The 67,803-nt window shown below is 39.3% G+C and overlaps 1 protein-coding gene and 1 long non-coding RNA gene across 3 annotated transcripts; one reads left to right on the forward strand and one right to left on the reverse strand.

Annotated features, from left to right (window-relative positions):
- The first annotated feature begins 1,872 nt into the window (after nt 1-1,872).
- LOC145440874 (microfibril-associated glycoprotein 4-like) lies at nt 1,873-35,235 on the forward strand. Of its 2 annotated transcripts, none has more exons than XM_080318648.1 (5): nt 1,873-3,053; nt 3,130-3,293; nt 9,630-9,726; nt 13,851-13,947; nt 33,620-35,235. In XM_080318648.1, exons 1-5 carry the CDS (start codon nt 2,672-2,674, stop codon nt 33,918-33,920), a joined length of 1,041 nt encoding a protein of 346 aa, XP_080174774.1. In that variant the 5' UTR covers nt 1,873-2,671; the 3' UTR covers nt 33,921-35,235. The 2 variants fall into 2 exon arrangements, with proteins under 2 accessions (XP_080174774.1, XP_080174775.1); XM_080318649.1 differs by having other exon boundaries at nt 1,877-3,053; nt 33,910-35,235.
- Nucleotides 35,236-43,102: 7,867 nt separating this feature from the next.
- Nucleotides 43,103-47,122, reverse strand: LOC145441081 (uncharacterized). Its single transcript, XR_013915722.1, has 4 exons — nt 46,780-47,122; nt 46,360-46,572; nt 45,043-45,130; nt 43,103-44,121 (listed from the first exon to the last, which is right to left on the reverse strand). It is a non-coding gene; the product is annotated as an uncharacterized LOC145441081 (long non-coding RNA).
- Between the last annotated feature and the right edge of the window lie 20,681 nt (nt 47,123-67,803).

Consider the following 67,803-nt stretch of genomic DNA (forward strand, 5'->3'; position numbering starts at 1 on the left):
TTACCGTATACTAATCGCGCAAAGTGTTAAATTCGCATCCATGACAACTTCTCTGTATTGCTCTTCGACTGAACTAGGGGCCTTATAATATGGGGGAGGGCGCCACGCCATGATATTCTCTAAAACAGGGTGTTTGAGTAAACAAAGGATTAGTATCGCATTTCCATATCAATACTATCATTTACATCCCATGACGTGGAAGACTGTTTATTCTTTCAACAATTGACACCTTCTGGGATGCATCAATATGAATCGAGCTCTCAACACCTTCCTCTTAGCTCCATTTGCAGCTTTTGAAAGTCCATGCGAACGAAGTACCATCGTTTCCACAACTACTTACTTACTTGAGTAGATTTAAAGTCAGTCAATTCTACTTCTACTTCAAGTAGTTTTAGGTTGCTTATGAAAAAAGTACTTCTACTCGTATTTGAGTAGATTTTATCATCGCTACTTCCACTTCTACTTGAGTAGCTTTCTTGACTACTCTGACCACCTCTAGGAGCAACCAAACTTCTGGGGACCCCCGCCTCGCCTTTCTACTATACTAAGAAAGTTGCAGTTATAATATAAATTCGGTGACTGTGCAATTCGTTGTTGGGTTTGGGACAAAAATTATACAATCAGTATAGCCTTCGACGATTCAAGGTTCAACGGATTGTTGTATGTATGTGTGTATATTGGGGTTATGGTGCTTAGCAGCTACGGCCTTGTGCACCAGACCAAAGTGTTGTAGGCTTCTACTGCTATATTATAGTTGCCTCTCGGTTAGGAAAACATAATCAATCACAGGCAGAATTATGTAAGGGTTGCCGAGAAGTGACACAATGTCTACGGGCACATGGTTTCGTAGTGCTATGTCCCTAAAATAGTTACGCTGTGAGGAAAATTGTACCAAGAAATGCTCAACCGTCTTTATAACGCCACATGTTGCACGAAGGCTATCGTCGAGACATCCAATTCTATGTAAGTGCCCGTTGAGTTTGCAATGCCCAGTCTGAAGCCGTAACAATATTGCTGTTTCCATTCTTGATAGTCCCAGTGGCTGCGAGATGAGCGGCGTGAATTCGCTTGTAGATATTTTCGGAATCATTCGTTTCAAATTCGTTTTTCCATCTTTCGTGAGTCAGTTCTTTGATAATTATTTTGGCCTCTTGTAGGGAGAGGGGGATGTCACTGGATGATCCAAGGTTCAACGGAGTGTTGTGTTGAATTTCTTTTTTTTTTACCGCCAAATCACACAGCTAGTGGTCTAGATTAGTAAGTTGACATACAAGGAATTTTTGTCACATATGCTCAGATTACCAGAACTTTCTTTCATTCACCCGATAGAACCTATATGTATACCAACGTTCGTTTGCGAACGCCAGGGTCGTAACCAAGTCACAAGGTTCCGAGACGTAAGTCATTCTCACTTTTATAGTTTTGACTCGAGTCAAGTCGAGTCATTTTCAATTCACCACCTAGTCAAGTCCTAGTCCAAGTCAGTAAGTAGCAGAGTTGTAATGACACGAATCATGTCTCGACTCGAGTCCAACTTGAGTCACGATTTTCCGATGACTCGACATGACTCGAGCCATTTTATCAAAATACGTAAATGACTAGACACGTAAATGACTAAATTTGTGTATTGACTCGACTTGGACTTAAGTCATTGCGCATGACTCGAACCAAGTCATAGGACTCGAGACTCAGACGGCTAAGACTGAGATTTGATTGTAATTTCGAAGAATAGTAAAGTAACCAAACTGTTGGGATTTCGCCTACTGATACTGGTACTTAAAATGCGACCGGAAACTGCTAAAAGTCTGAAATATTATTATAATATATATATGCGAACCCTTCGATATCACCAAGTAGAGTTATAAAAAGAGGGTTTAACAAGACACTTTCACAGGAAACTGAGCAGTCAACACAATGACTTGGACTCGGACTTGACTCGGTGGTGAATTGAAAATGACTCGACTTGACTCGAAACAAAACTATAAAAATGAGATTGACTTGTGACTCGGAGCCTTGTGACTTGGTTACAACCCTGGTAAGTAGATAGTCTAGTCCGAGTCATGGTGTTGTGACACGAGTCCGAGTCCAAGTCATTGTGTTCAATGTTCAGTTGTGAGTTCAATCCGGTTCATCTAGTTTTTTTTTCAGTTCTACTCGAGTGATATAGAATGGCTCGCACTCATAATATGGTAATTTTCCTCAGTCCTAGCGGTTTCTGGTCCTTTTCCCAAGTATCAGGTCTGATAGACGAAATACCAATGATTTGGTGAATGGTGACTTTACTATTCTTCGAAGTTACAATGAAATGTCTGTCTTGGTCACCCTAGTCTCAAGTTATATGACTTGGTTCGAGTCATGCACAATGACTCGAGTACAAGTCGAGTCGATACACACATTAACTCGAGTCGAGTCATTTTACGTATTTAAAAATATTACTTGAGTCAGGTCGAGTCATGACTCGAGTCGTTACAACCCTGGCGAACGCGGACTTTTGATTAATAGAGGTCCGCAAAGGGACAGTGTATGAACCTTTCGCACCATACCTTCATTAAACGGATCAATACCGACATTAGTCTGTCGCAGCTCGCTATATCGCCTAGGCAGTACAATTATTAGGAAGAGCTATCTATGATTCGTATACGTTGCTTATAATAAGATACGCCACTATCACATGACTACCGCTTCAAAATTCAATTTGGCATCTCTAGAATATAGAATCAAAATGATATTACTCAGGTTGTCATTACTGGTCGCTATCTGCCACACAATAGAGGCCTCGCCAAAAATTGGAACATCATCGTTCAAATCGATCGTCTGTCAGCAATGTGATCTCTGGTGTGTAAGTTCGGATATGGTCAGAATGGACAATCCACCTAGAGTCGGAAAGTCTGGTCCTAGAGGAATTTCCGGTCCACCCGGTCCTAAAGGTCCCATCGGAAGACCGGGCGATCGTGGACCACGGGGGCTAGATGGGCCCGTTGGTCCTCCAGGACCACAGGGTGCCGTAAACCTGACAGCTATTGAAGAAAGAATGGATCGAAAGATAAAAAGAGGTATGTGCAATTGCACACCAGTTTGCTAGTTATTTAATTCATAGGGAATAAATAAAATTGAAGATTTGCTTTTAAGTTTTAGACGAATTCGTCATGCGGACCCAATACAGTTGCAATGATGTTAACTATACGATGCCTCTATCACGAAATACTACCGGCGGAGTGTTCAAGATTAACATCCCGTCAGTTGGTATCAGCGAGGTATATTGCGACATGGAGACGGACGGAGGGAAGTGGATTGTGAGTGAGCTTGCAGGTCTCATAGTTCATTAATCAATTCACAATAAGAGAGTTGTGAAAGTATATGCATTCTGGTACGTGGCAGATCGACAAATTCTCTGGTCCGACTCCAATAGGCCGGGTTCTTGAAGTGAGGTAGAGCCGATGCGAAAAACTACGATAATAATCATCTACGATCGAGCTCCTACTGCGAGTAACTACAAAAGCGGTAGATCAGTGCTTCCACTTCTTCTCTGACGTTGAGCTATTAGGTTCGATTTCCAATACCTACGGCTTCAACGGCTTCAGTGCTTCAGGCATTGTATCGTCAAGAACTTTAGTTCATTTAATTGTCGTGAGCACGAAACAATATTCGTAAGCAGTTATTACTTCGGCTTAAATCAGGGGCGGGCAACATATCCTACTGCCCGCGGGCCGGCCCGCAAAGTGATTTTAGGCGGCCCGCCAGAGTTTCCGATCTTACATGATCATGAGGCCCGCAGCCGGAGAAAGGTGGCCATCAAACCAATCGTTCTGTTAGGGTCTACAATCTACATACATTTTCGACCACGAAAATGATCAGACAAAGTTGCGTTCTGATCTAACTGATGATCACGTGCTGTCGTTAACATGAGTTTCTAATGTACGACATGCAACCAGAGTTCAAAGAACTTGTCGACCACTTTGATCGATCACAGATACATTGACTTCAACAACTATATTGAAGTAGGCTATCTATGGATGGTGTGAACCTTTTTGAAAGGTTCTGTGTGAACACGAACGTGAACCTCGTGACGTCACGTGACGTCATATTGCTAATTTCAACCCTATCCTTCAATGAAATGATATCCCATATTAATGTACACGATACCTAGCGATGACTCGGGCAACATAATGTCACAATGCTGAAGTATATATTGACGTTTCAAACGTCACCAAATGTTTCAACTGAGGCAATCAAGTGATATAATAATACCATAAAATCAATATCTTTTGTCGCTTTGCCAACAATTTCGACGAGGACTTACCTCGGAATATAAGGAAAAGAAAAGGTCATAGTTTATTTTTGTCCTTCGGCATATACACCGAATCATGATATAGCCTACATACCGCACACGATCTGCGCATATGCATACCATGAGTACATGATGTACATATATGCGGCCGGGCAAGGAAGATGAAGATATAGCCTTGTAGCAGTGTTGGGATGACTCGAGGCATGACTTGGCTCAAGTCAGACTCGAATCACCTTTTTCGTATGACGGACCGGAAAATGTATTTGGCGTCAGAGTATTGCTACATTGATATTGAGCGGAGTGCTTGCTACTGATATAACCCCATCAACAAGTTATACAGCAGTAGCCAACCCCTCAATCGCACCGATTTGATTTTAATGATACAGTAAACATGTAGTCAAGATTGACCCCGTACGTCTGCTAGATTTTTTACTTCAGAAAAGGATATCAATCTCATTGATTGGTTAAATAAGCATCATTCGCTGATTACATAGCTTATTTCGGTCATGTTGTTTTGCGATTGCGAGCCAAGCTCGTAGCAGAGAGTCACTTAATATTTACAAACGGGAAGCAGGATCTTTCGAACAAACTTCTGCAAAGAGCAAGTAAAACGTTTGAGATTGTCAAGGTGCATGCTCGTTTGGTGTTGATTTTTTTACGTTGCCTGCGCCATGCATAGAGTGTCCTGCAGTTGAAATGCAATGAATTTAAGCCAACGATGTTACAATGAAGTGAAAATTGTAATATATGAAAAAGGTTCACAGTGCAGAACCTATCAAGGTTCTGCTGTGAACGCGAACCTCTAAATTTCTGAGGTTCGCACACAGAACGCGAACGTGAACCTCGCGTTCACACCATCCCTATATATTACTTTATTAAATTCATTAAATGCTATTATTGGCCTTTACGTTTTCAACTTAAAATTCACGTTTTACACGATTTATTCCTTTTATAGGTGAATATATAAGCTACACACCAGTGGTTCTCAAAGTTGGGGGCGTGAAGGAATCTGAGCGGGGCGCGAAGCTGCGGTGCATTTTTTTGCACATCGTGCGATTAAGCTCCATTTCATAGTTATTATTCAGTGTAGTTCTAATTTCATATTTGAGAATTATCTCATCAACGTTCATAACCTTCCATGCCATCAAACTAGTCGTTGGGATTGCTAGCACATTCCGATTCCGTTTTGTGATATGATGACAAGGGGGGATGGGCGCGAAATTTTTCACTATCATGAAGGGTGTCGTGTCTAAATAAGTTTGAGAACCACTGGGCTACACGATTACTGTATCGATTTAAGAATCCGGCCCGTCAAGTAGTTCATTTTCCTATATGCGGCCCGCCTACTGAAGAAGTTACCTGCCACTTGCTTAAATAAACTAATACCTTGATTACGATACTCGCAAGTCCCAATATCAACAGCTAAGACAACAACAACAACATAAATGAAGAAAGCTCCTCAGTAGCCAATCATTCAGTCCACGCCAGTACATTACGACGAATGATCATTAAAACATAATAGTAATCAAAACAATGATGAAGTCGGTACCAATTTAACAGCAAACATACAACAATGCTACTGCTGCATGATTGATACAGTATACACAAAAGTGCTATACACTATAGTTACAACAGTTATGCTCATCAATAGCCACAATACCCATTCTGACCATAACAAAAAAAGTTCAAATCCGGCTTCGATCCGGCTCCTCCTGTTGTATCAGAAAAAATATGCATCCGAGACCGACCAAAAATGAAAATAACCCGGTCGGATATCCGGTCCGGCTCCGGTCCATGCCCCTCTCTAATAATAACCCGCGTAGTAGTGGTAGCGTCACCTGTCGGACAGTTTGCATACGGTAGATGTGTCAGTTTCGTGTTTTCCTATAACTTGATATGACATGAAATTTTGGAATACCCGTCACAAGTTATTCGACGCTAGGTTGTAACGAAGTCACGAAGTTTGGATTCAAAATTTTGCATTTTGTCCACCATTGAATTCCACATCCATGTTGCGAAAGAATGTTATCATCTAGTCTAGTGATATGTATGATGCAATTTAAATTTTATGTTTTTGTATGCCATGATGTGCTAACGATGAGATAGTATCTAAAACTGCGATGTTTTGGTTCAGGTATTCGAGAAATATTTTCACGCGATAAAGATCACTTTTTCGCATTCTATTCATTAATCACTCACTCACTCACTCACACACTCACTCACTCACTCACTCACTCACTCACTCACTCACTCACTCACTCACTCACTCACTCACTCACTCACTCACTCACTCACTCACTCACTCACTCACTCACTCACTCACTCACTCACTCACAGAGAACTGATAAATTTTGAGCCTGATTAATAAGGTATCACTATTAGGCTTACCATATTTTGGAAATTTAAAAAGAGGACACTTTTTCAGAAATTTGCAACTTGCAAAACCGGAGTAGAATTTTCAAAACCCGGTGAATTTTTCCCACTTTGTGATCGGTTGACAATGGTAAGCCTAATCACTATGGCCACTACGCTGTCAGATTATGATATAGGGATAGGCTAACGTCATATGTCCTCAGCCGCTAAGACTCTACCATTGACATGGCTACGGTTTTGCGTTTCACTCTACGGTAAATTTTTATGTTGATGTTTTTACATGTGCTGAGCACTGAGCAGCTGCTATCAAATTCGTATTCATCCTATCCCAGTGTTCTCAAACCTTTTCGAGCTACCGCCCCCTGGACAACGAATAAAGTACCAGCGCCCCCGACACCTCCCTCATTACGCCTAGATCATTAAACGAAAGTTTTTCGGTATTTATTACATCTAATAACGAGACGTATGAAGCCGGCGTATCATTATCATCATCCTCGTCATATTGGGTTTGAGTTGTGATAAGAACAATCTCATTCTAAAATTTCCAATGTACACGTCCCATACTGTCAAGTCGGTTTCTGCTGGGAGTCAAAAACTTTGTAACGGCACTGACAACACGTTTTATCCAAATATGAGCGGGAAAGGGCAACGATGAAAAAGACAACACGACTCCAACGAGAGTATTCCTATTTGATTCAATATTGATTACAGAACAAATGATTGGAGATATATAACTTTGGGTTGAACTCCAAATTGTTGGTTGGTTTTGCGGTATTCGTGGTGTTTGTCGACTACTATACTATGGTCATTTACACCAGGCCGATATTCTTCATTTTTATTCCGTAACTGTCGACTTATAGCACGGCGGCGGATGAGGTGGCGAGGAGACTCAAAATTGTTGTACACCACAATGTGATCAACTCCTCAATTGTTTCATGCTCCGGAACTTCACAGAATGAGTTGATTATCCGGTATGGAATTTCTAATTGGAATGTATCCTGAAATCAAATCACAATATCCTCGTACAATTTTCTGAAATGGTTGATTTATGTTTCTTCACGAAAATCTGGACCGGTATATAGCTCATGCAAGTTTGAGAATTATAACAGTTCACGTGTCGCAAAATTTCAGTTAAATATCACGGGCTTATCACTGAATCCGGACAGTGCCATTTTCACTCTTATCAGGTTTCACCATTACTGAGAACGGATATATTCTAATCATAAATTTTGGAAAATATGCCCGTCAAGTAGAAGCGATATCGTTTCTTGCAACCAGAACGCCGTGTCGAAAGCCACGGTCGCAGCAATGTGGAAAATCAACGATCGTTTGAAACAGAAAATAAAATAACGTAAGACAGTTTCTCCTAAAAGCCATCAAACCTTGCAGTGACCAATAACTGCTTAAATACTTCATCGATCTAACAGCACACAATGAACTGCGCTTTTCAGGGATACTGCCGACTGCTAACTTAGTCCGTTGATGGGCAGGATCAACATTGTCAAGTAACCATGGACTTTTCCGGTACAGCTGAATCGACTCTGCCTTATTACTGCAAATTTAGCTGCTTTCTTTATCAATCTTTTCAACGCTAGGCAGCAGTTGCCTTCTAAAACTACACTGCCCCCATTTGCTCTCAGCGTCCCCTACCGCCCACTTTTTTTTTTATATCCAGCGCCCCCAAATCACCCATTTCATGGTCAGCACCCCCTTCACGCTCGCGAACGCCCCCCAAAATTGCATCAATTTGTGACTGTATCGCGAAGATGCATATTGTGATTTTCTTCTATGCAACTGAATTGTAATTTGCAAATAATGTCCAATTATATCTTTAATCTATCTATATCGTTACTAAAAACAGTGATTGATGATACGCAAAAATCCTATTTTAATTATTATTAGTATCTGGCTCCTGAAATGCCAAAAATAACACGGCCTGAAGTGCTGAATTTCCCCTTATTCTGCCCGCGTCATGCTGAGAGTGGTCCGAAATTGAAACGCCAAAAATTTTAACCGAAGATGCTATAATGACCAGAAGATTTTGATAAATAGAAAAGGTTCACAGTGCAGAACCAAGGTTCGACTACGAACGTGAACCTACAAATATCTGACACGGAACGCAAACGTGAACCTCACATGTTTACACCATCACACGACAACACGAACATGCCACATTCGGCCTGCAGTCATAATTATTAGGATAATGTTAATTTACTGGTCTGAGTGGTGTGTTTTGTTTCGGATAATCTGAAACCAGATCGCATATCATCTAGTCCAGTTCCGGTTGTTCCCTATTTACAATCGAATGCCTTGATTGCCATCAATTTTAGTGCATTAGAGAGCCGAGTTCTCTGTAATGTACAAGTGCAGAATGTGCTGGATCAGTATTCAAGCTGTTAATAGGATATACAACCGCCGCTAGTTTTTCTGTAACGTGATAAAATCCCAGAGCCGGTCAGTAACGAAGTACTTCTACTTTTTTAATATTCAGATAGTTTTTGCATAGGCCTACTTCCGCTACCTTATCAAGAAGCAGTGTTCGCAGACATCTTCCGCAACTGATTTCTATGCGAAACTATATTTCCTCATTCACATTTTAGAGTTTGTTAGAAGGTAATGTTTGGATGTAGTTCCTTTGTTCTTGTGAGCAGAAATATCATAACAACCAAACGATATTGCCCTTATATCTCAATAGGCAATATAATTTCAAACCTTGCACCCATTGGTCGTTTTGCGTTAGTCTCAAAACTGCATTATGTAACTTTGAAATCCGTCATTCGCATTTTTTAAACAAATGTCGTGAATGACTCGCTAGTAGGAAGGAGTCTTTTTAACTCGCTATTTTGAATGGTAGCAATCGTTTGCATATCGTTGATGAGCGGGATAATCACACGGCATCAGCCTATAGAAATACATGTAAAAGCTCCAGAACCATTACGTCATCCTGTAACCATAAATCATTTGTCAGGTATTTCAAAGAAGAATGGACGGCAGCGTCGACTTCCATCGCAATTGGGTTGAATATAAGAACGGATTCGGCAAGGTGGACGGAGAGTTCTGGCTAGGTACGAAATCAATTCGGAATTTTTTCAGAAATGACAATTATTACATCGTTGACATCGGCCTACTCAACGAGTATGAAACTAAAACTTAATGCGACAATAAAGAGAATAGTGCGGGCGGATCGACAAATTCCGTGGTCCGACTCCGATCCGACCCGGAGGTCAATTTCTTGATATGACCGGGATCCGATCCGAAAAACTTGCGATTACAGTGGGCAACAATATTGAACGAAAAATTTGTTGATTTTGATATTGCACTTGACTTAGGCTAATTTTGGCAAGCTGATTCCAAAAATGCCGCTGGGTTTCTTCTATCACGTCAAGGTTCTGCTCAACAGCATATGCCCGAAATTTTCATGAATTTAGCCATGGTACTTTTCCATACCCAAAAACCTGACGTGATAGAGAAAAACGGAAGTCGTTTTTTTAATTCAGCGCCCAAAAGTTGGTCGAAATGAATTGCATGATCAAAGTCAACAAAATTTGTGTTTACCAGTGTTATCATTATCTGCGAGTATTTCTGTCCGGTAAACTACAAAAACAGTATAGATCATATGGTACAGGTTCAGAGGTTATATATTGAATATTACGACAAAAGAAACATGACAATAAAACCGGAAAGGTTTCTATTTACTGGCGTGTGGTTGGTACTTGGTAGTTACAACAAACATGCTCATCAATAGCCTCAATAGATATTCTGACAATATCAAAAAAGTACGAATACGGCTCCGATCCCGTTCCGGTCGCATCAGAAAAATATGAATCCTGCTCCAGCTAAAAATGAAAAAAAATCCGGCTGGATATTCAGTCCGGCTCCGGTCTATGTCCCGCTCTAATAGAGAATATCGAAGGTGTGCTTGATATCGCAGCCTAATTCCCGTCTTGACCTGACGATTCATTGGGTGTGTACAAGGCTGGTAAGCGTTAAACCGATAATGAACTGTGGTATAGTTGGATAAATCATGTAGAAATTTCTTGAAATTGCTCTATGAGACAAATAAATATCGAAATCATTTCTACATTTACGATATTACCGTGCTGATAATGTTGTCGGCTGATTTGTATGTAGGCTACGCATAGGTCGGTGGTGCCCAACCTTTTTCAACTACTCGCCCTTTTATACAGCTCGACATATATTTCTCGCCCCCATATTTTCGAATCCGAGAGAGAGGACGTATAAACGGGAAATTTATACAGCTCACTTTTATCGCTGGTAAATTGACTGTTGACTACCACTGGCATAGGTGATTCATGTCGTATAGACCCATTAGTAGGGATGGTGTGAACCTCTTAAAGTTTCAGGTTCGTGTGAACTCGAACCTTTTTGAAAGGTTCTGTGTGAACGCGAAGGTGAACCTCATGACTTCACGTAACGTCATATTGCTGATTCCAAATCTAAAATTTCAGTGAAATGATAGCCTATATTAATGTACACGATACCAAGCGACGACTCGGGCCACATAATGCCACAATGCTGAAGTACATACTGGCGTTTGAAATGTCTCCAAATGTATCAACTGAGGCAATCTTATGATATAATAATCCCACAAAATCAATGTCTTCCGTCGCTCTGCCACCAATTTCGACGAGGACTTGCAAGGGAATATACGCTTATGGCCAGACCGGAAAATATTTTCGACGTCAGAGTATTGCTACGTTGATATTGAGCAGAGTGGAAAACGCGTTTCTATACTTGTTGTCGATACTATACACCCCATTAACAAGTTATACAGCAGCTGCCAACACCCCAATCGCACGGATTTGGTTTCATGATACAATAAACATGTGAAATCAAGATTGACCCCGTACGCCTGCCAGATTTTTTACATCAGAAAACTATATCAATTTAAGTGACTGGTTGAATAAGCAACGTTCGTATTTCGCTCTTCATGTTGTGTGAGTGCGGGACAAGCTCAGAGCAGAGAGTCACTAAATATTCACGAAAGTTAAGCTTGATATTTCTAGCAAACTTTTGTAACAAAACAAGTGACATTTCTGAAATTTTCCAGGTGCATGCTCGTTTAGTTTTGATTTTTGTAAGCTGCCAGCGCCATGCATAGAGTAGCCCGCAGTTGAAATGTAATGAATCTCAACCAAAGATGTTATATAATGAAGTGAAAATTGTGATATATGAAAAAGGTTTACAGTACAGAACCTACTAAGGTTCGTTTGTGAACGTGAACCTCTAAATTTCCGAGGTTCACACATAGAACGCGAACGTGAACCTCACGTTCACACCATCCCTACCCATTCCAGAGGTCTCAAACACGCGGCGCGCGGGAAGCATGCGGCCCGCGACGGCATTTTGTTATTTCAAGTATTCATCATATTAGAAATCACTGAAATCTCAACAAACTTCACTATCACATCACTTTTAAAAGCTACCATGCGGTAGAAGATCAGCTATTACGTCACATTTCTAGTTCATGTTGATAAAACATTACCCGTTGATGATTCCTGACTGAATATTGTGATTTGGTTTGGTGCTACCTTTTGTCAAATTATTCTCTATTTTGTATTGACTGGGTGAATAAATAAAAACGACTCGAGTTGAGTCGGGTCAAGCGTTAAAATCAGAGAAGGGCTTGCGACTCCCAACGGGGACTTGGTAATCCTATGGACGCAACAATCTATGAGCCTGTCATGCGGAATAGTGATACATCAAAAGGTCGTAGCTTGCGTTGCGTAGGGTATGTAGATAGATATCTAATCAAGCCAGTCTGGCAACCATTGGCATTCTGTGACCCCTCGTGACGCATAGTTGGTTACATGCTGGGTGTTTTTGTTCTCTATGTCCATGTTATTATCTGTGGTGAGTAAGGTGATAGTGCGCTCCACAGTTGTAACAACAATGCATTCTTTGGCGATTGGTCGTTTCTGTTCCAGGGGTTCTTAACCAGGGTCAGTAGACCCCATCCGGGTATGAAGAACCACATCAGGGGGTACGAGATGCATTGTGGAATTAGGCCTATATGCTGTGGAATGTTATCCTGGCCAATTTATTCTGATATCAGATCAGTCTTCAGTATATTTAATAATATTCTATATAAAATCGTGGCGCGTCAAAGGTCCAATAGCTACAATATTATAACCCGACAGTTTTACGATGTCATGATCAATCGCCTCGCATAATGTCTATAACTCATTATTTTAACAAATTATGCCCGGCACAAAAACCATTTTATTCAAATATTTGAAAATGTGATTTCTTCCGTATCAAGCGTGAATAGTACAATAGTGAATTACATTTTCACGATGTTTGTGGAATGCCAGCGTCTGCAAGATCCCGTCAAATAAGGCCTATAGGCTACTTGGAGATCATACATTGAATAGCCGCATTATTGATGCTGCGGTCCGCGGCGTCATGAAAAGTAGGAAATTGGCCCGCGATCACATTTGAGTTTGAGACCTATGCATTAGGCTATAAATGTCCGTTTCAAAGAGACATATATTTGGACAGAAACATTGCATGGTTGTTTCTGGTTCACGATCCTCACATATACTGATGCTACACATACTGCTACACATAAGAGGTTGCGTTCAACAATTTCGATACATATTTGTATCCGTATTTCTTGCCATAGGCCGGATCTATACGGAAACGGTGTAGCTGCTTCGGCTGGCTTAACATGCGAATAGTCGGTCTTACTCGAAACTTCATCTTAAAAGTTGTTTTCATTTCGCAAAATGGAGCAAACAACTTTTTTAATGATTTTGATTGTCCATAAAGTACTCAATCTTCTGATTTCATGACAATACGAACAATTTAAATTGTGTCAGCAAGTCACATCGCTGGGTAGTAAATATTACCGGACATCGCTGAAGCATTACTAGGGTTGGACCCCAGCTATATTTTGAACCCCGCATGCACTTTAAACTCATTTCATTCGATTAGATTTGCTGAAGTCGTAGCGATTTTCCGGAGAATAACGGCCAGTACTGCAAGAATGGCGAACTGCATGTGTGAACTTTTAAATCGGTGATAGTTGATGAAATTTTTAACTGTCCTGCGAAAAAATCTTAAAAGCCTGTATAATGATCGCATGCATGTTGTTAATTTTTATCATATTGTAAGCGTTATCGCGTTAGCAAAAATTAAGAACAAAAACGAGCTTATTTCATTGCAGGCCTCCGAAAATTGTATCACATCACCAACTCGAAGCCTCACGAATTGCGAATCGATATGATTGCAATGGGTGGGACTTACTATACTGCGAGATACAGGTGACTGATCTTTAAGGAGAGCTTACGTTGCTGGGCTCTTTCCCTTCACCTATTTACACGGAGCGGCGGTTAACCGCGTAGTGCGATGTGCTGTATACAGCAGTGATTCTACTGAGTCGCGAGATTCCGAGTCACAAGTCATTGTAAAATGTTGACGTTCAATCAGAGGTGGCCAAAGTAGTCAGGAGATCTAGTCAAGTAGAAGTAGAAGTAGCGACGCAGAAATCTACTCAAGTACGAGTTGAAGTAGTACTTTTAAAAGTGACTTAAAACTACTTGAAGTAGAAGTAGAATTGACTGACTTTAAATTCACTCGAGTGGGCTAAGTAAGTAGTTGAAAAAGAAATACAAATATAATTTTTAAAAGCGGAAAATATATTTCATGTTATTTGTCCACAAAGCTCCATCGGTGTTCTGCTAAAACAAGGTCTACGCTTAGAAGTCTATCACCATTTTTTGATTGGGACACAACTTGTGCTTTCGACTGACTTTAAATTCACTCGAGTGGGCTAAGTAAGTAGTTGAAAAAGAAATACAAATATAATTTTTAAAAGCGGAAAATATATTTCATGTTATTTGTCCACAAAGCTCCATCGGTGTTCTGCTAAAACAAGGTCTACGCTTAGAAGTCTATCACCATTTTTTGATTGGGACACAACTTGTGCTACTGCAATACGATACGATAGACAGAGGCTAGATTTAGATACAATTTTTCCAAACGTTTTTTCTGAGCCATGTTTTTTCGCGATGAAACAATTTATATGGTCGACAACGCGTTGTGAATAAAGGAACCACGCAGCCCGATATACCTATATATTACATTGACTGATAGTTTCGCGAAAACATATTTTCTACTCCATATTTATTTCGCGCGAAGCCCTACAGAAATTCCTGACTTTACTCAACTCTTATGAAAATTAAATTTTTATCATTGTTGGAGCTCCGTGAAAACAGCCCTCAACTTTATCCTCATTCTTGTTTTGTTGCTTCTTATTAAACAGCAAATAAGATGCTTGCCACTAGTTGGTCTTTTACACCATGGTCAATAGCGAAGAATGAAAATGAGATTGCAGGAAATATGACTTCGGGACGATAAGGAATACAGTCCTGGATTTAACATAATTGCTGGCGATTACAGGATAACACGATGAATTCAATCTTCACAGGTGTGGGTTGCATTTGAAACAAAATTCAAATTAAAACAAACATGTTGAAAACACTGCCCTTGTTTAAAACATGTTTTTAGTGTTTTTTGTATGTTTGTTTTTAGCCATCACGTCACGAATCTTTAATTGTGACGTCACGGTAGATTGACATCGACAATTAAGAATTCATGTCTCATTTGACGAAAAGGGCTTCCGACCCCTGTCTTAAACGGACCAAAAATATATGTTTGACCAGGCATACATCGATATGCGGCATTTTACGGTCGGTGGTCATCATCATGAGAACATCCATTCCGTACCAATGATTTAAATATATCAGCGTGCTATAGTCGTTGAACCGGTTTCGAGGGTTCCAACTATTAAGTCGACTATATCGGGGGCAAATCGTTGGTAGGATCATACTACATTTCTTAAAACACTTTTTTAAACAAAGTGCTTTAAAACACGATCTGTTTTAAATGCAATACAAGGTGTATGAGGTGATATTTTGGCCACTAAGGACAGTCATCAGACAGAAATTGACATTCAATTGGGCACATTTCGCAACGATGAACTGCGATGAAACGCATGTTTTGGGAAACCGAGTTGAAAATGTTCAGCGGTCCTCTTCCGGTCATTTATTGTTATCCAGATTACGGGTTCAAATATATTTTCGTTATGAATAAATTATTATTACAATGTATTTTAAAGCCATGATAAATACTTCTGTCACTGCGCATGAGAACCATGACTCAGGGCAGACATGTGTTGTTAATCGTTAAACAAACAGGCCACTTGCCACTTGAGACAGTACCTGGTCTTCGACCGCTTATGAAATATGCATGTAGCCCCTGTTCTCATGAAAGTTTTTACAGTCATTGAGCTGGCGTCTTTCTCCCCAATTCCGAACGCGTGCTTTGCTTCAATTTTTGATGTAATTGTTGCTCCATCATTCGAGCTAGCAGTCACGAATGCCATGAGATATAAGTAGTGTAGTAGATCGGTCTGGGTGTGCGCTTTTTTGCATGGGGTATTATAGGCGGGGTCGCATGCTAACGCGAAAACCGGGGGTGGCATGCTAACCTTTTTGACCCCCCCTCTCGGTCGCATGATAGCGTTACGGAGATAGGGATCGGTCGCATGCTAACGTTTTCGGGTATAGGTGGCGGCGGCATGCTAACGTGAAAACCGAGGGTGGCATGCTAATGTTTTTAGGTATACGTGCGGCGACATGCTAACGGCGATGATGTGTCTGTCTGTCATGTATTCTTACGGGGTCTCTGCTGATTCACCATGTGTTCTTATGGGCGTGGTGGTGATTCGTACTTTCGGGTATAAACCGCGTTCACATACTAACACTTCAAAAAGGTGTGAAATATTTGTAAAATCCTACGATCACCCACAAGATAACACCTCAGACATAGTCATCTTTCACGACTTGGTGTCATAGCCATACCGATCACTCACGCAGTGAAATTTTAGTAATCAGTTTGTCACAGAACTTGATTTCGCTGGTAAGATTTAATAAGTAACGACTAACAGAACCGCCAGTGTCGGTAACTTGAATAGCAACAAATTGTCACTTATTTCCGTCCTGACCCTAATCCTTTGTGCGGTTACCGCATACTCAAATAGGTGTGAAATAATTGTGAAATCATACGATCACTGACAAGAGTAACGAATAACAGAACCACGACGGCGGCGACTTGAATACTATCAAATTGTCAACTGTTGGTATAACTCGAATCTTTTTAAGAGTATAATCCTTTTGAAACTGAATATTACTTGACTTGACCAACTTTCAACTCCGTTTCCGGATCATTCACACATTCCACGCCGCTGTTTTAACACTTATAGAATCAATACCAACTATCTCTAACCCGATAATATTCAATCATTTTGGTAATTTGCCAACTTTAAATCCGTTCGTCAGATGTACTACAGGTAACTGAGATAATCCAAAACGAAATATTTTGACTTTGACATAGTGTGAATTGAAATAGGATTGACAAACATGACTACCAACTTTCAACCCACCCATATTTCGAAATTATACGAGCATTGATTTGAAACAAGTAATGAAACCTTACAACGGTATTCGCGAGTTGGTTTTCCGTTTGTCGGTTTCAGTAAATACTATCGCGATATTTTAATGTGTTACTACACAAAATAGAGTCAATTAATGAAATATTGCGCGTTGTTGAAAACATTTCCAACTTGACAACCGCTTGCACATAACGCGATCGAGTTGCAATGCGATGAGTTGAATCGGAATATTTCAAGCTACTTTGTCATATCGCGATTTGAAGTAGGATTGTCAGACAGACTGGGTAAACTTTCACTCCAATGTGTTTCAGATTAATTTATTCACACGATCACCATCTCGCTGCCTTCACACTTACACAATCGCGTACTGTTCTCACTCGCAACTTCGGTACGATATTTCAACTTGTCACAATAACTGATTATTCACATGTTGATTTGAAACAAAAGAAGCCTTGAACAAGTTATCTGGGTATTTTTTTGTCACAATTGAGTTAATGGAAATAGTAGGGGAGATGTGATACCGATGGATCACTGGGTCCGAAAATACTTTGAAAATTCTCTATGATAATTCCATGATTACACTCCGTGAACTTGTCTACAATTGCATGCTGGCAAAATCTTTCCTCACATACAAAAAAATTCGACGTGCGCGAGCTACGGGGTCTCTCACAGATGTTTTTTGTTTTGGGGGGTGTAAACTAAATTTAGATCGACATATACATTTTTCTTTGTAACCTTCAACACGAACAAACCAGCAATCATTTTAATTGTGAAGTGTAGGGCTTGTATCAGGCTATATAATGGCACCTATTATTTTTTCCAGTACCTCCCTTGAGTGGATTTTTTTTCGATTCATGTATAAAATTCGTAGGGTGGGGACCGATGATACAATGGACAAATCAAGCAAAGTAATCAAGCATACTAATCATGAAACAAATGAAACATGTCTACGTACAGAACATCTTTATGTAATAATTGCATATGATGTTTTATCGCTATAACGAGGTATTTGGAAGTCAAACTGTCGATTTTCGGGCAATATGTATATACCCTCAAATTCATAAGTTCGGGCCTAAATCGAATTGTGATTTTATGACAACATTTGAGTTAATATTTATTCTATTTTTTGACGGTTGCGACCAAACATTCTTCTTTGGCTTGCTGCAGCTTAGATTATAATACTGAGGAAGAAAAGTTGTCACATCTGAGTTTCTTAGCGTATATGTGTCATAGGTTCCCGGGTCGCGTGCCATTGGACCCACCGGGTGGGGACCGATGATACGTTCGAGCAACAAATTTTGAACGTCCATAAATATTTATTGAAAAGACGGATATTCATGTATATGTGTGCGATAGGTAGAGCTTGTATCAAAGTGCTGAGCGAGCAAAAGATCTGCTGTTTTCGGCTGAACATTTTGGGCCCAGTAATCATTTTCCAATTTTTGATCCATCGGTACCACATCTCCCCTATTACGCCTCGAAATTTTAACATCTTACCATACTCAAAAGAGTCAATCATGAAAACCTTGTCAAGTAAATCCGTTTGTAACTTGGCCAACCAACTAGACAGTACCCGTACAGAAAGAAGACAAGATTACGCGAGTACATACAATCGCTACAATCTAAAATCCATAGTAAGTTCGGTTGTAGTCATATACCGCCAAATCGTCTTTTTTTTGTTCAACTGTAAAAGTCGTTACTATTCTGTAAGAAAAAGTAATTACTACTCGGTATATTTTATAAAGCAAAGTAAATACTACTCGGTGTGCGGTTTGAGATTAACATATTACATTTGAGTATACGAGATTTGAATGTCTGACCAACGTAGTTGAGAATTCATTTCTTACAATCGAACGCGGGTGTTATATTGAAAATTTTCACGATGTAAACATATGAATTGACACATTTATTTTGACATATGAGATTTTGCAATAGTCGATCATGACTTGATTATTAAATTATGACATTATTAGACCAGGGTTGTGTTGAAGGTTATTACGATACCAACAAACTTTTCAGAAACATTGTTATTAACATATCGATTTGTGAAACTAGATTAACATGTCTGAAATGTTTTGATTGGGAAGATTAAGCCGTGTTCGTAAAAACCACGCAGCGTATTGTGGATATCAGGAAATATTTTACAAATGTAATTGTCTCCAGTAACCAAGACTAAAGATGAAACAACAATTTCCTTTGTTGAACAATAACCGGTACAATACTTTATCATCGTAATCTGCGGTGAGAATTGAAACACCTTCGCACATTACCCGGTGTCAAGATATCACACTAGGTGAATTGACATATCGCTGCTTGATTAATACTTAATCCGTTCGCACCATTTCACACACTTTGATCATTACGAAAGTAAATTGGAATATGTTTGCTAGATGCATTCAATTCAGTTAGAAATGTCTGGTGCACAACAATCGTAATATCAAGGAAGTACTTGCTACACTGTAATTCACTTAACGTGTTTTGCATTGTTGTTCATTTTTAGCATTGATTGAAATTGTTTTTGAACCCCCAAATAATAATTCCCGACATGAAACCAAGCCGCTGAAAGTCGTTACCATCACAACGAAACAATTTGTACGATGTTTGCCAAATGTATCCTATAGTTAGGTGTACTAGAATTATTTGTCTAACACATACACCGACAATGCAATCGAAAATTTTTCCGTTGTCATTCGCTAAAGTAAATGTCATCACAATACTCTGTCACTAAAAGACGTTACTTGAATGTGATTGAATCCCTAACAATTAACCCACTAAACCGAACTCCAAAGAAATTTTACTCACTCGACGGATATGAAACAGCGTCGCTTAATCGGCCTATATCGTTTTTCTAAAGGTAAATCATATCCATCCAATAGAAAACAATTTTCATTAGCTTAGTAATGAAACCGAAGTCTTCATTCAATATTTTGTTTGTGTCAAATACTTTGCAATAAACACACTGGAGTGGTTGAGCTTTCCATCATCAGGCTGTAATCTGTAAATCAAGCTTACATCCGATTTGTGACTGTATTGTTTACCTAACCGAGTTGTATGCACAGTTTGATATTTTTGTCATTTAGTGATTGTTGAACATACCACTTCGAAATACTGCGTTGATCATAATTTCCATCATCGTGATAAGCGAAGTACATTTGTTTTGAATTCATAACATCCGGCTTTTCTATGACATCATAAATTATTGACAAGTTCTGCTTAGAAGATTGGTTGCATATCACGAAAAATAATATACCACTCATATTGATACTGATTCTCACCGAACTCGATTGTGATCAATGTATGCTTTATGTGTTCTGGATTCATTTCGGTATGGTTAAACATTCAACCTCGATAGATACGAATTGACACCCACTCAACTAATGTCATACCAAGTAGTTATTTACAACAACCAAGACATAGGAAATTTGTTTTGTCCGTTTTGATTTTTTTTACTAGAGGTACTCATCACTTCGCTTAATACGATCCAGATTTAAACTCTGTCTATAGTTTTGCTGGATAAGTATTATGTTAGTGTAAAAAATTTTCACTCTCTTGGATTATGGACTCAATGTGTTAGCGAACATTCAATATCTTGTTGTATCAACTAGTTACTTTGTAGGATACGAATGATCATCCCTACAACTCTTACAAAAGTACTAAGTATATTTAGATCACACAAAGTAATCAACTTTACTCGATATCCTCACACTACGAAACTAAATGTTTGGTTATACTCTACAAACTGTTTTTGATGTCACAAGAACTATTTTTACATGAATGGCCACGCATCTAAATATTCAAATAATCCAACACACAACTATAGTACTTACAGAAATATCGTAGTTCTTGTAACAAAGTTGTATAAGTATAATGTTTATCGTGAGTCCTACACGTTCATGATATCTGTCGAGTTTGACTTTTAGAAAATATTATATCTATATCGCGACATCTTTCAAAAACAAAACCACGGTGACTGCTTGAGAGAGGCCTACCGATGATATCACAGTAATACAGTTACTTCCACAAAGAGTATGTATTCGACTTACTTTCCACAAATCTAACGCACAAAATAATTTACTTTGCTAACGAAAAGTGCTGAGTCATCATATGATTGTCCTCACAACAATACAACTAAAACACACTATCATACAAAATGGTCGTTATGGTTTGCACACCAACGGTACATCGTACAAGTAACAAGTCTCGAGAATCCAGTTATGAAAAAAACGTGAAAGTGTTTCTCCTGCACCAATTCGTTATGTTGACGAAAGCGTATATTGTAATATCATGATCGATTTGCATTCGTTGGTCACAAAATGTCACTACTCTAAATAATTATTTTTCACTCGAACACAAAAGCATATTTGTCATCATTCGTTTTCATCAAGCACGAGTTCAATAAACTTACTTACTACGACATGAATTGTTATTTTTATGTTGTGTAAATAGGTAATAATTAATTTTAGTAACACTATATCAACATCATCGAGTTGTGCGAATAGATTTACATGTGGTCTTGTGGTTTTAATCGAAGTACACAGCACGGTCTAATGTAGAGCCATCTCTATTGTATAGCAACTCGGTAATCGAAATGTATGCATTAAAATTTAAACAGCGATCTTGTTTCGTCACGCGAAAAATATGTTCACTATCGCGATACTCTGCACAGGACGTGCAAACCCTTTTCACACTCGTAATAGTATACCAACGTCAAGCGATAACGTTTAACAATACCAACGACACTAAACATACGATACCTGCCCAAGTAAAATTACCATTTTCACCTGGAGGTCAGCCGTTACCAGAGTAAAAACACCATTGTCCTTTGGGGATTTATCGTTTACTCAGAGTAGCAATACATTTTCACTTGGGGGTCTATCGTTTCCTAGAGTAACAAACCCCTTTTCCTTTGGAAATCTATTTTTTACCTGGGTAACAAACCTTTTTCACTTGGAAATATATTTTTTCCCCGGGTAACAAACCTTTTTCACTTGGAAATATATTTTTCCCTGAGCAACAAACCATTTTCGTTTGGAAATAAATTTTTTCTCCGAGTAACAAACTCTTTCAACTTGGAAATATATTTTTTCCTAGAGTAACAAAACCATTTTCGTTTAGAAATATATTTTTTCGCTGAGTAACAAACCCTTTTCGTTTAGAATTATATTTTTTTCTCTGACCAACGATACTGTTTCACTTGGAAATCTATTTTTTCCCTGAGTAACAATACCATTTTCGTTTGGAAATCAGACAACCAATCCCGACAATTTGATATTTTTGTATATTGTTTACAGCGGATAGTGACAAAATATACACCAACAACGACCCCGATACATTTGTGTAATCACATATTCACTTGTTATGGTGCATCCCATCAAAATCGTCGGTTAGCCACACACACAATAACAATGCTCTATTTCGATATGACTGCGATGTCCGGGTTCGTGCTTTAGATTTTCCAGAATCAATCCGTCTAAAGTTGTAATCCCCTCGACTTTGTTAACTGGTTGATACACGGATAACAATCTTCGGAACATGGAGGAACGCATGCTACCCATCGTGCTAACGATTCCAGGTTACTTGATTAATTTCCTTGCTCACACTATACATATTTTAGGTACGGGGATATGTAGCGGTAATCGGTTTGGTCAATGCATATCGCCCAATTCAGTATGGGATTACAAACCCAATACAAGTCAGTTCATAACCGGATCCGGATATTCAACGCAAAGCGATAAAGCAGAACCAATGATCAAATGCAATTAAACATGTAGATTCACAACCCTTGATTTTTTTTCGTGAAAAATGACAATACATATCGAATATACTTTACGATTGTTCAACCCTATCAAGTATTCGCGTAAATGTGGTGTATGACATTACATACAATGTGTCGGTGTACAAATGTTGGGTGTTTATGCACACATCGGTACGACCCATAGACAACATCACCATACCCTCCAGGACTTCATTATTGCATCGCGAGGCCAATAAAATCGATTTTGTATATTCAATCAGTGGCATAGACGACGGAAGGCTTGGATATCCAATGTAAAATACAGACAAACAAACGGATATATTTGTCCATCTTGGTTATTCACTCAACTACCATTGGTGCTATCGATACAGTGAACGGTACAGTATGTAACGCATTTCAATAGAGTGATATATCCACAGGTAAATATGGGGACCGGCCACAATAATTGTACGACGCCGACGAATCGATGCACGCAAGGTGTGGTTGATAATAATTGTTTCATGTGTCAAAGAGACAGCACTCTCTTGCGAAGGTTAACAGATCCTGCAGAATCACATCATTTCGGATTACATTACCAAATCGATTTCAAACTTAAACCGAATCACTGGTGTTGAGAGTAGAGATCCGATTTTTCGAATATTCATATCGACTTAGTGAACGATCGGTAACGATACTTATCATAAACATTGTGAATATTAGTAATTTGAGTCGTGTCTATCTTGTGATGTTACAAGTTGGTAAAACCATCGATTGAATCAGTGAACGGATAGTAATCTCGGTTAAATCTCGATACAATTATTGTGTATCTGCTTTATCGCTTTGCGTTGAATATCCGGATCCGGTTATGAACTGACTTGTATTGGTTTTGTAATCCCATACTGAATGGGGCGATATGCATTGACCAAACCGATTACCGCTACATATCCCCGTACCTAAAATCTGTATAGTGTGAGCAAGGAAATTAATCAAGTAACCTGGAATCGTTAGCACGATGGGTAGCATGCGTTCCTCCATGTTCCGAAGATTGTTATCCGTGTATCAACCAGTTAACAAAGTCGAGGGGATTACAACTTTAGACGGATTGATTCTGGAAAATCTAAAGCACGAACCCGGACATCGCAGTCATATCGAAATAGAGCATTGTTATTGTGTGTGTGGCTAACCGACGATTTTGATGGGATGCACCATAACAAGTGAATATGTGATTACACAAATGTATCGGGGTCGTTGTTGGTGTATATTTTGTCACTATCCGCTGTAAACAATATACAAAAATATCAAATTGTCGGGATTGGTTGTCTGATTTCCAAACGAAAATGGTATTGTTACTCAGGGAAAAAATAGATTTCCAAGTGAAACAGTATCGTTGGTCAGAGAAAAAAATATAATTCTAAACGAAAAGGGTTTGTTACTCAGCGAAAAAATATATTTCTAAACGAAAATGGTTTTGTTACTCTAGGAAAAAATATATTTCCAAGTTGAAAGAGTTTGTTACTCGGAGAAAAAATTTATTTCCAAACGAAAATGGTTTGTTGCTCAGGGAAAAATATATTTCCAAGTGAAAAAGGTTTGTTACCCGGGGAAAAAATATATTTCCAAGTGAAAAAGGTTTGTTACCCAGGTAAAAAATAGATTTCCAAAGGAAAAGGGGTTTGTTACTCTAGGAAACGATAGACCCCCAAGTGAAAATGTATTGCTACTCTGAGTAAACGATAAATCCCCAAAGGACAATGGTGTTTTTACTCTGGTAACGGCTGACCTCCAGGTGAAAATGGTAATTTTACTTGGGCAGGTATCGTATGTTTAGTGTCGTTGGTATTGTTAAACGTTATCGCTTGACGTTGGTATACTATTACGAGTGTGAAAAGGGTTTGCACGTCCTGTGCAGAGTATCGCGATAGTGAACATATTTTTCGCGTGACGAAACAAGATCGCTGTTTAAATTTTAATGCATACATTTCGATTACCGAGTTGCTATACAATAGAGATGGCTCTACATTAGACCGTGCTGTGTACTTCGATTAAAACCACAAGACCACATGTAAATCTATTCGCACAACTCGATGATGTTGATATAGTGTTACTAAAATTAATTATTACCTATTTACACAACATAAAAATAACAATTCATGTCGTAGTAAGTAAGTTTATTGAACTCGTGCTTGATGAAAACGAATGATGACAAATTTGCTTTTGTGTTCGAGTGAAAAATAATTATTTAGAGTAGTGACATTTTGTGACCAACGAATGCAAATCGATCATGATATTACAATATACGCTTTCGTCAACATAACGAATTGGTGCAGGAGAAACACTTTCACGTTTTTTCCATAACTGGATTCTCGAGACTTGTTACTTGTACGATGTACCGTTGGTGTGCAAACCATAACGACCATTTTGTATGATAGTGTGTTTTAGTTGTATTGTTGTGAGGACAATCATATGATGACTCAGCACTTTTCGTTAGCAAAGTAAATTATTTTGTGCGTTAGATTTGTGGAAAGTAAGTCGAATACATACTCTTTGTGGAAGTAACTGTATTACTGTGATATCATCGGTAGGCCTCTCTCAAGCAGTCACCGTGGTTTTGTTTTTGAAAGATGTCGCGATATCGATATAATATTTTCTAAAAGTCAAACTCGACAGATATCATGAACGTGTAGGACTCACGATAAACATTATACTTATACAACTTTGTTACAAGAACTACGATATTTCTGTAAGTACTATAGTTGTGTGTTGGATTATTTGAATATTTAGATGTGTGGCCATTCATGTAAAAATAGTTCTTGTGACATCAAAAACAGTTTGTAGAGTATAACCAAACATTTAGTTTCGTAGTGTGAGGATATCGAGTAAAGTTGATTACTTTGTGTGATCTAAATATACTTCGTACTTTTGTAAGAGTTGTAGGGATGATCATTCGTATCCTACAAAGTAACTAGTTGATACACCAAGATATTGAATGTCCGCTAACACATTGAGTCCATAATCCAGGAGAGTGAAAATTTTTTACACTAACATAATACTTATCCAGCAAAACTATAGACAGAGTTTAAATCTAGATCGTGTTAAGCGAAGTGATGAGTACCTCTAGTAAAAAAAATCGAAACGGACAGAACAAATTTCCTATGTCTTGGTTGTTGTAAGTAACTACTTGGTATGACATTAGTTGAGTGGGTGTCAATTCGTATCTATCGAGGTTGAATGTTTAACCATACCGAAATGAATCCAGAACACATAAAGCATACATTGATCACAATCGAGTTCGGTGAGAATCAGTATCAATATGAGTGGTATATTATTTTTCGTGATATGCAACCAATCTTCTAAGCAGAACTTGTCAATAATTTATGATGTCATAGAAAAGCCGGATGTTATGAATTCAAAACAAATGTACTTCGCTTATCACGATGATGGAAATTATGATCAACGCAGTATTTCGAAGTGGTATGTTCAACAATCACTAAATGACAAAAATATCAAACTGTGCATACAACTCGGTTAGGTAAACAATACAGTCACAAATCGGATGTAAGCTTGATTTACAGATTACAGCCTGATGATGTAAAGCTCAACCACTCCAGTGTGTTTATTGCAAAGTATTTGACACAAACAAAATATTGAATGAAGACTTCGGTTTCATTACCAAGCTAATGAAAATTGTTTTCTATTGGATGGATATGATTTACCTTTAGAAAAACGATATAGACCGATTAAGCGACGCTGTTTCATATCCGTCGAGTGAGTAAAATTTCTGTGGAGTTCGGTTTAGTGGGTTAATTGTTAGGGATTCAATCACATTCAAGTAACGTCTTTTAGTGACAGAGTATTGTGATGACATTTACTTTAGCGAATGACAACGGAAAAATTTTCGATTGCATTGTCGGTGTATGTGTTAGACAAATAATTCTAGTACACCTAACTATAGGATACATTTGGCAAACATCGTACAAATTGTTTCGTTGTGATGGTAACGACTTTCAGCAGCTTGGTTTCATGTCGGGAATTATTATTTGGGGGTTCAAAAACAATTTCAATCAATACTACAAATGAACAACAATGCAAAACACGTTAAGTGAATTACAGTGTAGCAAGTACTTCCTTGATATTACGATTGTTGTGCACCAGACATTTCTAACTGAATTGAATGCATCTAGCAAACATATTCCAATTTACTTTTGTAATGATCAAAGTATGTGAAATGGTGCGAACGGATTAGGTATTAATCAAGCAGCGGTATGTCAATTCACCTAGTGTGATATCTTGACACCGGGTAATGTGCGAAGGTGTTTCAATTCTCACCGCAGATTACGATGATAAAGTATTGTACCGGTTATTGTTCAACAAAGGAAATTGTTGTTTCATCTTTAGTCTTGGTTACTGGAGACAATTACATTTGTAAAATATTTCCTGATATCCACAATACGCTGCGTGGTTTTTACGAACACGGCTTAATCTTCCCAATCAAAACATTTCAGACATGTTAATCTAGTTTCACAAATCGATATGTTAATAACAATGTTTCTGAAAAGTTTGTTGGTATCGTAATAACCTTCAACCAGGGTTGTAATGACTCGAGTCATGACTCGACTCGAGTCAGACTCGAGTTACGATTTTTTTGTGACTCGACTCGACTCGAGTTATTTTCTTGAAATGGGAAAATGACTCGACTCGACTCGAGTCAATATTTGGATTGACTCGATTTGCACTCGAGTCATTACGCATGACTCGGCCAAAGTCATTGACTCGGCATATTTTATATGACTTGAAGACGAAGAAATTTGCGAATCGTAATGGCTAGATCAACGCATCTGACGAATTCTGCCGATATCGCTATTTGTCACCACTGCTTTCGTTGCACTCGTCTGATATCAGATATGCCGCTGTAAAAACAACAGGCAATGGTACATAGTAGCAATGCATTGCACAAAATCATCCAGTGATGAAGAGGTAATAAATCCTCCGCAATCAAAGTACTCAAGACTTTTCAATTATACAATCAAATAATCGAAGCAAAGTTAAATTAGAGCCAATGCAATGACCCAGATGGTCAAGTACTTGGAAGAGACTGATAAGCTCATGTGTAGATCTGAAGGCGATGATTCTTTGCATTTTAGGGCGACTAGAAAGAATGAGTATCCAATGCTCTTCACTGAGGTTCAAAAATTCTTGTCAATTCCTGCACCTAGTGCACCAGTGCAACGTGTATTCAGTAGATGTGTATTTATTCTAAGGCCATGCCGATTTAATATATCTGAGGATCTCCTTTCCACTTTTTGAAGTGTAACTCATCATTGATTTGATCTGCTGTCTGTGAAAACACACAACACCCTCCGTCCATTTGACGTTTTGTTAGGTATGTGGATTGTGCACGTGAGTAATAATGAACGGCTTATGTTGTGTGATGTTTGTACTGTAGGGCTGTGGGGCTGTTCAAAAATAACTTCTGTTTTATTTTACTGGATGGTTACTTGATAAAATTGTTATGCTGCATTAAAAAAACACTGTATCTGGCTAAATTTTAAAAAGTAGAATCAATGATATGCGAGGAGAAAATTTTGAATTTGAAAATTAATGGAGTATTTTTAATGAGAAATTCTTTCATATAATATAATTAAATACTAGTAGTAAGCCGACTATTTTTTCATATCCAAAATATCCTACTCTAATAACTTCGCTTCTTCCAATTGGAATCGAGCCAAATTTGCTATGAATCATACTTTCACACAATCTAACAATATCATGAGGTAGCCGGTAAAATTCGAAAATCTTTATTCGTAATTAATCCAAAATATTCTCTCATAGCATTACTTTCGGCCGGTTAGAATTGTGTCAAATGTGAGTTTTTTTTAGGCAATCTAACAATTTTAAGAAGTAGCCGGAAAATTTGAAAAATGGTTTTTAACAGCCCCGTTGTACAATTATTTCTCCAATGCTGTAATTGCAATGTAGTCTGTAATGCAATTGGGAAAATCTTTGGTAAAATCAAAAGGCATCTGTTCTTTTGTCACTGCACATGGTTGTATGCACGCCTTTGCAGCATGCTGGTCCAGTGAAAATACCTGTACATAAACATGCATCTGTTGATTCTCTATCACCAGATATGTAGACGTGAATTCGTAGGTTCTGTATCTGATAGTATGTAGCCTAGACTTGAATTCGTTGGTTCTCAATCAGCTATTTGTGAGCTGTCGTCGATGTGCTCGTAATAAAAACTGAATGCTTGTATTTGTGATACATCGGATTGACAAGACAGATATTTGATTTTAAGTTCTAAGATTAGTTAAGTTATGATATTGTCTGCCTGTCTCGTCTATCTGTAGCATCGGTAGATGAGGCCAGGAACTGTCCGTAATCTGCCTAAATAAACATGTGCCAAGACTCTGATAGGGACAAAATAAGCATGTTTGGCAAGCAAGGCATTCGATAATCGATATCACCCAAGCAGGATTGAAAACATGGGTTGAACATGACTTCAATGCTGTGACTTGGACTCGGACTCGAGTCATAACACTATGACTCGGACTTGACCCTTTAAACCAGTGGTTCCCAACGGGGGAGGAATTCCCCCCTTGGGGGGAATTTCGCAATTTTAAGGGAGGAATTCCACTTTAGAATTGTAAAGGATTTCCCAAATTGTTCATGTTCATGTCCGAACCGTCATGTAGTCAACCAGTTATATTCGAACGTATGCTCGTTATGCCTGTTTTTTGTTTGCAGAAAGTATGTTCAAATGCTATTTGAAATCTCTTTTTCACATACAAATCCCCCCCCTTTTTTAAAAGTTCAGATTTTCTGCAATTTTGTAGGCCAGCGGCGGCCTCTCAATCAAATGTATCCTAAGCGAGAAATGTCGTGCCGAATCTATCACAACAAGGCCTCTAGTGAAAATATATATTTTATATTTTCAAGTCAACATTTTCAGAGAGTGACAAAATATTCCAACGTCATCGATTCAAGTCAAAGAGATTGCTAGCCTTGCTGTAATTTTAGTGAACAGCAACCTTATCGAAAAAAAGACATGTCAAACTCGGTGCAATGTTGCCGAAACGTAATGGATGTCCTAAATTTCAATGTGCTCCAGCAGGGAGTCTGATCACGTGTACGTTATGCATCAATGCTGTAACCAAGTCCCGAGGCTCCGAGTCACAAATCGGCAATCTCACTTTCATAATTTGGACTAGACTCAATTCGAATCACTTTCAATTCACCATTGAGTCAAGTCCGAGTACAAGTCTCCGAGCACAGGGTAGAGTCCGAGTCATGGTATTATGACTCGAGTCCGATTCCAAGTCACACTCAAGTCAACACTGATTGGTGATATTGAATGATTTGGATTTGTGATATACTAATTTTCCTCACTTTGAGCAGTTTTTTGTCGCATTGTCAAGTACCAAGATCACTAGACGAAATTCCTATAGGGTGGTCACTTTACTGTTCTTCGAAATCGCAATGAAATGTCTGTCTTGGCCGTCTTATAGTCATATGGCTTGGTTTGCGTCATGCACAATGACTCGAGTCCAAGTCGAATCAATACCCAGATTGTCTCGAGTCGAGTCGAGTCGTTTCCGGATTTTGAGAAAATGACTCGAGTCAAGTCGAGTCATCAGAAAATGGTGACTCGAGTCTGGTCAACCCTGCCATATGTGAAAGTACCAATATTATTGGCCAAATGCATACGCAAGCTTGAGAAAAAAATCGCGAGACCAGTAAACTTATGCATACTGATTTTTCACGGCAGTTGTTTTAGTGATTGGTGCATGGTAAGCCGAAAACACAAATGGAAGTGTGGGGAGTCTGTCGAGTCAAGCCGTCCAGAATTTGTTTGATTGGGACCGAGACCATTGTTTTTGGAGGTCTGCAAAGTGTTATTACAGCACTGCCAGAGACAAACACTCGGTACAGCCCGTCTTATTCTCTCAGTCAACAGGTGTTTGCGCGGTAAAAATGATCTTTTTTATTCATCGGGCAGATTTATCCTAAGGGGGGAATTTTGGCTCAAATTTCGGCCAAGGGAGGCACGAAATGAAAAAGGTTGGGAACCACTGCTTTAAACGGTAACTTGGACTCGGACTCGACTCGGTGATGAATTGAAATTGACTCGACTTGACTCGAGTCAAAACCACAAAAGAAAGATTGACTCGTGACTCGGAACCATGTGACTTGGTTACAACCCTGCCATCAACACAACCCTGGTCTAATAATGTCATAATTTAATAATCAAGTCATGATCGACTATTACAAAATCTCATATGTCAAAATCAATGTGTCAATTCATATGTTTACATCGTGAAAATTTTCAATATAACACCCGCGTTCGATTGTAAGAAATGAATTCTCAACTACGTTGGTCAGACATTCAAATCTCGTATACTCAAATGTAATATGTTAATCTCAAACCGCACACCGAGTAGTACTTACTTTGCTTTATAAAATATACCGAGTAGTAATTACTTTATCTTACAGAATAGTAACGACTTTTACAGTTGAACAAAAAAAAGACGATTTGGCGGTATATGACTACAACCGAACTTACTATGGATTTTAGATTGTAGCGATTGTATGTACTCGCGTAATCTTGTCTTCTTTCTGTACGGGTACTGTCTAGTTGGTTGGCCAAGTTACAAACGGATTTACTTGACAAGGTTTTCATGATTGACTCTTTTGAGTATGGTAAGATGTTAAAATTTCGAGGCGTAATACTATTTCCATTAACTCAATTGTGACAAAAAAATACCCAGATAACTTGTTCAAGGCTTCTTTTGTTTCAAATCAACATGTGAATAATCAGTTATTGTGACAAGTTGAAATATCGTACCGAAGTTGCGAGTGGGAACAGTACGCGATTGTGTAAGTGTGAAGGCAGCGAGATGGTGATCGTGTGAATAAATTAATCTGAAACGCATTGGAGTGAAAGTTTACCCAGTCTGTCTGGCAATCCTACTTCAAATCGCGATATGACAAAGTAGCTTGAAATATTCCGATTCAACTCATCGCATTGCAACTCGATCGCGTTATGTGCAAGCGGTTGTCAAGTTGGAAATGTTTTCAACAACGCGCAATATTTCATTAATTGACTCTATTTTGTGTAGTAACACATTAAAATATCGCGATAGTATTTACTGAAACTGACGAACGGAAAACCAACTCGCGAATACAGTTGTAAGGTTTCATTACTTGTTTCAAATCAATGCTCGTATAATTTCGAAATATGGGTGGGTTGAAAGTTGGTAGTCATGTTTGTCAATCCTATTTCAATTCACACTATGTCAAAGTCAAAATATTTCGTTTTTGATTATCTCAGTTACCTGTAGTACATCTGACGAACGGATTTAAAGTTGGCAAATTACCAAAATGATTGAATATTATCGGGTTGGAGATAGTTGGTATTGATTCTATAAGTGTTAAAACAGCGGCGTGGAATGTGTGAATGATCCGGAAACGGAGTTGAAAGTTGGTCAAGTCAAGTAATATTCAGTTTCAAAAGGATTATACTCTTAAAAAGATTCGAGTTATACCAACAGTTGACAATTTGATAGTATTCAAGTCGCCGCCGTCGTGGTTCTGTTATTCGTTACTCTTGTCAGTGATCGTATGATTTTACAATTATTTCACACCTATTTGAGTATGCGGTAACCGCACAAAGGATTAGGGTTAGGACGGAAATAAGTGACAATTTGTTGCTATTCAAGTTACCGACACTGGCGGTTCTGTTAGTCGTTACTTATTAAATCTTACCAGCGAAATCAAGTTCTGTGACAAACTGATTACTAAAATTTCACTGCGTGAGCGATCGGTATGGCTATGACACCAAGTCGTGAAAGATGACTATGTCTGAGGTGTTATCTTGTGGGTGATCGTAGGATTTTACAAATATTTCACACCTTTTTGAAGTGTTAGTATGTGAACGCGGTTTATACCCGAAAGTACGAATCACCACCACGCCCATAAGAACACATGGTGAATCAGCAGAGACCCCGTAAGAATACATGACAGACAGACACATCATCGCCGTTAGCATGTCGCCGCACGTATACCTAAAAACATTAGCATGCCACCCCCGGTTTTCACGTTAGCATGCCGCCGCCACCTGTACCCAAAAACGTTAGCATGCGACCGATCCCTATCTCCGTAACGCTATCATGCGACCGAGAGGGGGGTCAAAAAGGTTAGCATGCCACCCCCGGTTTTCGCGTTAGCATGCGACCCCGCCTATAATACCCCATGCAAAAAAGCGCACTCCCAAACCGATCTACTACACTACTGATATATGAACCAACTCGCGACGGAATGACAAACGTATAGATTTGTGCACTTCATCCTTTTTAGAAGCGTTGCACCCGTTAAAGTTGCAGCTATGACTCATTTACCCTTTTCAGCGCTACCGTCGATGTGAGCAGATGTGATCAGTGAAGAAAGGTCATCACACCCGCCTGGCTACCGAATAATAGTTTGCTTACTGCCAAATTTCCATTTGCCCACTAAAATAGCACTACAAAACAAGAATACCTTAAAGGCCCCACCAGTTGCTTGCCCCGAAGTCCCGACCCATTACACAAAAATAAATGCTTTCAGTGTCATGCTTTTCATAAACTCATGTGGAAGTGTGCATCCTTTCGTACTGGTGCACTCCATGCAGATTTTCATGCACCCAGGGTGCAACGGGCAGGCCGGTTGAAGAGCACTAGACTGATCAGTGATCACGTTACATCTTCGTTTTCAGCTCATTCCGGATTGATGCTAGTTCCGACAACTACAGGTTGCATGTGAGCGGATATTCCGGAAATTCGACTAGTGATGGGTTGTCATACAATAACGGTCACCAGTTTACTACTCGAGATGCTGATCATGATGTATGGGATCGAAATTGCGCCACTCATAGCAGTAATGGTAACGGTGGTAATAGCGGTGGCTGGTGGTATCGGAGTTGTAGCCAAAGTTTTCCTAATTCAATGTTCAATTCCATCGTATGGTATTCAGCGAAGATGCGTTTCACCGAAATGAAGATTCGAGAAAGTACTTAAAGGACTGAACAGCGTTCTGTCGAAAGCATCTCACCCGTGAAGTCATAAAATAGATATAGAGTCTCCAGAATACTATTATCAAAGTTTCCGTTGCCGTAGGCCTACTTGTCAGTCTCATTCAAGATTGTTTAGTACGAACAGATTAATTTTACTTTAGTATAGAACAATATATCGCTCCACAATGTGTAAACCCACTATTGATCATGATCGCTGTTTCTTTCAATTTCTGTTAATGATGTTGTCATGTTATATTCTATTATTTGACCAAATTCTGGCAACAGGTTGAAGTCAGTTAATATTGTGATAAAGAGGGATACTGCTGCACCGATATTCCTTGTCGTCATACCCACATGTCATCATATCCCCATGTCGTCATCACCGCCATAGACGCTATATGTCCAATAATATTATATACTCGACTATAAGCTCGCACATACTAAACTCAACACCCACTTTCCAAGCTCGGTGTACTATGTCATCTACATTTACGTGTGTCGTGGCGCGGTAATGGCCGGCTCCGAAATGCGTATTTCTATAAATTATGCGTATTTACTTCTTGTATAGTACATGTAGTGCAGAGGTCACCAACAGACGTTTCGCGGGCCGCATGCGGCCCACAAGGTCATATTCTGCGGCCCGCGACTTGATTTGAGATTTCGTAAGAAAGCTATAAGAAAAGGATTTTGAAATGATTATACAGTTTCAACATATTGTTGTTTTTATTCAAAATAAACTATTCTCGTGTGCCCAACAGCACTATTCCTCACTAACCAAAACGGCTTTAGCGAGGGCAGCTATTGGCAACAGCATTCCATCGAGGGGAAATCAGCTGATATGAATGGGCTGGGCATAAATGGCCTTGACGTGCAATGGCCCAAACACTGCCAAGACCGATAGAGGCTTAAAAAACGGCTGAGGGCTTCGCCATATAATCAAGCTTTACATGAAGTCGCTCTTTCATCTAATTACGTTTCTAGCTAGCCCCGATACCGATTCAATAGTCGCTGAAAAGCGTTGCCAGATATCGTGCACAGCGTAGAATTCAGAATAAAATGAAATTTATTATCATGATTTTTGTTGTATTTGTATTCCTTTGATAAATTATTACTTCTTTTGTGGTAACTATATGCACAATTCCACATCGCCTATGTAAGATAACACTGCGTTTTATAACATAACGTTTTAAATCGTTGATTCTAAGCTGTGTAGCCTAATTTATATCGATATTGAATTCATGCGGCCCGCGACCGCTACGAAATTTGAAAAGTGGCCCGCGACCCTTTTTGAGTTGGCGATCCCTTTGTAGCGTGTAGCAAATGTGTATTATTCGAAATGAACACAGCGGCAACCAAACAACGACCCGCAGATAACACAGGGTTAGTTTTTAGAAATTTCAAGTCAGACAGTCGACAGAGCGCTCACTGACCATATCGCGAGCTTCAACATCTGTTCGGTTATTTTCAGAAGTTGATGTACAAAATGGCGTTCAGAAGACTATATGAAATTGCTGATGAGGTAAGATCAGCTTCAGCTGATGTCCAGGTGTGGTCTTTACGACGGGCTTTTGCTTCCGACACGCAGGCAGAGTTCAAAAAACTTGTTGACAACTTGATCGACCATGCAGATGTATCATTGATTTCAACAGCTATTGAATTACATTACGTTAATAAATTTCAAGGTTGTAATGACTCGACTCTAGTCGGGCTCGAGTCACGATTATTGGTGACTCGACTTCACTCGAGTCATTTTGTCAAATGCCAAGACATTTCATTGTAACTTCGAAGAATAGTAAAAATACCACACTATTGGTATTTCGTCTATCAGTCCTGAATTGGAAAGTACAGCCAGAAGCTGTTAGGACTGCGAAAAATAACGATATTATGAATGCGAGTAACTCTATATCACTCGAGCAGAGTTGAAAAAGTGGATTGAACCGGATTGAACTCAAAATTGAGCAGTGACCATTATGACTTTGACTCGTACTCGAGTCAAAACACTATAACTCGGACTCGAGTATGGTTCTATTCTCTTTGATATGCATAACAAAGAGCTATATGATAGGTTAGCTGCATCTCACTGTTATCTATGACACATAGCTTGCAAGCAAGAAGTTAACTACCCCTGTCAAGCACGGCCTTGCCCGAACAATATGTAAATCGACCACTTTATTAATTCTGTCGTTTAAATTTGATATTGTCTCCCATTTCACGAACGCCCAGGCGAGACCACCGAAAATTACATTTTCACTGGGTCACCTTGTTCAGGCTATTGATTTTGTTAAAGTCGCCCAGAGTGAGTTTTCTTGCAATGCCGTGGGTCAACTTTGCAGACCTAGGGGGTTCAGGGTGTGTTATTTGACTTGTTTTAATGGGAGGGGATTGTCGCTGTGCTGTTTGACTTTTTTGGGGAAACCATTCCCGCATTGCGTAACTTTCGTTGATGATCCGGAAGACAATGCGGATTTAAAAACTGCATTGTCGAACAGGCGTCGCTATGTCTGTTTTACGCTCTGATTGATCAACGCATTGTGCAATCCAAGTTTCAATGGTTCAATATTGGGTACAGCAAATTGTGATATTAGATATATCAATATTCAGGCACATTACAATCAAACATTTGTTGGATAATCCTTTTTGTGCGAAAAATTATTGAGACGACAGATTTCCCATCGTCGTTAGAGGTCGTTCACAGTTTCATTCGTGTGCATTCGACAGGGCTGTAGAGTGTAGAGTCTGATTCGGAGTCGTGGAGTCGGAGTAGGAGCATCTATCATTTTTCGTTTCATGGGGTGGTAGTCTCAAATTTTTCTTAGCATGCCTTGGAGTCGGAGTCATGAACAAAATACTGGCTGGAGTCTGGGTCGGAGTTTGTGAAAATGCTCCTGACTCCGACTCCAACTTCTTTAATATGAACAGAAGTTCTCCTAAAACTACTAAAAATACATATAATATGATTTTTATGTACCAACAATCACTGTTATTAGTAACGATATCGATAAAATTGGACATTTATTGCAAATCAAAAAACAATTGCATAGAGAGGAAGAAATTTTCAACGAAATTGCGACCAACACAAAATTACCGACGCAATCACAAATTGACGCAATTTTTGGAATTATACCATGATATTACGAAAGAGTAAATACATCATCTGGTTTTGTAAGTGGTAATATCACTTGCAAAATTGATGTAAATTATAACCGAACGCTTATTCCCACTTAACAAATTCAAGTATATTTCTAGTAAGTAGCTCAGTTTCTTAGGTCGAACAAATGTTCAAGCAAGAATGCTAGTATATAGTCTTAGTTCATGAATACTCGACTATAAGTGCTTGTAGACATACGCTATTTTGACTACTCACCGAATTTCGTTCCTCACCATCGTTTATTGGTTGTAAGACACCGCGTGCTAGTCATCAGTAAAAGTGTGTAGTAGGAAAATTTCTAGATTTCTAGATCGGGTGCAAACGGTTGGCACAAGCAGGCATTGGCTGGGGGCGTCTGCGGCCACTTGTCCCGCCGCCACCGCCTGGGGAGAGAGCCACCAATCTGTTATCATTTGGTTATCATTTGATTGCCTCAGTTGATACATTTAGCGACGTTTAAAACGTCAATATATACTTCGGCATTGTGGCATTATGTGACACGAGTCGTCGCTAGGTATTGTGTACATTACTACAGGCTATCACTTCATTGAAATATAGGGTTGAAATTAGCAATATGACGCCACATGACGTCACGAGGTTCACGTTCGCGTTCACACAGAACCTTTCAAAAAGGTTCGCGTTCACACGAAACTGAACCTTTCAGAGGTTCACACCATCCCTATGTAGTACCGCATTCACCAAAGAATTGTTGGAAGCTCACTCAGAATGATTATATTATTCCCTACAATAGTTGAACTAAAATCCCAATCACACAATGGCTGCGTGGATTTGATCATTGTGTTTCGCGATGCGAATGGAGCAGCGTACGATCATAACATACACAGGAGTTTCAGCCTATGATCTACCAAGGCAGTAACTGCTGCACCCATACCCCCGATTGCGGGACCTCGAAGGGTCCAAGAATATTTCGTTGGTCGTTTGCTGGAGGATATTTATTCGACTGGAAGATTTACGTCGCGCATCGCACGATTGAATGGGCCGAAAGGTCTACATTTAATTATCAGCAGTAAATTAAGAGAAAATGCGCATATTTTAGAGAAATAGGAATATCGGCGCAGTCGATTACCACACATTGCAGATGATTATGACTCCAAGATAAGAGATGGGCCCGAGCACATTTCCAAACCGGAAAATGGGCCATTTCTCATCAAAACAATACCGACCGTTTTAGTCAACTCGCGACCGGCTAATAGGCAAGTAGGCTAATCGGTGTCGTTAAAATCTTGGTATCTTGCATGATGCATATGTTTGGATTGTTGGCGAAACGCTGGTATAAGCCGTGCGAGCGACCAATCATTCAATGATCGTGTATTTTATTGAGCCTACATTGCTCTCTCACAAATAAATTGACCACAGACGAAGTGATCGAACTCGGTATTGTAAACTAGTAGTGAAGTAATTTAATAACAAAATATATATTTCTGGTCTCTGTTCTTGCCTCATTCAAATCTCCTATTTTATTGAAATTTAATTCGGATATAGTTTATATACTACTCAACCATTGGCGCAGGCTCGAATTGTATCATACCAATATGTAAATGGCGAATGTATTGCATCTTTTCAATTCGTTTCTCTGTTTAGGCTGGTAACTATAAACTGAGGCTATGCAATTACTTACGTATAGTTCAACAATTCTACGTATATGTGAGCGATACAGCGCCTTCTTGCATGGATATTTAACTCTATATTCGTTCATCGGTTTAGAATCAATGACCACGCACTCAATCCGTATTTCAGACCGCTACCAAAATGCAATGGCGAAATTATGCCTCATACTTTGAAAAGGCAACCTGACTTGAATTGTGTCATGACTGGTGACTTGTCTTGACTCGACTTGACTCGAGTCACCTCCACAAATCGAGTGACTTGACTTGACTCGAGTCACCTCAATTGCCTTGACTTGACTCGAGTCAAAATTTGCAATAACTCGAAATGACTTGTGACTCGAACACTTGATCCCAACACTGCTGAAATGTAGGGTTGGAATTAGAAATATGATGTCAAGTGACGTCACGAGGTTCTGGTTCGCGTTCACACAGAACCTTTCAAAAAGGTTCGCGTTCACACGAACCTGAACCTTTCAGAGGTTCACACCATCCCTAGTATAGTAATGCCTCTATTTTCCGAAAATAAATTAGTATCGCATTTCAATATCAATACTATCGTTTGCATCCCATGATGAGGACCAATGCTTATTTTGTCGAAAATTGTTACCACCTGGGATGCGGCAATATGAATCAAGCTCTCGATCTGCTCCTTCCGCACAGCGAAATTTGCAAATTTTGACGGTACGTGCGAACGAATTACGATTAGTTTCGCGGCTACTTACGTGAGTAGACTTAAAGTCAGCCAATTATACTTCTACTTCAAGTAGATTTGGGTTGCTTTTTTAAAGTACTACCTCTACTAATACCTGAGTAGATTTTTTCGTCTCTACTTCTACTTCTAATAGAGTAGCTTTCTCGACTACTTTGACCACCTCTGCAATGGTGCAATATTGAGTACAGCAAATTGTGATGTTAGATGTCAATGTTGACTGTTCAGGTTCATTTCAATCAAACATTTGTTGGATAATGCGGTTTGTGTGAAAAATTATCTTGGCGACAGATTTCGCATCGTCGTTAGAGGCCGTTCACACTTTCATTTGTGTGCCTTGGAATCGACTTACTATCAAAATACGCCAGCCAGGTCGGTGTCAACCGAAAGTGTTCATGTACCCTAAAATAACTTGAAAGTAACATAATGGTCCTATTGTGGCAGCCCACCCATTAGGGTGTGTGTGTAACGATTGCCAGTTGCTATTGTGATGGTAGGCTACTGTTATTTCTAGGACCGCCAAGTGTCTAACATTGACTACGTGTAATGGACACTTGGTGGACTCATGACAATGCATGCCCTCTTCTTGTCTGAACTTGCTGCCGTGAGGAAGCATAAATAAAGCTGTCTAAAAACTATTGTGAAATATATTATTATATATATTATATTATATTGGACTGATAATGAGCAAATATTTGGCATAAATTCACCTCATAAAGACTTGTCTCAGCTACAAGAATAACGATTCCAGCCACAATGAAAACCCATCATAAACTTGCAACAATATTGATACATGAAATGGAAATAAAGTGACAAATTTGACATTTATCAAAGAGCCATATTTCATAACCAAATGAGCCGTCGGTTCCCGGTCCCTGATCTAAAATCCTAGCGAAAAGCATGTGTACTGTGTATTCACATCTGATGGGTGGTAAACGAAAACAGAACCTAACTCGTGGGGCTACGTGACTGCCAACGTGCCCATAGGCGCCGACTTTTATTTTTGCATGGGGTGGCGGCAGGCGCGTAGTCAGGGGGTGTCGAAACCCCCTCTTTTTAAAACGCAAAGCCCCGTCCTTGTAAAATGACCATTCTAACGCTAATATTCAGTTGCAATTCAACAAGTCGTGTTATGAGTGTTACGCGGGGCCAATTAACGAGATTCGTCTGTGCACGCATATCGCATCGCCCAATATAACGCGACGCGATCTTCCGATGAGATGATTGCGAAATTAGGTCATTGATTGCCGTGGGCTTGGCATTCGTCGCTAGACTGAGCTGTAACATGGCGCGACAATTCTGGGACACGAAAGACAGGCAAGAATGATGATTACAAACGCGCGCAGCCAATCAGTAATTATCCCTTACGGCCAGCGCAATGGGTTTTTACTTAGTATTGAGTAGCCCACATCGCGACAATTGGTTGCTGATTAAAACATCAATTTTGACAGCATTGCTGCATTTCCCGATTTACGTTCGCAAAGCATAATTGGATTATTATTATGGGCACTGCAATAAATTCCAACAAGCAGGCACACACAATAAAACACTGTTCAACTTGCGCTCCGAGAATATTTATCACAAAAATGGTTCACCAAATATTTTAAACGCGGCTTGCGGCCCTCATCGATGCAAATAATGCACTTTAATTTGTAGAAGGTGAACGGATATTTGGTCGTCAAATCGCGATAGCAGATGGTGTTTCTCAGAGTGCGCGATGAAATATACGTTTCTAACGATGAGGTCGAATTTGTATATTTAATAAGGATCGTTAGTTTGCCGAAATCAGCATCAGTTCACTGTGCAAAATACATAGTAGTGATCAATTTTATCGGACTGTACAATCGGCCGGCAAGGTTGCGCTGATAACGAAATTGCAGACATGCCGCATACCTGCAATAATTAGTATTACAGGGTGCGCTAGTCATACCTAAATACCCAGATTTGGCAATGGCAACGAGCACAATTTGTTCAGACGCTGGCATAAGTTTTAATCAAAAGGATACATAAACACAAACAATATTACACTCAGAGATTGTTACTGTTTGGCGAAAGTGTTTCTGCGGAGGGTAGTAGGCCTGCATGCGGACGCGCTAAATCAAACCACCGTCGATAGTGCACATGAGATATCGATGACCCATTTCGCATACAAATGATTCTCGCTAATTTGCAGTACGCAGCAGGGCAATTCCATGCACAGACAAACGATGTTCACATCACTACCTCTTCAAATATCCTGAAATATGGTACACGCACAGATGAGCTAATTCCAAACAGGATGAACTTTATTTCATCAAAATTGGACTTTGGGGTCAAAAGTTACGTCACTTTGAAAATTTACAATTTTCTGCTCATTTCGGGTCTGTTCATCTCAGGTTTTATTAATGAAATATTCAAAAAGGTGTAGCTAGATGTTGGACGACAGTTGAGATACGGCACTTGGATTTATCTGAAGTTTGTCTGATCGTCTATATTTCCAAGTGAAATTTAATACCCTGGAGGTTAGGGTCAAAGGGTAAATCGAGGGAGAAATCTAAAATCAGTCAGGCGTTACACGATTTACACAGCGGATTGCTCCAAAACATATTAAAATATTTTGGAAAAAGCGATCTTAAATGAAAGTTTGCTTCAAGAAGAATTAGTTCATAGCTGTTTGATTTTGGTTTTGAAACTGTAAAATGATGAAATTGTAGTTTTAAGAGCACACTTCATTTGTACTTGGAAATGCAGTACTAGTAGGGCATGTTCGGACATTGAGTCTGGGGTGTGTGCGGGCAACATGTCTGGGGTGTGTTCGGACTGTGTTGCCATTCGGAAATCGTATCTGGGATGAGTTCAGACTGTTTTGTTCCTCGGACATCGTGTCTGGGGTGTGTTCGGGACATCATGTCTTGGGTGCGTTTGGACAGTTTTGCAACTCGGATATCGTGCCTGGGGGTGTTCGGATATCATGCCTGGGGTGTGTTCGGATAGTATTGTCACTCGGACATCGTGTCTGGGGTGTATTCGGACATCATGTCTTGGGTGCGGTCGGACAGTTTTGCAACTCGGACATCGTGTTTAGGGTGTGTTCGGAATGTGTTGCCATTTGGACATCGTGTCTAGGGCGTGTTCGTACATCATGTCTGGGGTGTTAGGACTGTGTTGCCACTGGGACATCGCGTCTGGAGGGAGTTGTTCGGACATCATGCCTGGGGTGAGTTCGGACTGTGTTTCACTCGTACATCGTGTCTTGAATATGTTTGCGATGCGCCAGACATGCCTCAGACCTGATATCTGCGCACTATTTTTATCCGGACATGCTCCGGTGCTGATACCTGTGCTCTAAATACCCCCGGGCATGGTCCGGATCGGATATATGCGCGCTTAATGGGTACAGACATGCGTCAGACGTGATACCTGCTTCCTAAACGACGGATGACCTGTATATGACCAATGTCTGCAGTTGTTACTGATATCTGCGATAGCTGGGTATACACTGTAAAAAATAAAGGTGTCCATAGACATGTTTACACCTGGTACCTCCTAAAACATGTCCGTCATGTAAAACCATACGACAGGTTTAGTTCCACCTGTTGCCTAACATGTTTCTGCCCGTCATGTAATCTCGAAAACACGTCTGACCTGAGACTTCAATTGACCTTTCACCTTGGACCGACTGGCACAAAATCTGTAGCCAGGATATGAATGAAAACAAGCAATTCAGTGTTGGATCAAATGATGGTATATTGAGAACAAATGCATCAAAACAAGAAAAATTCTGAAATGGCGAGAGTTTCGGATAATAAGTAATGAAATAAGAATTACTATAACGGCTAAAAATATTGACATGTCATGGCGCAATTAATTTACAACTAACAGCCACAGTGTAAGTCGAAGAGTACCGAACGTTAAGAAGTTTTGGAACTTATGCAATGAAAGAAGAGTTATATACAACAATGGCTAAAAATATTGGCCCGTCATCAATGAATTAATTTACTACAAAAAGCCACAGTGTAAGCCGCAGAGTACCTAACGTCAAGAAGTTTTGGAACTTATGCAATGAATGAAGAATTATTACAACGGCTAAAAATATTGGCCCGTCATCAATGAATTAATTTACTACAAAAAGCCACAGTGTAAGCCGCCTAGTACCTAATGTTTTGAAGTTTTGGACATATGTAATGAAACCAGAATTATAATAACGGCTAAAATCATTGACCCGTCCTCAATAAATTAATTTACAATGAACAGCCACAGTCAGCCACACCTAACGTTAGAAAGTTTCGAAACGTATGTAATGAAACAAGAATTAATATACCGGCTTGAAACATTGACCGGTCCTCGATTAATTAAGTTATTACAAATTGTCACAGTGAAAGGCGCCGAGTACCTAATGCAATGACACAAGAATTATAACGGCTAAAAATATTGACCTGTCCTTGGTGAATTATTCAAATTAATTTACTACGAACAGCCAAAGTCTACCTAACGTTACAAAGTTTCGAGACAGCCGCAGTGTACTTAACGTTCGGAAGTTTCGAAGGAGAGTTCGTGACGACGGACCATGAATTAGAGGCTGATGGAGCGAACTTGATGTTGAACAGCCAGTATATTGCCAGTATTATGGCCATAGCATGATGGAAGCTTCTGACCCCTTTGATAACTTTGCCATAGAAGAGAACTTTTCATTCATTCAGGATCGTATTGTACTTGATCGTCGGATATAATTCTTTGGCTCCTGATAAATAAAAATGATATTAGCTTAGTACTATCGATGTGGTCTGAGATTAAGAATTGAGTTTGAGTATGAGGCCTAATAATAGGGTTACCATGAGTCCTCTTTCAATAGGATTTGTCCTATTTCTTGACTTTTTTAAAAGTGTCCTCGGAGGACGCCCTTTTGTCCTCTTTTTTGAAAATTTAGGTCACATTTTGAGCGAAATGCGAGTGATATGCCGCAGCACAGAAGTGACTCTATGGCGGGTATTTTGGAGTGAAAAACGGTGATAGGAGCTCGGAGCGAAAAGATGACCTTTTTTAAAATTTTTCCAGTCAACCAGTCACAAAGTGGGCAAAATTCACCGATTTTTGAGAATTCTTCTCCGGTTTTGCAAGTCTCCAATTTCTGAAAAAGTGTCCTCTTTTTAGATTTCCAAAATATGGTAAGCCTACCTAATAAGTCATTACCGCGCGAGTCGGGGTCATGCAAAGAGGTAAGAAAACGATTGTACGTGATGGTGCTTTCAAGGATATCGAGCGAGCATAATGGTACCCAGAGTGGAATGAATTTAGCATCAGTCGTAACACTGCAACTTTCTAAGTGAAATAGGAGGGGCCAATATTGGTTTCACATCATCTTCTTTGATTGGACGCCATATACTAGTGACAATTTCACCATAGTGTCCTACAGTAGCATGGACACGGGAAAATCTCGTTACTCACTGATATTGGATTACATCATTCTTTCGACTTACAGTGACCTGTCGAGATACCAATTTTTATCGAATACAGTGTTAATACAGCAATACAGTGTTGATAGTGCCATAAATTGCCTTTTTTGTATGATGCGAATGATGTAGCCTGATGGCAGTGAGCCATGCGATTTGCTTGTGTCCACAACACAGTGACATAATGCTTTCACATACACCAAAAAACTTACTTTGTCAACAAACAGGAAGCTGCCATAGTTGTCATTGTAGATTTGAAGATCGTTAGGATCCCGACCATCCACCCCAGTTCTTGACGGCCTGAACGAGAAGTGTCAGAAATCAATGTTAATGTATGTTTTGACGCGACTGCGACGTCGTAAAGTAAATCAGCGACTTTGAAACCTTGCGCGGGCCCCTCTAATGTTGATAAAGATTTTCAGTCATCCGACAGGAGGTAACACGGTTGGGCAATGGTGAAAACATGACATATATTACTACGCAGCAAATTCGATGACAATTATGTTACGACAAGCAAGTGTGCAGTCATGTCCTGCAAGGAGTTGCAGGTCGCCTTTGTATAATTCTGGGCTCATTTGACAAGGAATATTCCAAGCTTGGACATATGAATATCAAGGTTGCAGCGAGGCTGCGTACATCGCGTTGTGCAAAGGTTTCACCGCTGACAATATTTCTGCGAGTACTAATAAATATTATAATAAATTTCTAGAATCGCCTTGCAGCCCGAGGGATGGTCGCCCTTATATCTAAGGAAGAAATATCTACGTCTGGAAGTATGTGCGATTAAAAAATTCAAGAAAACTAAAATCTGCCCAAAAAGAATTTAAAAAATATCTTTAGGTCACCGACGAGTTTTATACATTTTGAAAACTGACTTCACTTTTTGCTAACCCATGGTAATAATTAGGGCCATTCAAAGCCATATTTCGTTCTATGCAACAGCAAGTCGTGCAATCAATTTCAACACAAAACCGTATCCCTTTGAGCTATATTAAAGCTATGAAGTCACATTTTCCTGATTAGGTCATAAAGCTCAAAATTTACATTAAGAAGCGATTGGACAAAAACGAGGTTTAACAAATAATGGAGCTGCAAATACAAGATATTTCACCAGCGCTTTATGCATCCCTGCAGAAGTGGCAACCCACATCAGCGTCTGTGGAGCTCTCAGTTTCCTTACCAAAGTCATTTTACGTCCGAATCGTAACTACAAAGACTTCAACATTTCACACTACTACTGTACTGCAGCAGTGATTTAGAATAAACAAATGGACGTGTATAACTGTTGTTGCATAGGTTTTACTCTTCAGCTCCGTCAGTGCCGATATTTGCATGTAAAAATACACCATTCTCACATAAATTCATATTTTCAAAAAAATAAGGTCATATTATTGATTTTCTAAGGTCATATAAAAATGGCCCTAGTTATAATATATATGTCATTTGTTGTGTCATGAAAAATGATTGCCCATGTCACAAATGCCGAGGGATTGTGCCGTCAGTGACTTGATCATAACACTGCTTTATACCTACGGTACCCAATGCGCATCGATCAAGATCGGGTAAATCTCCAGCAGACTGTGTTGACATCCCATTCAGAATGGCCTCACGACGCGATTCGAATGTTCTTTTCATCTTATCCAGAATCGTTTCCTTGTGAGGTATTCTCCACTTGCCTTTTATTGCGTTTTGATGTATGTCGATGCTGCGCTCGTCGTATGTGTAGAGTATACAAGCTGACTCTGTAGGACAAAATAGATCCTAATCAAAACATGACCGGTTATCGGTGCAAGGTTTACTTCTTGCCAATGTTCCTTCTAAGCTGCTCGCATGCGCACAGACACGAGAAAAATTAGACGTAACATTGTCTGCTGGCGTTATCAGTATCATATCAAAATATTCATATTGAGGATATCTAGATGAAGAAAGCATGATACTAAAATGCTCACATTGCATGTTGAGACTCGAGAATTCTTGCAGCGTTGACTAGATTTTTCGACAAGCTGCAGAGATTTCCATTTGTCGCAGCGTCCATGCTTCTGCTATTTCAAGTTCAAGACGAGAACTTCTTTTTCATGGTGTCTTCGCCATTCCCTCAACTTGTTGCAGAGCTTATCTTTCCATGATCCCTGCAATGTGGCATAGTTGAAGAAAGGTTTGGATCAAGTTTGGACCAACTTCTGACATGTCTGTCACCAACATTGAAAAATTGGAATGTAATGCAGCCTCTGCTGTATGATATTACACATTGATATTAATCGTCAATAATTGGTGCGTGCATACGTCGTAGGACTAGCCCAGGGGCGGGCAACATACGGCCCGCGGGCCGGATCCGGCCCGCGACAGCATTTTGTCCGGCCCGTGGACAGATTCCCGTCTTACATGATAATGGCGGCACACGTCCAGGTTTTTGTGAGATACAGCTTAGTAATCATGCCGATGAGATGGCGAGGAGGAGCCTAGATAAAGCTTCAACACTTAGGTAGGAATTCTGGAGTCAGACTCGAACCCACAACACATCGGTTTTGTAGCTGTGGATTATACAACTACGCTATCTCGCCACCTACTAAATTGGAGGTACAGGGCTTATCAAACGTCTTAAAATCATAATTTAGGATTGCACCTTGTGTTGATTGATGAGAGAGAAACAGATATGGCGGTGCATATATGACATCGGTTCTCAACCTGTGGGACGGGAAAGTATCTAAAAGTGGCGCGAAGTCACAGTTAACTGAAAATTTCTCGCGCTCCGTGCGATTTACCTCCAGCTTATGGTGATTACTATGTCTAGTGTACGAATTTCATATTTGAGAACTCTCTCATCAATAGCCATAACCTTTAATGCCATCAAACTACCCGTTGGGATGGCTAGCATTCTGATTTATCTCTTTAATATATCATGATAACGAAGGGGGGCGCAGAATTTTTCACTATCAAAAAGGAGGCGTGCTTAAAAAGTTTGAGAACTACTGCTGTATGACAATACGGTTCTCAACTCCTCATTGTCAGCATCATTATCGGCGAGAAATCGCTTGAAATGACATTGCTGTCGTTAAAATAGGCTACATTCTTTAAATACGACTTATTCCTGGTAGAACTGAATAAATGGGCGAGTAATCTATCGATTAAGCAATCCGGCCCGCCAACTACTTAATTTTCCTATATCCAGCCCGCCGACTGGAGAAGTTGCCCGCCCCTGGACTAGCCCATTGCATGAACGTGGTATGGGGATTGTCATTATCAGTGACTTGATCCCAACACTGCTTTATACCTACCCAATGCGCATCGATCAACATCGGCTAAATCTCGAATAGACTTTGTGTTGATATCCCATTCAAAATGGCCTCATGACACGATTCGAATGTTTTTTTCATCCTAACCTGAATCTTTTCTTGTCACGTATAGTCTTTTCAACCACTCCACACTTATTGCTTTTTGCTGTACAACGATGCAGCGCTCGTCTCCTGGAGAATATACCGATGCAGGTTGACTCTGTAATAAATATCTTCATCAAAGCCCAGCGAATTATCACCTTGCCGGTAATATTGAGTCAGTTTATTGCAGAAATATTAAAAGTTTATTTCAGGCCCAACTATTTCATAAGAACAGACAGTTCCTACCAGAAATGAAGATAAACAGTAGCCTATTATTCTAAGGTAATGGGGAGGAAACAGGCAATTTACATATACAAGATCACAATTTCATCAAAATTAAGATTTTCAGGGTGAAAAATGTCAAAATTGTCAGAATGTCAGATTTTATCGGTCAAAATTTTCGGTTTTTAGATAAAATAAAATCACTCATATCAACATATTTAATTCGGGAAACAAAAAAGTACTACCGTAATTTTCCAAGTATAGTACGCCCCCATGTATAATACGCACCCCTAAAATAGCATGCAAATTCTGGGAAAAAGCCTGTACCCATGTATAGTACGCACCCTGCATTTCAGTACATGAATAGTTCCGATTTCGTATACGATGTCATTCTATTTTGCGATGTCACTCTTCAAAAATCATTACATAACGATCGCTAATCAAGTAATCATCATACAATTAGCGGGATTGTCTTTAAACGATAGTAGATAGCAGTTAAAGCCTGCGAAGCGGGCGGCGCGATAGTTCGGGCTAGCGACACGACACCTTGAGCACGAGGAGACCTTTACAGATGCGATTGCTAATAATTATACAATTAACGGTATTGTCTCTAAACGATAGTAGATAGCAGCCAAAGACTGCGAGGATGCGGGGAGTTAGTTTAGGCCAACGAACCGACATCCAACATCTTGCTCACGATGCCTATTATAGATGCGATTGCGCCTAGGCTAACGGTTATGTCATGCGCAACAGGTCTGTTGGAGATGCGACTGATTACGCAAGCGTTTATATCTTGCGCACATGGCCTCTTGTGTATGTATAAATTGCGTATGCGATTGTTCGGGCCTGTCGTTGACGCGATGAATTGGCGAAAATTGCAGCGCGCGAGTGTCTATTAGTGACCTAATTTCGCTTGCGTTCAAACAGCAAACCAACTCAGCAGGAGATCGCATGCTTTTGCACACGACTCTCGTTAATTGGATACACGCTTCCCACTAATTACTACGCGCGATGGCTGAAAGTGACGCGCGATTGGAAACAAACATAAGAATAAGGATAAGTGTGATTTCAAGTTTTTTATCGAGAGAGATTTCTTCCAAGCGTGTTGTTCCCATGTAAAATACGCACCACCCGATTTTAGGGCAAAAATCGTGAAAATTTTGCGCATTATACATGGAAAATTACGGTAACCTATGGTGGATTAGTAATCTATATAGACCATGAATGGCCAACCTTTTCGGCTGAAGGGCCCCATGCAATTGACGAACGAGTGCGCGGTCCACTTAGCCACGCCAAGCGGGTAAAATTTTCGAAGTTTTTAAATGAACAAGGTCAATAATATTATTACTGGAGTATTGCGGGTCTATTGTATACCACCCGCTAGGCTCAGATTGCAAGGACACGACTATTCGGCGTCTGGCCACATCGATAACTAAGATCTCCAATAATATGCGACAATCATTTTGTGCCTGCATTTCACCATTGACGATCTTTATGCGAGCGCAAACGCGAAAAGACTTTCTCCCGTAATTGCGAATACAGTTAGACTCAATCGGATAAATTAGGCGTTTTTTTTTCGTTTTCAGTAGCGGGTAGGCTATCCAAGCAAGAAATCGTGCAACAATTAAACACCCAAAGCGTGAAGAAAAATTTCGCTGCTATTCTAGTTTATTGGAATGTACGACAGTTTACTGAAAATGTGACTGGACCCTGGATCTGCCAATGCGTCAAAACTGATATTTTAGTCATCAACATCCCAAGCGTCGCAGTCAGAATTGTAATTTTTTGTTGGCAATGCAAGTTTGCAATCTGAGCAATTCATTTTCGATAATATAATAGGAAATTAGCTAACGGGTCACGCAAAACCCTCTCGCTGGCCACCCCTGATATATACAGGCCAATGCGATAATTTCGGAGCCGGAGCAGCAGCTGGAGCAGGAGCAGTTTCAATTTGCGGCTGCTCTAAAGCCCTGCATATAACACGGCGTGATTTTGACTAAAAATCTATATTCGTTTCTATTACAGATATCGAACAAGACAAGATAATTTTAGTACAGTATGATCACCATGATCATCGCTTTACGATGATAATTATGTTGTCATGCATAGAATATAATTACTCACTTACATCTTCAAAACCAGTCATATTTTCCCATATCTTTGGCAGACAATTCATAAAAATCGCCGTTCCATTCAAGCGATTTGTCGTAATATTCCGTAGTGAATTTTCTGTCCTAGATGGTACTACGAACTACACATCTCACAACATCATAAATCTCAGGTAGGTGATCAACTGTGATCACCTTTCTAATATTACCATGGATTATCAGCATTTTCATATTTAATAGCACTAGAGTAATAAATCGCTAACCAGTCTGATGAATCTGAAAAATAGAACGCCATGTTGAAAATTACGCAATTTTAATTACTGGTACTTTTCTTTATCGGCATATAGTTCCCTAATAAACTTTGAAACATATTCTATGATGCAGTCTAATGTAGCCATCTCACCATCAATGTTCCCTCTAAGCTGCGCCCGTGCGCAAATGCACAGGGCTAACACGGTCTCTGTGCACAGAAAATGTAAGTTGTGCACAAAAAATCCAATATGATGACCTTTTTTCAGTCTTTACGCACTGTTGTCCAAGGGTCTGCGCAGTGAGTTTGTGAGTGTGCTGCTTTGAGAGGAACATTGTTCACCATATCGTAATTTACCGATACAGTATACCAGTAAATTATGGAGTCTCTGGTATAATATTTCACCAGGTTGTAAAACACAAAGGAAACCGGTTTCTGTCAGCCTTACACTGAATAACAGTGTAAATATCGGCCAAAGCCTGTCTTGAGGATACCACAAATGTGACAGTGCCAGTCAAAATCTTCATAGAGAAATATTGGACCACCTTGATCCTGATTGACAACATGGATTCTCTTTTGCCGTGTTTGTCACATAATTTTACAGAGCAAACTTGTCCTTCCATATCTTGCATTCGACAAAATGCAACATATTGGCTGGGTATACACATCCTCCCAATATGTTAACTGGCTCAACTTTCTTGGGTTCATCATTTACATAGTTAGGCGAAGACATTCCCAACATGATATACTGTAATCGACTGGTTACCGTATGCACTCTGAAGCTATGGTAAGTGCTGAACGTCATCGGTGGATTGCTGTCTCCACACGGTACCATACTACAGGTGAATGCGGTACACCAACGATGCACATAACGTACATGATTTAGCAAGACTTTCCGCGATGAAAACTGACCACAAACGCATCTTTTAACTGGGCAAGCCCAATCCATAACAGTCAGTCAGCGTCGACAATTAATTCTGTTCTCAGTGCGGTTGGCTTGCTGGCGGCTTCCCGGCAATACAAGATTCTCAACCAATCATGGCGCATACTGAAATCACGTGTGCCGTGAACTTTTTCAACCAATAACAACGGATACTAAAATCTTGTGAGCCGTAAACTAATAGATTACAGCCATTTTTCAACCAATCACGACGGATACTGAAATCGTGTAAGGTGTGAACTAATAAATTACGACGAATACTCACATGTTTTATAATAGATAGCTAACCTATAAGGATAGATTCGCCCAAGCTATCGTCACGCTTGCTTGCTCAGCAATATGAACGTTACATAATTTCATATCCCATAGCTTCAGACCCGAGCGCTCAAATTAGATATAGTTGATTTCATTTGAAAGCAACATTCTGAAAATATACATTAAAATTTCAATAGAGCAATGGAATTACCCCGAAGTAGCCTTCAAAATCTGAAAATCAGCATTGTTCCAAACAATCGCAGCGACGCAGCACAATGGCCCTAACGGTGTCCGGTCAATACCGAGAAAACCATTACCGAGAATGCCATTACAGAGAATGGACACAACCGAGAATGGACATTACCGAGAAAGGACACCACAGAGAATGGACATTACCGAGAATGGGCACCACCGAGAATGGACATTACCGAGAATGCAATATATGCAATGCAGGCATGCTATGCATATGAGCAGGTCGTGTGTGTGCATCAGGGCGTTGCCACATTCGGTATCGATGCTCAGGTATTAATTTCTCGACAAAATCAGTCTCAGTAAGCTATATTCTTGACATTGGCCATTCTCGGTAATGCCCATTCTCGGTGGTGTCCATTCTCGGTAATGACTATTCTCGGTATTTTCCATTCTCGGTAATGTCCATTCTCGGTAATGGCATTCTCGGTAATGTCCATTCTCGGTAATGGTTTTCTCGGTATTGGTATAGAACCGGCCCTAACGCGTGGTTGCGAATGTTCGGAACAATGCCGAATTTCATACTTTGGGGTGTATTTCGAAGGCGTTCCATTGCCCTGATTAGATTTTAATGCATATTTTCGGAATCAGTGCGACAGTAGCTTTCAAATCAGAGCAACGTTATTCCAAACTGAAACGCAACATGTTTTTTACATAACATGTTACGTTTCAGTTTTGAACTTGATTAATTGGAAAACACGTCGCGTTTTCGATTTTAAACTTGATTATTTCGAAAACACGTCGGCGTTTTTTGTTAATAAACGTGTTTTTGGAAAAAACATGCAAAAAACACGTTGAATACACGGTATATTTTTTACAGTGTATCCACACTTCACAGTAGTGATAGATGAGTATATGTTTGTGATGCGCACTACTTTAATCTGTACATGCTTCGGAGCTGATACCTGCGCACCAAATACTTCCAGGCATGGTCCGAGCCTGATATCTGCGCGCTGAATGGACACAGACGTGCTTCAGACGTGATACCCGCGTCCTAAATGACGCGTGATTTATATATGACCTTTATGTTTGCGGTTTTTGGTGATATCTGCGATAGCTGAGTATATCCACTGTAACGATAAGAGAGTATATCCACAATTCCACATCCACAGTAGTGGTATCTGTGATAGCTGAGCATATCCACTGTAGTAATAGCTGTGAATATACTCAGCTATCACTACTCTGGATGCCCAGCTATCGCAGATATCAGTAAAAACCGCAGACATATATAGGTCATGCGTCGTTTAGGACGCATGTATCACGTCTGACGAATGTCTGTCATCCATTAAGCGCGCAGATATCAGGTCTGAGGCATGTCTGGCGCAGCACGAACAGATCCCAGACACGATGTCCGAATGTCAACACAGTTCGAACACACCCCAGAGATGTTGCCTGCACACACCCCAGACTCGATGTCCGAACACGCTCAAGACACGATATCCGAGTCACAATACAATCCGAACACACCCCAGGCATGATGTCCGAACAACCCCAGACACTATTTCCGAGTGGAAGCACAGTCGTAACACCCCAGACATAATGTCCGAACACGCCAGTAGTGTAGTAGATCGGTCGTGACCTGGCAGGGGCTCTTATGGGCGCGGTCGCATGCGGCTGGGAAAACTCGTGGTGGCATGCGGCTTTTTAGACCCCCCCTTCCGCTGGTGAGGTGCCATGTGTTCTTATGGGTGCGGTCGCATGCGGCTCTTATGTCTTATGGGCCCGCTCGCATGCGGCTTGGGAAACTCGTGTTGGCATGCGGCTTTTCAGACCCCCCCTCTCGGCGCTGAGTCGCCATGTGTTCTTATGGGTGCGGTCGCATGCGGCTATTGCGTCTTATGGCCCCTCTCGCACGGTAACTCTTTTCAGTATAGGGATCGCTCGCACGCAGCTGGGAAATTCGTGTTGGCATGCGGCTCTTATGTCTTATGGGTAGGGCTGGGCAAAATCGAGTACCTGAGTGATTCGATTCTGAATCACGTAATATGCTTCGAGTCGAGTGGAGTATTCGAGTATCACTCAGTATGACGTCATAAAAGAATGAAATATGTCAAAGTTCAAATGTGTATCTTTTTCGCCACAACAAAGAATATAAGGCATGTTATCCATCACATTAAAGATGCTTTGGTATTTCTTCGACCATACCGATTTCATTGCACTTCTTGCCAATGTTGTAGGATGATCATGACTTCGGAAATGTGTTATTTCCAGTAACGGTCGTAGTATTGTACTATGTCTCGTATGCTGCGACACTGCCAATGAAATTTTCAAGGCTTTCTCAGTGGAAAATAATATTGAAACTATAATTCTCGTTAGTAAATTAACTTTCAGTTGCGAGGAGCATAAAACTTAAGTACTCGACAAAATCGTATTTTACTACTCGACTCGAATCATTAAAATTAATGCTCGATTCAGATTCGAGTACTCGAATCATTGTGCCCAGCCCTACTTATGGGTGAGTTGGCATGCGGTTATTGCGTCTTATGGCGGGGCTGGCATGCGGCTATTGTGTCTTATGGCGGCGGCGGCAAGCGGCTCTTATGTCTTATGGCGGGGGTGGCAAGCGGCTATTGTGTCTTGTGGTGGCACGATAACCCTTTCGGTATAAGCTGCGGCGGTGAATCGTATCGAAATACTCGTGTTGGTGAGTCGTATTTTCAGGTATAGGCGTCGTTGGTGATGTGCCATGTATTCTTACGGGCTCTCTGGTGACGTACCATGTATTTTTATGGGATCTCTGGTGATGTGCAATTGTTTCTTATGGGTGCGGTCGTGAATCGTACTTTCGGGTATATGCATCTCTCGCACGGTGTTGAATATGTATCAGGTTGGTAAAAAGTCACGTGATTGGTCCTTAGTTAATGTGTATATCGCAAATTATTAAATATGACCGAATCCAGGTAATCCTAACGTTTACGGTGAGTACGACAATGATATATCGTTATTCTTATGGACGCGGCGGTGATTCGTACTTTCGCGTATAGGCTGTGGTGGTGACTCGCCATGTGTTCTTATGGATGCATCGACATATCGTACTTTCGGGTATAGGAATCTCTCACACGGTGTTGAATATGTATCAAGTAAATAGTCACGAGTATCACTAAACAGGAAATTCACTAAACCGCAGTACATTGTGCGATTTTGAAACACAGATGTTTGCGCTTGCGTTTTGATATGTCTGACCTACTAAATACGTCCGTTTTGCGAACACGGCTTGTTGTGAGGATTACGCAGCGCGTGCGGTCTATATTTCGAATGACCTGTGTGCTGAATTGTTTCCCGTCCAACCGTGTGCTACTATCGATTATTACGCTAGTCCAGTCAGTGCGAAATAGTTTGCTAAATCTAGGAATCAGTCGCATGGTGTTACTTTAGTAATTAGTTTACCATAGAGCCGGCGTATACGGTGATTCGAATACCGACAAATTCTCACTTATTTCTGACCCAACCCTAATCCTCTGTGAAGTTGACGCTTATTCAAAAAGGTGTGAAATAATTGTAAAATCCCAATCCGAAACCGATTATTTCGACTTTAACATAGTGTGAATTGAAATAGGGTTGACAAACAAGAATAACAAATTTCAACCCAGACATATTTAGAGATTATACGCATATTGATTTGAAACAAGTAATGATACATTGCGACTCTATTCACGACTGAGTTTTCCGTTTGTCAAATAGAGTTTCAGTAAATACTATCGCTATGGTGTCGCTATATTTTAATGTGTTATTACACACAATTGAGTCAATCAATGAAATAGCACCTGTTGTAAACATTTCTAACTTGACAACCACTTGTGCATACCGTGATCAAGTTGCGACGCGATGAGTTAAATCGGAATATTTCAATCTATTTGTCGAAACCTTGAACAAGCTATCTGGTTATTTTTTGTTGCAATTGAGTTAACGGAAATAGTATTAAGTCTCGACATCTTACCATCTTACCATATTCAAAGAATCAACCACAAAAACATTGTCAAGTAAATCCGTTACCCGACCAACTCAAACAGTATCAGTATGAAAAACAACCAAACATACACGAATCCATACAATCACTAAAACCTAAAATCCATAACAAGCTTGGTTGTATTCATATCCCTACGCATCTTTTTTTATTCAACTTGAAAAGTCGTTACTATTCTGTAAGATAAAGGAATTACTACGCGGTATATTCTGCAAGACAAACTAATTACTACCCGGTATATTTTGTAAGACAAAAGTAATTACTTCTCAGTGTCGGCGACTTGAGATTAACATAATATGTTTGAGTATACGAGATTTGACAGTCTGACCACCGTAGTTGAAAATTCATTTCTTACAATCGAACACAGGTGTTATATCAAAAATTATCATGATGTAAACATAAGGATTGACACATTGATTTGACATATGAGATTTTGTAATAGTTGATCATTACTTTATTATTAAATTATTTGCGTTAATTAGACCCGGCATTGTGGTAAATGTTATGACAGCAACAAACTTTTCAGTACCAATTTTATTAACATATTAAGCTGTAAAACTATGTGTGTCTGAAATGTTCTTGATAGGAAAATTACTCCACCTTGGTAAAAATCACTCTGCGTATCGCGGATATCAGAAAATATTTCCAGTAACCAAGACTAAAGATGAAACGACAATATCGGTATTATTACATTCAACAATCAGTACAATTATTAAAATCTATCGTTTGCGATAAACAGCACTAAAGATGTAATAATTCCAGTATTCATACATTGAACATCCGATACAAAATGTTTTATTATCCCGATTCCCAACGGGTAATTGAAACGACTAAGTGTAGAATCAGTATATCACAATATCGTTACTATTGAATCCAACGATTTATTGTCGGAATTTGTGACGGAGAATTGAAACATATGCACTTTACAGAGTATGAAAATATCACTTTGAGTATCGAGTACCGTTCGAAGCTAGCGATCAATTCTTAATCATTTCAGTAACTCCCCATTGTGCGTGCTAAATGTAAAATATCGCGAGGTTATACACTCTAAGACTTTGATTATTGTAAAAGTAAATTGTGATATGTTTGTTAGATGCATCCAATTCAACTAGAAGTGTCTAGTGCCCAACACTCGTAATATCAAAAAAGTACTTGCTACACTGTTATTTGCTAAACGTGTTTTGCATTGTTGTTCATTTCTAGTATTGATTGAAATCATTCTTGAACCCTCAAATAATAATTCCCGACATGAAACCAAGCCGCTGAAAGTCGTTACCATCACGAAGATACAATGTGTACGATGTTTGTCAAATGTGTCCTACCTGGCCAACAGAAAACAATTTTCACTAGCTTGGTAATGAAACCGAAGTCTCCATTCGATATTTTGTTTGTGTCAAATACTTTACAATGAACACATTTGCGTGGTTGAGCTTTACATCATCAAGCTGTTATTTGTAAATCAAGCTTACATCCGATTTGTAACTGTATTGTTTACCTAACCGAGTTGTAGGCACAGTTTGATATTTTTGTCATTTAGTGATTATTGAACATACCACTTCGAAATACTACGTTGATCATAATTTCCATCATCGTGATAAGCGAAGTACATTTGTTTTGAATTCATAACAATCGGCTTTTCTATGACATGATAAATTATTGACAAGTTCTGCTTAGAAGATTGGTTGCATATCACGAAAAATAATATACCACACATATTATTACTGTTACTCCATTCATCGGTATTTTTTCCGTTGTCGATTTTCAAACGAGTAAAATTTATTACTTGAGTTGCTCTGCTTACTATATTTAAATGTAAACTCGCCCGTCTTTCAACAACAAACAATGTTAAAAAAGTATGCAATTTAACACAACAAGTTTTACTGTAGGACACTAATTATTATCCCACATAACCCATTTCTTACCGAAGACATATGAAATATATTCATGTTACACGAAAATATTCGCTCATGCTACAAACCTGTACAATGATTGGTGGTGCTTTCAAACTGTTTCGATACCTCAAGAACTTTATTGTCTGAATGGTTGTTCATGTATCGTAATAATCAAGTAGTTCAACACAGAACTAGTATTAACAGAAACACCAGAGTTGTTTACACAAAAGTTGTATGTGTACAGTATACAAATATCATGTGTAAGTCCAGCACAATTGTGGTATCCATACGAGTTTAGTTAACACAATTTACGACACCGAGGTCGCCTCATCTTTCGTAAGACAACAAACCAAGGCTTCAGGATATGTCCATGTCATAACAATAAATCAGCTACTCCAACAACAGAGTACATATGTTTTCTAGTTACGGTGCTTACATCTTACACACAAATCGACCTACTTTGCTAACGAAAAGTGCTGAGTCATCACATGGTTGTCCTCACAACAATACAACTAAAACATATTATCATACAAAATGGTCGTTATAGTTTGCACACCCACGATACAACGTACAAGTAGCAAGTCTCGAGAATCCAGTTATTCAAAAAAACGTGAAAGTGTTCCTACGCCAAGTCGGTATTTGACGAAAGCATATATTGTAATATCATGATCGATTTACATTCGTTGGTCACAAAATGTCACTACTCTAAATAATTATTTTTCACTCAAAAGCCTACTTGTCACCATTCGTTTCATCAAGCACGAGTTCAAGAAACCAGCTACGATATGAATTGTTATTTTTATGTTGTGTAAATAGGTAATAATTAATTTTAGTAACACTATATCAACATCATCGAGTTGTGCTAATAGATTTATATGTGGTCTTGTGGTTTTAATCGAAGTACACAGCACAGTCTAATGTAGAGTCATCTCTATTGTACAGCAACTCGGTAATCGAAATGCATTAAAATGTAAACAGCGATCTTGTGTCGTCACGCGAAAAATATGTTCACTATCGCGATAATCCTTTTCACACTCGTAATGGTATACCAACGGCAAGCGATAACGTTTAACAACACCAACGATACTAAACACACGATACCTACCCAAGTAAAATTACCATTTTCACCTGGAGGTCAGTCGTTACCCGAGTAGAAATACCATTGTCCTTTGGAGATTTATCGTTTACTCTGAGTAACAAACCCCTTTTCACTTGGAAATCTATTTTTGCCCAGGATAACAAACCCCCTTTTCACTTGGAAATATATTTTTTCTCTGGGTAACAAATCTTTTTCACTTGGAAATATATTTTGTCTCTGGGTAACAAACCTTTTTCACTTGGAAATATATTTTTTCCCTGAACAACAAACCCTTTTCACTGAGCAACAAACCATTTTCACTTGGTGGGTCGTCGTTTACCTGAGTAAAAATATCATTTTCCTTTGGAGATCCAGCGTTTACCCAAAGTAACAATACATTTTCTCTTGGTCATCTAGCTTTTCCTAGAGTAACAAAACCATTTTCATTTTGAAATCTGACAACTACACCGGTCAATTTGATATTTGTTGTATTGACGATAGTTTGAAATAGATTACAACGAACAGTGACGGAAATATACACCAACAACGACTCCGATACATTTGTGTAATCGCATATTCACTTGTTCTGGTGCATCCCATCAAAACCCTCAGTTAACCACATACAATATGCTCTCGTACACAGAAATGCATGTTTTGAAAAATTGGACAATAGGCTTCGATAGTTCTGTGATGTCCGGGTTCGTGCTTTGGATTTTCCAGAGTCAAAATGTCTGAATAAAACACCTCCTCGACGATGGTTGGTATGTGGATAACGGTGTTCAGAAACAGTTGGATTTATGTCACCCATCGCGATAACAATTCCGAGTCGAGTTTTCTCCCGCATGTTTACTATATTGTGTCTTTATTGGTCAATGTATGTCTCGACATTCAGTTTGAAATCGGAAACACTGATAAAGTATGTAACCGGATCCGGATATCAACTCTGAATCGATAAACCAATGAACAATATTCAAAGTAAACATGTTACACCCTGTGTTTCCACGAAAAAAACACCATCCAGACATACGTCGCGCTTGTTTGCCCACACCAGTATACGCGTAAATGGAGGTGTGTGACATTGCATGCAATGTGTTGGTATACAAACATCGATCCACAGACATTATCATAGCCGGTAGTTTTGATGTAGATCGAATGTCACCCGATAACAATGTCATACCAATAAGTCACATTGCAATGACTCTGAGTCCGCGCTATTACATCGATATTTCGACACCGTTCACTGATTTAGTCGATGGTTTTATCGCGTTGTAACATTACAAGATAGTCATGACCCTATCTCCGGACAGATCACCCAGATCAATTGGATACATCGGTCGATATCCGTCGTGTTGTCGACACCGAAGTTTTCTGCTGGGACTGCAGCGTTTGACCAATGTGAACTATCGAAGTATGGGTGCTCGAAATGATTGCGATTAGTCTTTCACTAAATCACGATGCAAGGATGTCGCTACTCCCACATAACGACTCCAGATAAATATCGTGAACAGTGATTCTGAAAATCTCGGACTGATACTGTGATCCAATAAGGTATGTTTCTGTGGAATGAAGACTGCAATCGTACACCACACTACCTCGCGATTTCACACACAATCATAAAACACATCATCGTAAGGGTCCAGTTCGTCCGGCAACATTTCGAAACGGACATCGCTACAAGAGATCGGGTTGGTCTCGTCGTATCGGTAGCATTTTGACACTGTCGTCACCACCAGGCTATTGACGTCGTTTCGGTTGGTCATGTCAATCCGTTTCACAATCCACCGTTTTTCAACTCCCCGCACCATAGTGTTACGACACAGACAAGAAGCGTCGGTGGAAATAATAAAACACCGAAGGCACACTTTGGTATTATTTGACATGGATTTTACACCCGACGAACCTTACATTCGAGCGATACATTGGAACGACGCTTGTATTATTGACGTCGAAGGAACAGAAATGTATCGATTTATTGGTTTCGTACATATCCAACAAAAATCAGGGTATATGATTGTGCACGGTTCGCATATTTGACTGTGAACACTCTATTGGTATAGGCTGTATAGTTCACTTTTACCGTCGTGTGAATACGCATGTTACGGTTTCTATGTTTGTGTGTCCGTATGTCATGCTTCAGATTGACTCAGAGTCATTGCAATGTGACTTATTGGTATGACATTGTTATCGGGTGACATTCGATCTACATCAAAACTACCGGCTATGATAATGTCTGTGGATCGATGTTTGTATACCAACACATTGCATGCAATGTCACACACCTCCATTTACGCGTATACTGGTGTGGGCAAACAAGCGCGACGTATGTCTGGATGGTATTTTTTTTCGTGGAAACACAGGGTGTAACATGTTTACTTTGAATATTGTTCATTGGTTTATCGATTCAGAGTTGATATCCGGATCCGGTTACATACTTTATCAGGTTTCCGATTTCAAACTGAATGTCGAGACATACATTGACCAATAACGACACATTATAGTAAACAGGCGGGAGAAAACTCGACTCGGAATTGTTATGGTGATGAGCGACATAAATCCAACCGTTTTCCGAACACCGTTATCCACATACCAACCATCGTCGAGGAGGTGTTTTATTCAGACATTTTGACTCTGGAAAATCCAAAGCACGAACCCGGACATCACAGAACTATCGAAGCCTATTGTCCAATTTTCCGAAACATGCATTTCTGTGCACGAGAGCATATTGTATGTGGTTAACTGAGGGTTTTGATGGGATGCACCAGAACAAGTGAATATGCGATTACACAAATGTATCGAAGTCGTTGTTGGTGTATATTTCCGTCACTGTTCGTTGTAATCTATTTCAAACTATCGTCAATACAACAAATATCAAATTGACCGGTGTAGTTGTCAGATTTCAAAATGAAAATGGTTTTGTTACTCTAGGAAAAGCTAGAAGACCAAGAGAAAATGTATTGTTACTTTGGGTAAACGCTGGATCTCCAAAGGAAAATGATATTTTTACTCAGGTAAACGACGACCCACCAAGTAAAAATGGTTTGTTGCTCAGTGAAAATGGTTTGTTGTTCAGGGAAAAAATATATTTCCAAGTGAAAAAGGTTTGTTACCCAGAGAAAAAATATATTTCCAAGTGAAAAAGGTTTGTTACCCAGAGAAAAAATATATTTCCAAGTGAAAAAGGGGTTTGTTATCCAGGGCAAAAATAGATTTCCAAGTGAAAAAGGGTTTGTTACTCAGAGTAAACGATAAATCTCCAAAGTACAATGGTATTTCTACTCGGGTAACGACTGACCTCCAGGTGAAAATGGTAATTTTACTTGGGTAGGTATCGTATGTTAAGTATCGTTGGTGTTGTTAAACGTTATCGCTTGCCGTTGGTATACCATTACGAGTGTGAAAAGGATTATCGCGATAGTGAACATATTTTTCGCGTGACGACACAAGATCGCTGTTTACATTTTAATGCATTTCGATTACCGAGTTGCTGTACAATAGAGATGACTCTACATTAGACTGTGCTGTGTACTTCGATTAAAACCACAAGACCACATATAAATCTATTAGCACAACTCGATGATGTTGATATAGTGTTACTAAAATTAATTATTACCTATTTACACAACATAAAAATAACAATTCATATCGTAGCAGGTTTCTTGAACTCGTGCTTGATGAAACGAATGGTGACAAGTAGGCTTTTGAGTGAAAAATAATTATTTAGAGTAGTGACATTTTGTGACCAACGAATGTAAATCAATCATGATATTACAATATATGCTTTCGTCAACATACCGACTTGGCGTAGGAACACTTTCACGTTTTTTGAATAACTGGATTCTCGAGACTTGCTACTTGTACGTTGTATCGTGGGTGTGCAAACTATAGCGACCATTTTGTATGATAATATGTTTTAGTTGTATTGTTGTGAGGACAACCATGTGATGACTCAGCACTTTTCGTTAGCAAAGTAGGTCGATTTGTGTGTAAGATGTAAGCACCGTAACTAGAAAACATATGTACTCTGTTGTTGGAGTAGCTGATTTATTGTTATGACATGGACATATCCTGAAGCCTTGGTTTGTTGTCTTACGAAAGATGAGGCGACCTCGGTGTCGTAAATTGTGTTAACTAAACTCGTATGGATACCACAATTGTGCTGGACTTACACATGATATTTGTATACTGTACACATACAACTTTTGTGTAAACAACTCTGGTGTTTCTGTTAATACTAGTTCTGTGTCGAACTACTTGATTATTACGATACATGAACAACCATTCAGACAATAAAGTTCTTGAGGTATCGAAACAGTTTGAAAACACCACCAATCATTGTACAGGTTTGTAGCATGAGCGAATATTTTCGTGTAACATGAATATATTTCATATGTCTTCGGTAAGAAATGGGTTATGTGGGATAATAATTAGTGTCCTACAGTAAAACTTGTTGTGTTTGATTGCATACTTTTTTAACATTGTTTGTTGTTGAAAGACGGGCGAGTTTACATTTAAATATAGTAAGCAGAGCAACTCAAGTAATAAATTTTACTCGTTTGAAAATCGACAGCGGAAAAAATACCGATGAATGGAGTAACAGTAATAATATGTGTGGTATATTATTTTTCGTGATATGCAACCAATCTTCTAAGCAGAACTTGTCAATAATTTATCATGTCATAGAAAAGCCGGTTGTTATTAATTCAAAACAAATGTACTTCGCTTATCACGATGATGGAAATTATGATCAACGTAGTATTTCGAAGTGGTATGTTCAATAATCACTAAATGACAAAAATATCAAACTGTGCCTACAACTCGGTTAGGTAAACAATACAGTTACAAATCGGATGTAAGCTTGATTTACAAATAACAGCTTGATGATGTAAAGCTCAACCACGCAAATGTGTTCATTGTAAAGTATTTGACACAAACAAAATATCGAATGGAGACTTCGGTTTCATTACCAAGCTAGTGAAAATTGTTTTCTGTTGGCCAGGTAGGACACATTTGACAAACATCGTACACATTGTATCTTCGTGATGGTAACGACTTTCAGCGGCTTGGTTTCATGTCGGGAATTATTATTTGAGGGTTCAAGAATGATTTCAATCAATACTAGAAATGAACAACAATGCAAAACACGTTTAGCAAATAACAGTGTAGCAAGCAGAGGTGGTCAAAGTAGTCAAGAAAGCTACTCAAGTAGAAGTAGAAGTAGCGACGAAAAAATCTACTCAAGTACGAGTAGAAGTACTTCTTACATAAGCCACTTAAAACTACTTGAAGTAGAAGTAGAATTGACTGACTTCAAATCTACTCAAGTAAGTAAGTAATTTTAAAAACAGTCCTAATTCGTTTGCATGGACTGCCAAAAGCTGCAAATTGAGCTATGCGGAAGGTGCAGAGAGCTTGATTCGTATTGACGCATCCCAGGAGGTATCAATTTTCGACAGAATAAGCGTTCTTTCGCATCCTGGGATGCAAATTATAGTATTGATATGAAAATGCGATACTAACCCTTTGGTTACAAGAAGACCCCGTTTTAGAGAACATCATGGCATGACGTCCTACCCCGTATTATAAGGCCCCAAAGTTTAGGCGAAGAGCAATACGGAGAAGTTATATCGGATACGGTTTCAACACTTTGCGCGATTGGTATACGTTAATAACAAATATTGTGAATCGTAAAATATATTTTTAGTGTTGCTTTATTTTCGGATAATAGAGGCATTACTACACTTTCTTTTATGCTTCAACATAAATGTTCTGCAGACAAAAGAGCTGAAAGTAATTTGAACGCAAAGTATGATACTCAGAATTGAGAGAAAAATACAAACACCACTTCTAAAAGGCGAAAAATATATTTCATGTCTTTTTTCCATAAAGCTTCAAAGGTGATCTGCTAAAACAGGTGTAACGTTCAAAAAAGCCGGATTGTCCACATTACGATATGATAGGTAATTGCTAGATTGCGAAACGGTAGTTTCAAACGTTATGGTGGGCCATATTTACTGTGATGAAATATTTGATATGGTCGACAATGCGGTGTGAGCGGAACCAAGCAATCCGGGACCTAAATTATATTCACTGATAATTTCGTGAAAACATAATTTTGACTCCATAACTACTGTGCGCGAAGCGCAACAAAATTTCTGGGCTTTACTTGACTTTTATGAATATTAAATGTTGGTACTCCGTGAAAACAGCCCCGAAAGTTCCCAGGCTATCTTTCGTATTGGAGGATTAAACTACTTCTACTTGACAAACTGAAAATAGCGAAAAGTAAGTAAGTAGATCACAAGATATTACGAAGTAGAAGTAAAAGTAGCGAAAATCAGATCTACTTGAGTAAGTACCCGAAGTAGAGGAAAACTACTTGAGTACTTCCAAAAAGTAGAAGTACTTCGTTACTGACCACCTCTGGTAGCAAGTACTTTTTTGATATTACGAGTGTTGGGCACTAGACACTTCTAGTTGAATTGGATGCATCTAACAAACATATCACAATTTACTTTTACAATAATCAAAGTCTTAGAGTTTATAACCTCGCGATATTTTACATTTAGCACGCACAATGGGGAGTTACTGAAATGATTAAGAATTGATCGCTAGCTTCGAACGGTACTCGATACTCGAAGTGATATTTTCATACTCTGTAAAGTGCATATGTTTCAATTCTCTGTCACAAATTCCGACAATAAATCGTTGGATTCAATAGTAACGATATTGTGATATACTGATTCTACACTTAGTCGTTTCAATTACCCGTTGGGAATCGGGATAATAAAGCATTTTGTATCGGATGTTCAATGTATGAATACTGGAATAATTACATCTTTAGTGTTGTTTATCGCAAACGATAGATTTTAATAATTGTACTGATTGTTGAATGTAATAATACCGATATTGTCGTTTCATCTTTAGTCTTGGTTACTGGAAATATTTTCTGATATCCGCGATACGCAGAGTGATTTTTACCAAGGTGGAGTAATTTTCCTATCAAGAACATTTCAGACACACATAGTTTTACAGCTTAATATGTTAATAAAATTGGTACTGAAAAGTTTGTTGCTGTCATAACATTTACCACAATGCCGGGTCTAATTAACGCAAATAATTTAATAATAAAGTAATGATCAACTATTACAAAATCTCATATGTCAAATCAATGTGTCAATCCTTATGTTTACATCATGATAATTTTTGATATAACACCTGTGTTCGATTGTAAGAAATGAATTCTCAACTACGGTGGTCAGACTGTCAAATCTCGTATACTCAAACATATTATGTTAATCTCAAGTCGCCGACACTGAGAAGTAATTACTTTTGTCTTACAAAATATACCGGGTAGTAATTAGTTTGTCTTGCAGAATATACCGCGTAGTAATTCCTTTATCTTACAGAATAGTAACGACTTTTCAAGTTGAATAAAAAAGATGCGTAGGGATATGAATACAACCAAGTTTGTTATGGATTTTAGGTTTTAGTGATTGTATGGATTCGTGTATGTTTGGTTGTTTTTCATACTGATACTGTTTGAGTTGGTCGGGTAAAGGATTTACTTGACAATGTTTTTGTGGTTGATTCTTTGAATATGGTAAGATGGTAAGATGTCGAGACTTAATACTATTTCCGTTAACTCAATTGCAACAAAAAATAACCAGATAGCTTGTTCAAGGTTTCGACAAATAGATTGAAATATTCCGATTAAACTCATCGCGTCGGAACTTGATCACGGTATGCACAAGTGGTTGTCAAGTTAGAAATGTTTACAACAGGTGCTATTTCATTGATTGACTCAATTGTGTGTAATAACACATTAAAATATAGCGACACCATAGCGATAGTATTTACTGAAACTCTATTTGACAAACGGAAAACTCAGTCGTGAATAGAGTCGCAATGTTTCATTACTTGTTTCAAATCAATATGCGTATAATCTCTAAATATGTCTGGGTTGAAATTTGTTAGTCTTGTTTGTCAACCCTATTTCAATTCACACTATGTCAAAGTCGAAATAATCGGTTTCGGATTGGGATTTTACAATTATTTCACACCTTTTTGAATAAGCGTCAACTTCACAGAGGATTAGGGTTGGGTCAGAAATAAGTGAGAATTTGTCGGTATTCGAATCACCGTCTACGCCGGCTCTATGGTAAACTAATTACTAAAGTAACACCATGCGACTGATTCCTAGATTTAGCAAACTATTTCGCACTGACTGGACTAGCGTAATAATTGATAGTAGCACACGGTTGGACGGGAAACAATTCAGCACACAGGTCATTCGAAATATAGACCGCACGCGCTGCGTAATCCTCACAACAAGCCGTGTTCGCAAAACGGACGTATTTAGTAGGTCAGACATATCAAAACGCAAGCGCAAACATCTGTTTTTCAAAATCGCACAATGTACTGCGGTTTAGTGAATTTCCTGTTTAGTGATACTCGTGACTATTTACTTGATACATATTCAACACCGTGTGAGAGATTCTTATACCCGATAGTACGATATGTCGACGCATCCATAAGAACACATGGCGAGTCACCACCACAGCCTATACGCGAAAGTACGAATCACCGCCGCGTCCATGAGAATAACGATATATCATTGTCGTACTCACCGTAAACGTTAGGA

Source organism: Botryllus schlosseri, chromosome 6 (genome assembly GCF_051294905.1).
Source record: "Botryllus schlosseri isolate E-star chromosome 6, Bs_hap1, whole genome shotgun sequence".
NCBI classification, from domain to species: domain Eukaryota; kingdom Metazoa; phylum Chordata; class Ascidiacea; order Stolidobranchia; family Styelidae; genus Botryllus; species Botryllus schlosseri.

Excerpts from the sequence above, each read along its gene's own strand:
- LOC145440874 (XM_080318648.1), top strand. The coding sequence starts at position 2,672 with ATGACTACCGCTTCAAAATTCAATTTGGCATCTCTAGAATATAGAATC. Across the intron at positions 3,054-3,129 it reads GGATCGAAAGATAAAAAGAG|TTTTAGACGAATTCGTCATG; the intron begins GTATGTGCAATT and ends TTTGCTTTTAAG. Across the intron at positions 3,294-9,629 it reads CGGACGGAGGGAAGTGGATT|GTATTTCAAAGAAGAATGGA; the intron begins GTGAGTGAGCTT and ends ATCATTTGTCAG.